The sequence below is a fragment of the Gymnodraco acuticeps genome, unplaced genomic scaffold (assembly GCF_902827175.1).
Source record: "Gymnodraco acuticeps unplaced genomic scaffold, fGymAcu1.1, whole genome shotgun sequence".
In the NCBI taxonomy this organism is placed as follows: domain Eukaryota; kingdom Metazoa; phylum Chordata; class Actinopteri; order Perciformes; family Bathydraconidae; genus Gymnodraco; species Gymnodraco acuticeps.
Genome location: NW_022990981.1, coordinates 2,138,701 through 2,210,789, shown reverse-complemented (window position 1 = coordinate 2,210,789; position 72,089 = coordinate 2,138,701).

Below are 72,089 nucleotides of genomic sequence, written 5' to 3'. Positions count from 1 at the left end.
GTGACAACATCCGGTATGACCAGAAACCAAACCAGCCGTGAAGTATTTTCTGTATTTTTTAGAATATTGACTACAACGTTTAGAATGTGTTAAAGGAAAAGTGATGAAAGACAATATGAGGAGAAGAGGCGTGTTTAAGTATATATTGAATGTACAATGTCTGAATCCTCTGTTTAACGTAACAACGGACATTAAGATTGATTGATTGATTGATTGAAAAGTTTATTAACAGCTTGTATATTGGGTACAGTACAGTACAGCTCAAATCATACAATTGTTAAGGGGATGCAGACCAGAGAAAGACTTTCGTCTTGTTTACATCAGGGTCCCCCATTTCCAATTCATCATGTCATTTAAGACATATAAGACATACAGATGGCTTATTTACAATTTACATACAGGTGGTTTTTTACATACAGATTGCTTATTTACAGATCTGGAGGGCCGGCCCGCAGGGAGGAGCCAGCAGAGCATATATAACAGCTGCACCTGAGCGGTGCGGTCTCTCTTTTCCCTTCGCTCACCAGAGAGCCAGAACACAGCTGTTTTTCTGAATGAACAATATTCTGCTTGTAAACATACCCGCGCCTTTATTTTTAATTAAAGTACCAATTTGAAAACATCTCAGAGACTCCATTTAGTCTCCTTTTAAAGATTCTCTCCTGGACACGAGAATAACCAACACAGATTAACAGTAACTAGTAACGTTATTAGTTAGTTGCGTTACAGTAACGCGTTAGTTCCGACCCTGTTTAAGAATGACGGGGAAAAGTACTCTGGTGAGAAAGCGCTGTTGTAATAAGAGCCGTGTGTGTTCAGCGCTCTGCTTCCACTCCCTGCACTGCAGCCGTGCCTGCAGTCCCTCCCCTCTCAAGCACGCCCTTAATGGCGCATTTCCACCGCAGACCTTGCTCGAATTAATACGGATTTGTTAGGCCTTGTTAGGCCCGGCTCACTTTAATGCTGCGCTTCCATTACAGTTTAGGAGCTTGGGCAGTAACTATAGTAACGCAGTGTAGGCGGAGCCGTAACGTCATCTTCAATGAGCACCCCAGAAAAACAACATCAGCCGTTAGCTGTTAGCCCTCAGAGCTCACAGCTCCTCATATCTGTTCAGAAACTAGACAAAAGTTAAACAAGTACAAACCACAGACTGTCTGTGTCATGGCGAATACAGTCGCTGGTTTATTTATGTCTGTATAGGCCGTTGTTGTGAGTGTGGACGGTCGGAGCATATATTGCGTTAGCTTAGCCGATCTCCATTTAGACAACAAATCAAGTTTTATTTGCATTTATAAACGATTTTTGGTCGAGCCAAAGTGCTGTACATATAATAAAAATACCCTACAGTAAAGACACTTTGCAGCAAATACAACAGCACAGTTTGTGCAGAGTATCAGTATGAGATCCCTCTCCCAGGACGGACAGACGTGCAATAGATGCCGTGTGTAAATCGAAGAGATAATACATTTTACAGCGTAGGTAGACCGAATGTTTGGAAATGCATGTGTCTGTAATTTTAAAAGGTTTTTCGCCTGCCGTCTGTCTGCAGACTTGTCAAAGCATTAATTCATGGTTTTTACTAACCACTATTATGTTGTTACTTCGGCATCATTTTTAAACGTGTATTACAATTAAATCACGGTCAAATATGTTCATCTTGTTGTAGTTGTAGCCCCCTTGCCAGCAATTCTCTCTCTAGTTTAGCATACTGTAGAGTTATATTTGTATTTATTCATGTTAGCAAACTATGGATAAGCTTAAAATGAGAATAATTTGGGTAAAACTGTGAGCTGGATTTGGGGCCTTTTGACATGTGTTTTTGAGGACAAAGGAAGATGGGGGGAAGGTGAGAGCATGTCTTGATTTGCATTCAATTTATCTGGCTACAGTGGTTGGGGAAACCTAAGGTCGGAGGTGTCTGTGATATTTGGGCGGCCAATCAATGAGCTCCAAATAGGAGGATCTGATAACTCCTCCCATTGTCAAATAGTATAAACAGACACACACGCGGTGTTCAGCCTCTTTCCTCTGGCTGGCTCACGTGCAGGTAAATTCGGGATCCCAGGGATTAACTGTGTTGAATTTGTACTGTATTGATTGTATTGTATTGTCATATTATCATTAAAGTAACGGTTATTTGGTAGCTCTGGATTCCTTCCTGTATTAACCAGCTTGATAGGGACGCGCAGAGATTTGAAAAGCGGATCAGATATCCCTTTTAATCTCTAACAAGTGGTGACCCTGACGTGCCAGATATAACGAAGCTGAGGAAGAATCCAGACGACCAGAACGTTTAAATGGAATATACAATGCATATTTTACTATGTTAGGAAAGTTATATACAAAACGTAAACGTTGATCGCCAGGTAGACGGAAAGTCCTGCGTGACGTAAATAGAGCAGTTTGGCGTGGATCTACAGGTAGTTTATTCCTGAGTGGTGTGGAGACGGTGCAGTTTGCCGGTGCGAGGTTTGATTCCTGCACGACAAAACCTGGAAACTCGATATATCAGATCGGGTCGCCGTTTAAAACTGGGGTAAAATAACAGACCAAGGCTGAAAGCTAAAAGCCAGAGGTCTGTTATGTTGATCGAGGGAGAGAACGCGAACCTCACCAAAAATTGTGACGGGACCGTCTCTCGTTTTCCCTTTGTCTGTAAACTTAATTTGAAAAGCTAAACGTGTGATAAAGGGCTCTTCATCATTCGAGGTACACTAGCCTGTTGAAATAAACATCACATTATAAAAGCTGGACAAACTGTACGGGGAATAAATCGGTGTGATTTATACCTAAAATACCTGTGTGAGCAATTGTCTGCGGACCTCTGCTGCTGCCATCTAGTGGCTAAAAGGGGGTAGCACACCCTTGCATTACATTGCTGGCCGGTATTGAAGACGGGAAGCACGTTAATAGTAACAACGACAATAGCCCAGTATATTAATTAGAACTGATTTTGGAAAACTGGTACAAAACAATAAGGAATTGAACATTTTTTACAACGACAGCACCAGGAGATGAGTAAACTCAAGAATCTGTAGAGTGTAAATACATTGTGAAAACACATTTTACACTCTAACTGTTTGCACATCATAGACAAGGAATTTAGACAATATAAATAAATGTTCAGAAAGTAGACATAGGCCTACACTTGATTCAAATTTCATTGCTGTGATCCGATTGGTGTGCTCTGCAGGTTTATTATTGTTCGAAGTAACGGTGGGATTTAAAATGAGAGAAAATATGGGGATTTTAAAAAAAAAATGTTTTTAAATTTTCGTAGTGTGTGGAATATGTGATGCTGGAAACATGTAAGTATTTCAGAGTTGTGTTGGGTAAATATGTAACAATGGATGAAACAATTTTTAGAGTGAGTTTTTGTAATATCATAAGTAGATATTAATTATGTTGTTTAGATGGCATTTAACAACTAAGACAGATAGTATGATTAGAAAGAGACAGAGTGGAAAGGGTTGGATTTATTTGACATCAGTGTGCAAGACTTCTTATAGGTTAGGTGTCCCGGGACCTGGACTCCCCCTCTGAGTTAGAAAGGCTTTGATCCCGACCCTCCAAGCAGACAAAAATACCTAACCCAACAGGAGACTCCTCCTTCTCCATCGTACAGACAGAGAACCAGAGCTGAACTAACAACGACCTGAGGCATCCAGAACCATCTCCACCTGAGGCATCCAGAACCAAACCAGCATGCTGACAAAGAGGCAAACTCTCATCGGTCCCTCAAACAGGACATGAAGTTCCAAACTGCGCCGCGAGATTTGGCACAATAGACATGAGAGCAGAATCCGCCCTCCATAAAAACAGCAGAGAGACTGTAAAGGAGGAGTGCAACAACAGTGGCATGATGGGGCTGTAGATGTAACTGGGCCAATGGCTGCCTACAAAAGTTACAGTGGATGGATTCAACAGCTGATGGACTGAAGAGAAGACAGAATCAGAGGAGTTGGCATGGTCGATTAGAAGTGAGGAGGCCGGGGTCACGGCTTGAGAAAACCAGGGGAGGAGGAAAGGAGAACGGGAATGAGTGAGTTACACATAAACACACTTATTCACAAAACGCACATTTAAATAACTTGAATTAACTTCATAAATACGTAAAGACAGAAAGATTTATTAATCAATTGGTAAATTAAAAATAGCAGTAAAGAGGAAACTATTAAAGTAAAATGATAATCATCCTAAAACACACTGACAGAGTAGAACCATATTCTTCAATATTTTCATCATGTTAACAAATCATTCTTTAAGAGATTTTTATTCACGTGTGAATAAAGTAGCAGTCTCATTGGTTACAATATTGATCACCATTAAAAGGATAGTTTTAGGAACCACTCTATAGGAATAGTGTTGATTTCACCATTGTGGCATACTTATTACCATAGGAAATCCTTGATAAAGGAGGGAGTAATTGTTGCATGTTCGGACACCCAAGGTTCCACACACTGCTAAAGAGTTTATCATTGTTTTTTAAGTAGACCAGAATTATAATGGCCTATGAAATGCAGAGCGACACAGATCCTAGTAATGTTTTGACTCAAGATAATAGTTATTGTACACAATTTCTGAAATAGATCATTAGACATTTTAATACTAATTAGGTGTAAATGGATTGCAGTAGTAGTAGTACTCGAAGGAAGTGAGTTTTGTACCAAGTTTCAGGAAAAGTGGGAGGCAGAAGTCCCAATGAAAAGTGAGAATCATCTTGAAAATCATAGTTGAAATCGTGACATATTTTTGTAGACAAAGGATACTGGCCTAGGCTGAAATGTCAAAGTCTCTGCAGAGCGCGACACATGGCCAAAAAACACGGAGACCAACTGACCTTTGACCCTGACCGACAGTGTAACTTGACAAGGCACTGTGGATGACTGACCCTGGGGTGAAGCTGACCAAACTTGACATGACAACCAGACAGTGTGAGTGTGAATGAATGCCGGCATGTGATCAGTGTAATTGCATGATTCTAAAACAATAACTAACCAAGCATGTTTTTGGACTAACATATTATTTTGGAGCTCCAAGGGAAACGAGAGGTTTCCTAAAAATTCCACAAAAAGGGGAAACCGCACATGTGATATTTTCCTCTCACATGAGTTGGCGGTTTGCAAATGTAAAACTAAAATCTGAAGATTCTGTTTCTTTTAGGCCTGAAGGACGGAGAGGAACACTTCTTTTCACTGAAGTGTTTACTGTGGAAATAATGATAATAATGTTCGTTATGTCCCTAACCAATTACCTGACAGTTTTTGTTCCCCTCCCATTACAGGGTTTTGTTACACATGATTTCATGTGTAAAAGGGGGGAGTGAGTATAATGTATAAATCTCAACATGGCTGTAAAATTCACAATTTAAATGTTTCTTTTAAGGATTGACAGAAACCTTCCGCCCCAACCCAGATGTTCAAACTGAGCATTGAATGTAATTAACCTGCTCCATATCTGGGGATAAGATACTGTTTGATGAATGTTGAGATGTTTCTAAATATTGATTTGAATTATAGCAGGTAACAAAGAAGCAGTGGCCAAGGGGCTACTGTGAACCGAAGAAGTTGACCTGTGATAATGAAACAATTTTGTAATATTTTAACAGACATTAGAGCAACTGAGGTTTGAAATGTAGAAAGAACATATTACAGTTAAAGCTAAAACATAGTAATGTATTGAGACATAATTTAATTTAGACAACATCATGTAACTAGCCTGGTAAAGAAGTAAAAGCCATAGACTTTATTATTTAGGTCATTATGGGGATATACATTTCATCTAAATTTAGAATAGAAAGACATTTGATGACAGTTTGTTGGAATTCTGTATTCATTTTTTCAGCGTGATAATATCTAAGCACTGACAGGTAGAAGCAGTATCACCAGGAAATCATTCACTTTGTTAGTATCGTGATATTGGTTGTTTTTGAATCCATAACATTAGTGTGTTTCTTTACCAGAAACATTAGCAGTTCATATTATATTTGGATTTTAAATAGGATTTCATTTAAAAATAAACACGGATGCTTGTCAGAAATTCAGAGCTATTGAAATATGTTATTTAGTTTACCTAAAGATGTTGGGGTTCTTATTTAGTTGGCACAATCCAAGTATTAAGATTCTGAAGCTGCACTGGCAGATAGGAGGTCTACAATTAATTTAGAAAACCTGTTCACAGACGGCTGTTGTTTCAAGACACCCCACCAAGAGGCTCCAAGTGGGTCAAAACAGCTGAGCGTAGGCTTGAGGGAGTTGTATCAGATTTCTCCACACAGGTTGCTGGTGCCAAAAGGGGGACCCGAGAAGCACGAGGCCGACACTGCAGAGTTCGTCTGGCTGAAAGTCATCAGGACAAAGTGGCTCAACCCCAGGCTCTCCGGCCCCGACCGAGTGACCCAGCGGACCTCTTATGCCGTCTGCCTGGGAGAAAAGGGGGACAGCTCGTACCACGGGAGCCAGTGTGCGGCGGGGAAACCACCTGCTAGGACCAGGGGACGACATCAGGACGGACGTGGCCCTGGCAGACGTGGACTACTCAGAAGCAGCGGACTGGAGAAGGAGGATCGGGAAGACATCTCTACAGCATCGACCCGGAAGCCGCCATCAGCGGGCCGGAAGACGAGGAGGAGGAAGACATCTCTCTAGCAGGCAGCCCAGAAGCTGCTGTCAGCGGATCGGGGGGACAAAGACACGGCAAGCCAGGACGGCACAGGGGACTTTTCGAGGCAGCAGAGGAGTCTACTTCGCTTTGATCAGTTCTACCCGTGAAGGAAAGCTGCATCTCCCCCTCCCTATTAGCTGTCCTTGTGGGCTATTCCTCCGAGGGGGTGGGGGGGGGGTGGGGGGGGGGGGGGCCTGATGATTCTAGCACTACAGCTACCCCCTCATGGTTCCTTCCCTGCCATGGAAAGTGGTGTTCTGTCCTCCATGAAGGTTTCAAGTACTCTAAATACCAGCTTCGGATGGATTTATACAATGTTTGGGGGACGGACACAGTAGAAAAGAATGACAGTGGGTATATTTCAAAATGCCTTGTCTAAGTTTATCTCTGGAGAAGGAGATAAAAAGGGGGATTTGTAGAGTTATATTTGTATTTATTCATGTTAGCAAACTATGGATAAGCTTAAAATGAGAATAATTTGGGTAAAACTGTGAGCTGGATTTGGGGCCTTTTGACATGTGTTTTTGAGGACAAAGGAAGATGGGGGGAAGGTGAGAGCATGTCTTGATTTGCATTCAACTTATCTGGCTACAGTGGTTGGGGAAACCTAAGGTCGGAGGTGTCTGTGATATTTGGGCGGCCAATCAATGAGCTCCAAATGGGAGGATCTGATAACTCCTCCCATTGTCAAATAGTATAAACAGACACGCGGTGTTCAGCCTCTTTCCTCTGGCTGGCTCACGTGCAGGTAAATTCGGGATCCCAGGGATTAACTGTGTTGAATTTGTACTGTATTGATTGTATTGTATTGTCATATTATCATTAAAGTAACGGTTATTTGGTAGCTCTGGATTCCTTCCTGTATTAACCAGCTGGATAGGGACGCGCAGAGATTTGAAAAGCGGATCAGATATCCCTTTTAATCTCTAACAATACTCAACCCGACTCAGCCCTGTTTGTTGGCCCCGATAGAACCACGATTTTGTCGGGCCAGAAAAAAGGTGAAAAAGTAGCCCCCGGACCTCCCGCGTGTGACGTAACATGGGGGAGAGCGGCCGGTCTAACGTATGAATAAACACGGGTCACAATGCTAGTTTTGACACAGAAGAGGTTGAAAATATATATTCGAATGCATATGATTATAAGTATGAGCTTGCTATGCGTCCAAGAGACCAGGAGCAGCCAAGGATTAGAAAAAATAACGGCCATCGGAGAGAAATTGAGCTGTGGTGTGAGGAGAACCAGTGGAGAACAGAGCAGCTGTCTTGGTGAGTGACCGGCGTTAGCTACAGTTAATGTTAGCTAACGTCAGTCACATCACAACATTGTAAAGTTAGCAATCATATATCAGGCTATAACTAAAGTAGTATTGATAATATAGTAACATTACTGGCAGGACTGTTGATACTGATCCATAACAGAAACTAATGCGCAAGTATCAGCCGTATCTCGCAACCCAGTCTTATGGCATTTCCTGTTCACCAACACGATTTTTAATCTATTGATTCGTGTTCACCAACACGATTTTCCCCTTTTTTTTCGTGTTGCACAGCACGATTTTAAAAGCAATGTATTTCTATTGGTAATGTGTTTCGTGCCTGCAGCACGTCTTTTCTCCGGTCGGGTCGTGGAAGACCGGAAGCTGTGTGGTTCATAAAACATATTCTGTCACGGCCCCTACCACACGGCGGCGTGCGTTGCCGCGTCAACGCTTCTGCCCATTCACTTTGAATGGGGTGACGTCACGATTCGCCGAACTGCATTGTGGGAGCAAGCTTCTCTTGCGGTGCTCGCTGCAAAAGTAGAGCAATGTTCTACTTTTGACGCCTCGACGGAGGCGTCAGCCAATCAAATCATATGCCAGTACAAGCTCTAGCCAATCAAACCGCGTGCTTGTGTGTCTGGGGCGGGAGATTCATGTGATTGGTTGTTGGTCGAGTTTCAGCCCCCCTCGCGACAACGCACGCCACCGCGTGTAGGGGCCGTTACAGTCTATGGTTCTTACTCAATATCAAGCCACAATTATTGCTATTATTTTAAATCGTATAATTTCAGACTTTTGTTGTCGTCTGTGAGGAAAATAAATGGGGCTCAGAGCCTCAGAATACGGAAATCTGTATTTTTTAAATCTTTTTTTCCTTCTAATTTGTTATTGTTTTCAAAATAACACACTGTTATTTACTCACCAATAACACACAATTATCCTTCGCTTTATTATTGGTTTAATTCCATAATCTCGGGCTTTTTTGGCGTCTGTCAGGAACTGCATTTCAAAATAAAAATAACCAAAAACAGACGTAGGCCTCTAGGAGTTTAGGATGGCCGAAGACACTACACTACCCATAATCCCCAGCTATCGTTTAGGACTACAGTCCCTGTGATTAATCTTCAAGCTCTGGGATTGGATGTTGGAGTGGCAGGTGCGCCAAGGTTACGCGAGCATCAAACAGCTGGTTTGAAATGGAACGAAACCACGCCAGACTATCCAAAACTGGAATCGAACGCCCCCCCAGAACTACACATGCTGGCTATTGTGTTTCGCAAAATGTTCTATGGGACGTCTCGACTTAACATTTTCGTTTTTCCCACGATTAGAAGTTGCCAATATTAAACACATTGGTGTTATCAAATGTAAAACATATAATTAATAAATGGGTGAAAATCGCTTGTGTCCATAATGGGCAGCATTAATATATACCCACATGACAGCTCATTGTTACTTTGTAATTCTACTCCACTACAATTCAGAGGTTAACCTGGTATTTTTACTCCACTACACTTATTTGAGTTACTTTGCAGATTTTGATTAATGATGTGAAATATAAACAACCCTTAAATCAGACTTTAGTTACACTTGAGTAAAATTCAGGTAAGGTGATTGTCAAGTGCCAACAATCAGGAGAGATATTTGATAGTTGGTGCTTGAGAAGACTAAACATTTATCTGCAATTGACATGAATGGAAACGAGTAATAAAGTATATTCATTACTCGTTATTCTCTATTAATAGTTAATTAAAGACTGTATATTATGGCTATTTTGCACATCCCTTTCAAGATTTTCTAAGGTTTATTGACATATACACAACTACGGTGTATGCAATAAATGAAAAATCTTGGGTCACAGGTTCCTCAACAGCGCATTACAAGACATCTATCAATATGTGTGTATACCTCCACCATTAAACTGTCATATTCTGCACATTTCTTATACTATCTACATACATAAGAGTATAATTCATATGTATAATATCAGTTAAAATAAGTGCTTCAACATAGTTAACATAGCAGGAAAGCAATATATTAGACGTTAAGTACTTTGTCAGGCTTAATATTTATCTGTAGATACCTCCAAAGTTTTTTTCTTATTTAAAAGAAGACCTTAATCTAAAGTATTATTTAATGTTTAAATAAAGGTTAATTCGTTTTTCTGTTTTGCACATCCTCCTATTAATATCTTTGTACGTCCTGCACTAAACTGTTTTATTGTAGAGATCACTTATAGTATCTTCCTGATTTTTATATTCTATATGTCACGGTTTGTGTAGGAAACAGGACCCAAATGCAGACTTAAGTGACAAAAATAATTCCTTTATTTCAAGGCTACCATATCTAGACACAGAACAGAACACTCACCGCAGAATTACTCAAAAACACAAGACGAACCGACAAAGACAGACGGAAAAACCAGAACTTAAATACACCCAGGACTAATCAAACAAACACGAGACAGGTGAGGAGGTAGGAGAAAACACAGAGGCACCAGGTGAACACAATCGGGTAATCAGGGAGGGAAAACAGACAGAAAGCAACAGGCAGGAAAACGGGGGTGAACAATTTACAAAATAAAACAGGAAACCCAAAGATAGAAAAGACAAGACAACACAGACAGATCGTGACAGTACCCCCCCTCAAGGGACGGATTCCCAGACGTCCCAAAAATAAAACTACAAAAGTCCAAAACCTTAAGCAGGGTGGGTGGAGGGGGTCCGGAGGAGGAATGCATCACTAAGCCACCAGGGTGGGTGGAGGGGGGTCTGGAGGACGGCTTGGGCTGACAGCCCAGGGGCACGGCAGAGGACAGGAAGGGGTCTCGGGCGGACGGCCCGGGGGCAAGGCAGAGGACCAGGAAGGGGTTCTCGGGCGGACGGCCCGGGGGCAAGGCAGAGGACCAGGAAGGGGTCTCGGGCGGACGGCCCGGGGCAAGGCGAGAGTCCAAAATGGGGGTTATGGAGGGGCAAGAGGCCACCGCGGGCGAACTCAGGGGGGCCGAGCATGAGGGCGAGGACTGCGGCCGGAAAAGTCAGGGGGCCGAGCATGAGGGCGAGGACCGCGGCCGGAAGAGTCAGGGGGCCGGGCCCGAGGGCGAGGACCGCGGCAGGAAGAGTCAGGGGGCCGGGATCGAGGGCGAAGACCGCGGCAGGAAGAGTCAGGGGGCCGGGCTCGAGGGCGAAGACCGCGGCTCTCAGAGAGCCGGGCTCGAGGGTGAAGACTGCGGCTCTCAGAGGGCCGGGCAGGACCCGGTGTCGGAGCTGGTGGGACAGGCCTCGGCAGGATCCCCCACGGAAGAGGACTAGGACACGGGGTTGGCAGGACCCCTGGCAGGAGAGTAGTCGGCGGGGCCTCCAACAGCACAGGACAAAGGGTTGGCAGGACCCCGGCAGGAGAGTCGGCGGGGCCTCCAACGGCACAGGACAAATTCGCAGGACCCCCGGCAGGAGAGTAGTCGGCGGGGCCTCCAACGCACAGGACAAAGGGTTGGCAGGACCCCCGGCAGGAGAGTAGACGGCGGGACCTCCAACGAGACAGGACAAAGGGTTGGCAGGACCCCCGGCAGAGAGTAGACGGCGGGCCTCCAACGGGACAGGACAAAGGGTTGGCAGGACCCCCGGCAGGAGAGTAGACGGCGGACCTCCAAAGGACAGGACAAGGAGCTGGCAGGACCCCGGCAGGAGAGTAGACGGCGGGACCTCCAACGGGACAGACATACGATTGGTAGGACCCCCGGCAGAGGAGTAGTCGACGGGGCCTCCAACGGGACAGGACATTGGGTAGGGACTTGAGACGTGACTTGAGAGGAACTCGAGAGGAGACTCGAGAGGAGACTCGAGAGGGGAACCAAGGGGGAACTCGAGACGTGACTCGAGAGGGACTAAGGGGGACTCGAGAGGGACTCGAGAGGGGACTCGAGAGAGAATCGAGAGAGACTCGAGAGGGGAACTAGAGAGGACAAGAGGAGGGACTAAGAGGAACTAGAGGGGAACTCGAGAGGGGAACTAGAGAGGGGACTCGAGGAGGGACTAGAGAGGGACTAAGGAGGGACTAGAGGAGGGACTAAAGAGACTGGAGACTAGGAGGGACTGGAGGGGACCGAGAGGGATTTGAGAGGGACTGAGAGGGGACTCGAGAAGGGATTTGAGAGGAGACTGGAGAGGGGACTAGAGAGGGGACCGAGAAGGGATTTAGAGGAGACTGGAGAGGGGACTAGAGAGGGGACGAGAGGGAACTCGAGAGGGGACTCGAGAGGGGACTCGAGAAGGGAGAGGAGACTGGAGAGGGGACTAGAGAGGGGACCCGAGAGGGATTGAGAGGACCGGAGAGGGACCGAGAGGGGACCCAGAGGGACCCGAGAGGGAACTCGAGAGGGACCCGAGAGGGGACCCGAGAGGGAACTCGAGAGGGGACCCGAGAGGACTCGAGAGGGACCGGAGAGGGCACTCGGGTAGGAACTGGAGAGGGCACTCGGGTAGGAACTTTAGAGGGGACTTGAGTCGGTCGGTACGCCGACAGGACACGGGGAGCTGGCGTCGTCTGGGGAGCCAGCAGGAGACGAGGTGCTGGAGTCGGCCGGTACGCCGACAAGACTCGGGGAGCTGGCGTCGGCTGGGGAGCCAGCAGAGACGAGGTGCTGGAGTCGGCCGGTACGCCGACAAGACTCGGGGAACTGGCGTCGGCTGGGGAGCCAGCCCTGTAGCCGAAACTGGAGTCGAGCCCATGGCTTCCGGGGCCGGTACTGAAGCCGGAACATGGCTGTAAGGTCCGGTTCTGAGCCGGAACATGGCTGTAAGGTCCGGTTCTGGAGCCGGAAACATGGCTGTAAGGTCCGGTTCTGGAGCCGGAAACATGGCTGAATGGGCCGGTCTGGAGCCGGAATCATGGCTGTAAGGTCCGGTTCTGGAGCCGGAAACATGGCTGTAAGGTCCGGTCTGGAGCCGGAAACATGGCTGAATGGGCCGGCTCTAGAGCCGGAATTGAAGCCAGAATCATCGCGGAAGCCTGGACCCTGGCTGTGTAAGCCAGGTAATCCAGTATGGACGCAAAGCTGCGTGGGCCGGTACTGGGAGCATGGAGCATGGCTGCTAGCTTGGCTTTGCGCCTTCTTCTCTTAGCAGCCGCCGGAAAGCTCCGTGGACCTCCATAGCCAGACGAGTTCCAGCATACGACTCCTGGACAGGAGCAGGAACTGGGGCAGAAGCACTGGCTGACTCCAGATGGACCACACCGAGACGTGTTGTAGTCAGCAGGCTGGAAATCACACACACCAGAGGAAGTTCAAAATCCAGCCAGGCAAGAACTTCACAAGTCTGGTTTCTCCATAGCCAACACGGTGCACCTCTACCAGAGCGGCCTTCCTCTGCCGAACACTGGACGCTCCACTCCACCAATCACAGCAGCAAGCCAAACAAAAGGAAAAATGCTGTAGCTCCACCTCAATGGATCATCTGCTGGGTCCATTTCTGGTCGGTTCGTTCTGTCACGGTTTGTGTAGGAAACAGGACCCAAATGCAGACTTAAGTGACAAAAATAATGCCTTTATTTCAAGAGGCTACCATATCTAGACACAGAACAGAACACTCACCGCAGAATTACTCAAAAACACAAGACGAACCGACAAAGACAGACGGAAAAACCAGAACTTAAATACACCCAGGACTAATCAAACAAACACGAGACAGGTGAGGAGGTAGAAGAAAACACAGAGGCACCAGGTGAACACAATCGGGTAATCATGGAGGGAAAACAGACAGAAAGCAACAGGCAGGAAACGGGGGTGAACAATTTACAGAATAAAACAGGAAAACCCAAAGATTAGAAAAAGACAAGACAAAACAACAACACAGACAGTTCTTGACACTATATTTCTATCACAGACCTTCTACTTTCCCCCTATGAAAATATGTACTCTTAATATTTTTTTAATCAAATATAACACATAAAAACAATAATTCAATACATGCTTTAACAACTAGGCGGTGCACACAATGCAAGGCAAGGCAAGTTTATTTATATAGCACCTTTCAACACAAGACAATTTAAAGTGCTTTACAAAAACGAAAGACATTAAGAAAATGGCATTTAAAATCAGTCATTAAAAAGAAAAGATATAAAAGAAACATTAAAAGAAAAAATACATGGATAAAAGTTACAGTGCAGTTCAAGATGTGAATAGTTCATTAAAGCAGCGGCAAAAGAAAAGTCTTTAGTCTGGATTTAAAAGTAGTTTGCAGCGGACCGCTGTTTTCTGGGAGTTTGTTCCAGATATTTGGAGCATAAATAACTGAATGCTGCTTTTCCATGTTTAGTTCTGACTCTGGGGACAGAAAGTTGACCAGTCCCTGAAGACCTGAGAGATCTGGGATGTTTCATAATTTAGCAGGAGATCAGAAATGTATTTTGGGGCCTAAACCATTCAGTGCTTTATAAAACCATCAGCAGTATTTTGAAATATATTCTTTGACACACCAGGAAGCCAGTGTAAAGACTTCAGAACAGGAGTGATGTGATCCACTTTATTAGTGTGAGGACTCGAGCAGCAGCGTTCTGAATTAGCTGCAGCTTTCCAAGAGATTTTTTAGTGAGACCTGTAAAGACACCATTACAGTAGTCCAGTCTACTGAAGATAAAAGCATGGGCAAGTTTTTCCAAATCCTGCTATGACATTAGTGTTTTATCCTAGATATATTCTTTAGGTGATAGTAGGCTGATTTAGTAACTGTTTTAATGTGACTAGTTTGAAACTCAGGTCAGAGTCCATGACTACACCTAGATTCTGGCTTTATCTGTTGTTTTGAACATTGCAGACTGAAGCTCTGTAAATGTGTGTGTCATCCGCATAGCTATGGTAACTTATTTTGTTGTTTTTCATTATCTGAGCCAGTGGTAGCATGTAGATGTTAAAGAGAAGAGGCCCCAAGATGGAGCCTTGAGGTACCCCACATGTCATATTGGTCAACTCAGATATGTATTTACCTATAGAAACAAAGGAGGAGGATTTCAGAAGTTGGATAATGTCCTCTAGGTTTTTATCATTAATCTGATGGAATTGTGTCATGGTGTTTGAACTGATATTAGGTGGACATAGGGACAATACATTTGTACCTGATGCAGAGGCACTGACTGCTTGTCTGATTTTCTGAATTTTGTCAGTGAAGAAGGAGGCAAAATCATTGCATGCCCTGTTGGATAGAAATTCAGAGGCTACTGACACTGGGGGGTTAGTTAGTCTGTCGACAGTAGCAAACAAGGCACGTGCATTGTTTTTGGTAATGATGTCAGAGAAGAAAGACTGTTGTGCGTTTTTCAATTCCAAATTATAAAGGCCAAGTCTCTCTTTATAGATTTCAAAGTGAACCTGGAGATTTGTTTTTCGCCACCTACGTTCAGCTTTTCGACACTCTCTTTTTTCTGCTCTCACGGTCATGGCCTTTCTCCATGGAGATATTTTCTTCCCAGTCACTTCCATTTACCTTAGTTGGAGCAATGGCATCTATAACATTTTACATTTTTAATTAAATGATCTACTAGCTCATTTACTGAGATGTTAGCAGGGGCAAGTGTGGAAGAAAAATTCTGAGTAAACATTTCCCTAGTATTTTCAGTTAAATATCGCTTTGTGGTTACCTCTTTTTGAACATTTTTGTGAACAGAAATAGAGCTCTCAAAGAAAACACAGGAATGATCAGAGAGTGCAACAACAGTCACCACAACCTTAGAGATATTCAGACCCTTTGAGATCATTAAGTCCAGAGTGTGCCCCTTATTGTGCGAATGTGCGTGGGCTCCGTCACATGCTGAGTCAGTCCATAGCTATCAAAAACACAAAACAGTTCTTTAGCCCCTCTGTCCTGGGGGTTGTCAACATGGATGTTAAAATCACCAACAATGACTAGACGGTCAAAGTCAATACACACTATAGACAGCAGTTCAGTAAAGTCATCAAAAAAGCTTGCACAGTATTTGGGTGGTCTATAGATATTTAGGAACAGAGCTCGAGAGCAGCATTTCAGCTGAAGGGCCACATATTCAAAAGAAGCAAAGTTCCCATAAGATGTCTTCCTGCATTGAATGGAATCATTGAACAAAATAGCAACTCCACCCCCTTTCTTATGCATTCTTTCCTGACTCATAAAACTAAAGTTGGGAGGGTTTGATTCAATAAGAACAGCTGCACTGTTATTTTGTTCAATCCAAGTTTCCGTTAAAAACATAAAATCAAGATTGTGCTCAAAAATATTTTTCCTGCCAGAGACCTGACATTTAATAAAGCTAGTTTAAGTTTGTTAGATACACTATCAGTAAGATTTTTTGTGACAAGCTGTGGCTGACATGGAATCACTGCTAAATTTGATAAACTCACACAAACGTTTGAGCACTTCCTGTTTCTAAGCTGATTCACCGCTCTTAATCTATTACCTATCAACACAGATATCGGCAAAGCTACTGGCAGGCAGGGCCCTGGCATGTCCTGGAAAGAGTTGAGTGCCATATGTCCTTGACCCTGGACCCAGCACATATCAGTAAGAGTTTGTTGCATTTTGTACACACACATCCTTATCAGGCTTCGGAGACTGCAGATGCTTTCTTGAAGGGAGGGGAGGTGGTTGACGTAGGCACGGTGATGAAGACGGGGGAGATGGTGCGCGTCTCTGCAGTGATTTTGGTGGGCGTCGTTGAGGAGCGGGGGTAAAGGACATGCTGCCAACCCTGCGTATCGCCTTAGTTTGGTTATTGAACTCCAGGAAGGAATCGGTGCCAACCCTCTGTATCTCCTTCATGTGTTCAGCGATCTCCAGGAGGGTGGGCGAGGGTGAAAGGGTGAATGGAGAGTAGAGAGAGCTGTGGGGTGAAGGAAGAGTATCCTCAGAGGTGATAGGGGGGGTGAAGGGCGGTGGAGACTCCTCCATTTTTCTCCCATAATCAAGACATTCCTCAGGCGGGTGCAGTGATAGATTTTCAAGCTTTTCTGAGCGATGTGTTGTGTCTTTCTCTTGTTTTGATTCCTCTTGTTACTTGTCCTTGGCAGAGGGAACAGATTGATGACGTAGGCAGTTGAATACGTTAGAGATAAACAATTTCACTCCTGACTTGTTCAGACAAACTCCATTTGCCTTAAAAAGATGTCTGCGGTCCCAGAAAAAGTTAAAGTTGTCAATAAAATGGACAGAATGGTCAGTACAGGCAGTTTGAAAGCCACGTGTTCAGTGCAAAACAATCTGCTGAATCTCTCCACTCCTCTTCTAACTGGCGGTAGAGGGCCACTAACCCTAACACCTCTGCATTTAGAGAGCTGACAGTTTCCAACAGACATTTAAAGTATTTTTTGTACAAGGTACACACAGCCATAATAACTTTGTATTATTAGTGTAGGACACTTATGTATGTACAACATCTGAAGATGTGTAGTTTTATTCATGCTTTCACATCATTTTACAGCATATTGCTATACTATTTCAGACTCAGTATTTACATTCTTATATTCAAAGAAAATCAGTAATATCTTTAAAAACTACAAGTCCTTTTATATCAGCTGTGCACCGTTATGGTGTAAATATAACCTATCTATGAATTAGATCAAATGTAAAAGTCAGCCGAATTAGTGTTGATACTGCAAGGAGACGTATTGTGTGAAGAGAAATTGAAGATGTTGTTTAATTGTTGATATATTTATGATCCACGTCACATATTCAGTTTCGGCGGCATTTCTTCCAGTTTTTCCAAAGGTCTTCTCATCAGGGCTCTATAAATAAAGAACTACGGCAGATCTGTAATATGTAATGCAGCCAAACCGTGTATTACAATGCCGTTATGTGATGACTTTCAAAGAGAAAAGCAAGAACATTCTTAATTAAGTATTCTTTTATTCTTTTAAAATGTTTTACGGATTTCATATCATATAAACACCAAATCCCAGCATGCATTGCGGCTAAAACATCCAATCATCGAGCTTAAACCATAGCTGAGGATCTTGGGTAATCGCTCGAAATGCCTACGTCTGTTTCCGGTTATTTTTATTTTGAAATTCAGTTCCTGACGCCAAAAAAGCACGAGATTATGGAATTAAACCAAGCAGCAAACTCTGGGGAAGAGCCGGGAAGCCAATACGGAAGTGCCACACACTGCAGTTCATATATTAGCCGATAGGCGATGGCTGCAGAAAGGAGCAATTTCCATAGACCCCATGTTAAAATGCCCAATTTTACAGCAGAAAAAAACATGTTTCTACCCCTGGCTCCATACATTTTATTATCGATATAGTTAGATTCCACCTTCATGATTATGGATCTGTGAGTGAATTGTTTTCTAACACGACCCTTTTATTTATATTAGGTCTTAACGTTTTTGCATAAATTAGGGCAAGGTCACATTGAGTGACAGCTCTGTGAAGTGACTGCTGCTGCTAGCTTCTTGTCTATCTGCTACCTGCTCCGAGTCCGTGAAGCTAGCTACAGGGACTCTGCCTGGTCAGTTCATCCAGGAAACACAACTTGAAGCCGGCCGTGGTTGTTTGTTCTTCATGCTTATATATCGGACTATTGTGACTCGCTCTGCAGTTAAAACAGACGGTGCATGAATGCGGTTTTGCGGTAAGTGAAATTCGAGTGCTTTATTTATGTGTTAATGATTTTAATCAGCTACGTAGCCTAATGAATGTTAAGGCTTGGGTTAGCGTGTAAGCGAGTGGTAGCTACATCGGTGCTAACGATGCTAATCGTAGCCTCCAAGTTAAAATCATAGACTGTATGAGGAGTTATTTTCCAAAACGCTATAAATGCCAAATTGAAAAAAATTGAGTTTGTCGTGCCATTTTGCTGTGTACTGAACCTATTCACTGCTCTATCAACGTTTCATGCCAAATCGCTATATGTCCTTGTTTAAAATGTACGGCAAGATGCAGTTCCTTTCCAAACCGCGATAAACGCCGAACCTATTTTGAGCCTAAACGCGATATGTCCTCTCTACCAATCAGAATTCGGTGAGCGTTCTATGCAATCCAACATGGCGGCGCTCTGAGTCGAGGTTTGTTTATGTTCATTCAGTCTTCGAAATATGTCTTTAAACTGTTGTAACACCTTTGATGGCCTGGATGAGCCAGTGAGACCTACACCTGGGGGTAGAAAACGTCGACTGGACAAAGAAAACCACAAAAAACAACAACAAAAGAAGGTTCGTCACTCGGGTGGCGCGTTAATACCGACTGTGGGATGTCAACACAAAGCTGCTGCGAAAGGTTTCTGTCAGGCCGAGAAGCTGTCACCGGATGACACCTGATGATGAACTAAAACCATTTATATGAAAAACCAAACAAGGTTGACCAGGACCGGGGCTATACTTCATCTCCTGGACATCACGCAAGTGAAAAGGAAGCGTCCGAAAGTTCAGGATGTTAAACAAAACAAAAGACCGGAACGTATCTGTCAAGTACAATCTCTTGTGCAACAGTCACCCAGAGAAGGTTCCCGTTTGCAAGGCGACCTTCATTAAAGTGTTTGGTGAGTACAACTTTGTTTCAGGCCTGCTAAGTGGCCTGCTGGCCTGAGGATTTGTATCCTCTATTATATAAAAGGTTAAAACGAAATAGACAAGTGTTAAGCGTTAAGTGGATAATACTGTTGAACAAACGGCTTCTGTTTGAGGTTGATAAATAAGGTCATCCCTTGTAACTTAGAGATATTTTATTATGTAGGTAGGAACTGTATGCATTGCTAAGGTTAATTAAATTGGCTATGCTCAAGTATGTAGACAAGCTAATGTTGAAGTAGTGTATGTGAAATCAACCTCACAATAAGATGTGTGTATATTCGGGGGTTGGGAGGGTTACTTTGTAAATGTAATCAGTTACTGATTACTGAATACATGACTCTGAAAGTAATCCGAATACAGTTACAGTTACGTGTCTTAAAAAAAGTAACGTAATCAGATTACTTTTAGATTACTTTTTGGATTACTTTTCTTTTTCCATCACAGATGGGTATGTTTTGGGTGTACAGGAGACACAAAAAGCAAAAGGAAAATGAACGTGTTTTTACTGTTTTAATGGCTTATCAAGAGCACAACTAACACATAACATCTGAAACGATGCAACAATATAATAAACTTGTTGGGGATGCAGCTTGGGATGTGAGGAGTGAGGGACACGGCTTCGAACGGGCGTGTCGCCTTCTGTCCTGCCAGTGTTGGCAGGACATGAATTAAAATGTCGAACTCGGATTTCATTTTAAGAACATTTCGGCCAGGGGTGTAGAGCTATTTGTTTAACCACCGGATTGGCAAAACAGGAGAGTGTGTGCACCAGTCTGCCTTGATCTATGAATTCATGTCTGTGACACTCACAGTATCTGCTGCCCACAGCTGTTTTATAGAAGGAAAACCTCCTTCACTTCATAAAATCTCTGCAGCACCAGGAGGCAGCGGGAGGGTTAACTCAGCCTCTGAGAAGACGAGCGGGCAGTGCCTTTCACGCACCACCTTCACTGTGTTTACCTTCAGAATCATTAGAAAGGCTAAAGAGCGACCGCAGGCTTATGTGTTTTAACCACACACCTCTACAAACACACGACTTAAACGCAGACTTCTGTTCCTCCATGTTTCGTTGTTATCGTTTCACTGAGCGGACCCGCCCCTTTTTTTTCAAACGCTCCCTTTTTTGGTCCATCTGCGGCGGTAATAGGTTTTGTGCGCTGTGATGATTCGGCTGTACCTTTAGTAATGAATATTACATGTTGTGAGGAAATCTTTCCACCAATAATTCCAATAAGTAATCCAAAATGTATTCACTTCAGGTTTATGAAAGTAACTGTAATCAGATTACTCGTTTTTCAAATGTAACGCGAGCTGAATACAGTTACTTGATTTGTGTATTCTGATTACGTAACGCCGTTACATGTATTCCGTTACAACCCAACCCTGTGTATATTACAATTATTAATGTCATATTTCAAGATGATTACTTAGATATTACAATATGGTTGGTTGAGCTGGAGTTCATTATTGAGCTTACACGTTAACGTCACAGTCATCTGAAGAACAAACCCAAACCTTGTTGTTTTTATTAATTGCATTACCAAATTGGTATCAAATAAACAGTAAGCATTGGTAACACAACTTCCAAAGTTACAGTAAAATAAAAAGGACCCTGACTCGGACAATACACAATCCAACATGTTCAACAGAAGATAATCAGTTATATTGTTTGTACACATGGTACTTTACATATCTGTTTGTTTAAGGTGTCCAGGTGATGCAGACAGGCTGGACCAGAGAGTGAGAGACAGAACTGGACTCCTCACAGCAGTGAACTTCAGCTCAGGTACAAAGACTCTATTTTTCATACTGTACAAAGAATCAAGAAAGATATTGGTTTAAATAAATGAAGTATTGACTTTAATACACTGATATACATTCCATTAAACAATACTAAATACTAGATCACCTACACATCAGTTAAGTTGAGGGTTTTTTCCATGCAAAAAGTTACATTTAGATGTTAACAAGCAATATCATTTTGTCAGCTTTCTAATTTAATGTATTAAAGGCAAAGATATTTAACACATAGTGAGAACTGCTACTATTTATCTCTCAATATTGTCTGTAAAAAACGTGGTAAAAGTTATTCTTTGAGTGAGACAACAGAGCAAGCTTCTACAGTTGCACTACGTTTTGATAACAGTTAAATATTATTTTGATAATAACATATATTTCAATGTTGATGAACTTCATACTGTTCATTCATAATCTGATTGTCTTTATAGCTCTGTTGAAATAAAAAAAAAACATTACAATTACAAAATAATTATATCTACAGCCCCTAAACACACAAACACAACACTTTCATAAATAACACACTTGTTTTGCAATAATATGTTTTATGTCATTTTTGTTAGGAAAGGACATGCCTGAAAGACACAACATTTTCTCCTTCTCTGAGGGTCAAGAAGAACATCCAAGAGGAACATTAAAAGCTGATGCTATGAGATTTTAAGACCAGTACACTAAGAAACTACTTTTATTGTAAAAATAGTCAGCTGATCGAATGCACCTATTTCCACATCTACACTCCATCAGCTGATTATTTATATTTGCCTCACTTTATGAGCTTCACATCACTTGTGCCTTGTACCGCAGAGTTTGCAACGTCACAAATAAATGGGGCCAATCTTCAGTCAGATGTGAATGTGTAATCTAACACTTTCAGTAAGAATAATGGACAAAAGGAGTGCAAATACAAATACAATTTATTGAAATGTGAACCAAAAGTTAATCAAATGTTTTAAATAAAAAGCACATATGAACAGAAGGTGTAAACCTATTAAATGTATAAGTAAACACATTTAGTCAAATAACGTGACAGACTAGGCCTGTGCAGGTGGTATCAGCTTTGCCCAGCATGGGCTCCTCCATCAGGCCTGGTCCTCCTCGCTGAGGAAAGACCCTCAGTCCTCTCCAAACCAACAGACAGGACGTCCATCACACGGAGGTTTCTCCCTGAAATCTCTGCATCTCTCTGGACACCACGCTGTCTCAATCCGTCCACACTGAATATGAGAGGGGGAAAATGAAAATAATAAATGCTTTAGACAATAAGAAATATAAAGTTGACTGTTGAGTTGCTCAGTTTTTTTAGATTGTCAATACTATTACTGTATAACTAATATATCAGGTTAAGAGGCACATTCAAATAAAGATTGGTCTTTAAATACATGTTGTCTTTTGAATTGTTTGTCTAAAGTCAAGGATCTAGAACTGGTACTTAGTTTTAATGATACAGTATGGTTATTATGCTGTTTGGAGGAGGCATCACAGGTAAGAGCACTAACTAGCTACCATCACATGTACCTTAGCTTGACTTAAATGTATTAAACGTGTAATTAAGTGATATCAAAATATAAATAACTAATGTCATGCAAAAATATTAATATTTGCTTGATTCCAGTGTTGAATTTAGCACAATTGCATACAAACGTTAAGGGATTTTAAGATTCTGAAGTATTATGCTAAAAACTCAATAACTTAGATTATTATTTATAGTTTTGCCTAATAGTTCCATGTCCGCTTACCTTAGAACGTAAAATGCCACGGCAGTGTGCAGATGGGGAGCATGTTAGCTTAGCTTGGTAGCTTCAGCTAGCTCTGGAACTTTCAGCTCGGTGGCAGCAGGTCCCGCCTCGGCTCCGCCTCTTTGCCCTTATTTGGAGCAGGCTGAGTAGGCGGAAGTTGAACTCTGACGTCACTGTCGAGCCGTTAGTGGCCAACACACACTCTCACTCCATAATCGTCCAGGAGCGACGTTTGGTCAGGGTCCCGTGGCGTGCAGTTGTGACGCTCCTAGGCTCCTTCAGCTTCATAAAGGGACGCAAATAGCTTTCAACTGATTTAAATGTTTTCCCCATCTGCGGCGGGATTTGACGCTCATGGAAGCATGGCATTCGTTTGTGTCGGCTGCCCTTAAAGGCAATTTGAGCGTCCATTCCCCTTACTGTCGATTGATTTTACAGTGATATCTGCACTACTCATCGACTAAAAAACACCAGATTATCCTTGTTAATTACACAACATTGATTGGTTAAATTGTGTGCAATGCTTTTGTAATTTTCCCCTTCGATTCGGAGAAACAAATATTTTTTCGGAGTAAAGGATGGCAGAAGACACTACACTACCCAGAATCCCCAGCTATCGTTTAGGACTACACCATGTGCTCTGTTTGACAAACCCCGTATTTTTTCACCATTCATTCCAATGGCTGGTGTCTATGTCACGTGATCTTCAAATTTCTCCCTAAAGAAAAAAAAACATGGCCGAACTTCGTTTTATTCTCGGTGGAAAATGCCTATTTTAAAGTTAGTTTGGCCATTAAAATGCGTTTTGATGTAATTTGATGCGAGAAATATGAGTTGTTATTTCAGATTATGTGTGCAGTGGATGTACATGATCTTTACTTTGCTAGTTATTACGAAGATTACTTCAGGAAATTGCGTCCATAGAACGTTTTCATTGTTACCAAGGTGGTTGCTAGGGACGCTGCTATCGATATTATTTCTGTTATGTTGTGTAACTGTTTAATGGTGTTATCTTTATTGCTACCCCCTTCCCCATCAATGTATAGTGTTGGTCCACAGCGCAAACGTATTAGTTTAACAAAATCCGCATCTAAAGATACGTTATTTTCCCCTGTGCAATTCCAGTCTCACATCTCACAGCACATCGTCATTAACAAATACCGGAAACAGACCCAAAACATTTAAAAAAAAAAAAAATAATACTTTATTCCGAGTGTGATTGCTTTTCTCTTTGAAAGTCATCACATAACCGCATTGTAATACACGGTTCGGCTGCATTAAATATGAAATATCTGCCGTAGTTCTCTATTTATAGAGCCCTGATGAGAAGACTTCTAGACAAACATGAGGAACTGAAAACGTGACGTGGATCATAAATATATCAGTAATTAAACAACATCTTACATTTATTTTCACACAATACGTCTCCTTGCAGTATCAACACTAATTCGGCTGACTTTTATATTTGATCCAATTGGTAGATAGGCTGTATTTACACCATAAAGGTGCACAGCTGATATAAAGGGACACCTAGTGGTTAAGCATGTTATTGAATTTCATTATTTTTATTATTAGATATTAATAGGATCCCTATAAAGTATATTCATTACTCGTTATTCTCTACTAATAGTTAATTAAAGACTGTATATAATGACTATTTTGCACATCCCTTTCAAGATTTCAAGATTTTCTAAGGTTTATTGACCTATCATATTCACAAACGGTGTAGTTATGCATTGAATGAAAAACTTGGTTCGCAGGTTCCTCAATAGTGCATTACAAGACATCTATCAATATTTGTGCTTACCTCCAGCAATGTTAACTATGTTGAAGCACTTATTTTAACTGATATTATACATATGTATTATACTCTTATAAGATGTATGTAGATATTTAATCTCCGGCCTTGTCAGGTATTGAACAATCAATAAATAAAGAACACAGAATTGTTAAATATAAAACACAGAATTTGTGTGATTATACTAAATGATTTACAAATAAACACCACTGCATATTTACAACTGTTATACATGCTGATGTAACGCAAATGTTTCCAACTTGGGATCAATAAAGTATATCTTATCTTAAGTTGATCGACTGCTACTGCCATATTTGCAAAATTTGCCTCTGAACCTTGACAAGTGCATGTTTCAGGCTTATCAATTAATGTGATGTAATGTTATCAATTAACAACAGGGGTCACAAACATAAGACCAGCTGTTAAATAAAGATCTTCTGACCTTAGCTGGCATGTGGGTATATATATTAATGCTGCCCATTATGGGCACAAGCAATTTTCACCCATTTATTAATTATATGTTTTACATTTGAGTGTGTCCTATCCCCTAAACCTCCAGGGATGTACACAGTTTAATACTATAATAACTTCTTATTATGGGAAATACGAAAACGTCTTTTAAAACTACAACTCCCAAGACGTGCCATAGATAGAGAACATGTTGCGAAACACAATAGCCAGCATGTGTAGTTCTGGGGACAGGATGGGGGAGGGGGGGGACGCGGTGGACCCGTTCAAATCCAGTTTTGGACAGTCTGCCGTAGTTCCATCCCATTTCAAGCGCTGTTCGACGCTCGGCGTAACCCTCGGAACACACTCTCCAATCACAGAGCTTGAGGTCGAGGACTATCACGGGGTTTGTCAAGCGAAGCGGAGAGAATACTTACTTCCCGGTGTAATATTCTCTAAAGCAAATGAGCTGCTCCGACCCTCGGTCCTGACGGACTCCAACTTGTGTTTATTAATCAAACAAATAAATAAACACAAGGATAATTATGTGTTATTGTTGAGTAAATGGAGAATTGCACAGGGGAAAATAACGTAGGCTATCTATGCCACAATTTTAGATGCAGATTTTGTTAAACTAATACGTTTGCGCTGTGGACCAACACTATACATTGACGGGGAAGGGGGTAGCAATAAAGATAACACCATTAAACAGTTACACAACATAACAGAAATAATATCGATAGCAGCGTCCCTAGCAACAAGTAACAAGTAGTTAATAATAATAAAAGACATTAAGAAAAAGGCATTTTAAAAAGTCATTAAAAAGCAACACAATCTACCTGCATTGCATTACTCTAAATGTCTAATAACGTGCTTTAACCAGTAGGTGGTTTGGGTTAAAAAGCTGTCAAGTTACAGTGTTAACAAAAATAAAATATACTGCTGTTTCTGGTTTAGTTTACGACGGATATATTTAGTTATTGTTTTGATATTTGTAACACAAAAGCAATGGAAAAAACCCACAGCAACACAGAAAAGATGGTCTTAACATGACCCAGCGGTCTAGTAGTTAATAAAAAAACAATAATATCAAAACAAAATATTACTAACTTTATTGTGAAATTCAAACTGAACGGTAAAATAATAGTTTCCGGTCTATTCTGAGCCCGATCTCTGTAGATAAATAAAAATAAAGAACTACGACAGATGTGTAATATATTTAATGCAGCCGAACCATTTATTACAATGCATTCATGTGATGACTTTCAAAGAGTAAAGCAAGCACTGCTGAATAAAGTATGATTTTATCTTTTACGAAACGTTTTTTTTCATATGGAATGCAGTTGGAGGTCAACCAATCACAGAGCTTGAGAACTAATCACGGGGTTTGTCAAACAGAGCACATGGTGTAGTCCTAAACGATAGCTGGGGATTCTGCCATCCTTTACTCCGAAAAAATATTTGTTTCTCCGAATCGAAGGGGAAAAATACAAAAGCATTGCACACAATTTAAACCAATCAATGTTGTGTAATTAACAAGGATAATCTGGTGTTTTTTAGTCGATGAGTAGTGCAGATATCACTGTAAAATCAATCGACAGTAAGGGGAATCGATAGTTACATATGTAACTACGGTTCTATGAATACTGGATGACCGCCAGAGGCGGTGCTTTAGCACTGGATATCTTCCGTCTCGCGCATGCGTAGGTCGAATATTTATATCAACAAAGTCACGTGTGACCTCGTATGACCCCGGAAGGCATAAGTTCCGGTGTTGTCAACGAGTTCAGTCCTATGGAATCTTCTCGCGGAAACACGAGATTCCGAGTGACCAAGAAACTCTGGCGGTCATCCAGTATTCATAGAACCGTAGTTACATACGTAACTATCGTTCTATTTCATCCTTACTGACCGCCAGAGGCGGTGCTTTAGCACTGGATGACCTATACCAACAGAGTCACGAGGAAGTCTGAATACTCCCCCTGCTATAAGGATGGCCTAGGCTGACTCTGCAGGAGGACCACACCCAGCGGGTGAGGGGCGGCAACATTCACCCTGTAGTATCTGGCGAATGTGCTCTGGGATGCCCATGTGGCCGCAGCACATATGCCCTTGCACCTTAGGGAGGAACGCTGTGTTCGGCCATAAGGTGACACCTGAGCCATCTGAGTTCCACCTCAGACACGAGCTGTTCACGGACAAGGCCTGAAGCTCGCTTACATGCTTTGCTGAGGTGATGGCAAGAAGGAAAGCAGTCTTAGCTGAGAGCCACTCCAGTTCTGCCTGTAACAAAGGTTCAACAGGAGGCGAGCATAGGGCATCCAGCACCAAGGGCAGGTCCCATGTAGGGGCCCTTGGGATATTCGGGGGGGGCGAAGCCTCAGAGCTCCCCCTTAAAAAGAGGGATACCAACCTATGGCTCCCACTGTGCTGTTGACAGCCCTTGTGTGTTGAGCTGATATAGCAGCCACATACACCCTGACGGTAGCAGGACACCGGCCGTCGTCCAGGAGGGACTGCAGGAACTCAAGGGTCGTAGGCACCGAGCAATATACTTGGTCCTCATTTCGCCCTTGGCACCAGTCAAAAAAACAAAACAGTTTCCACCTGTTTTCATACTGCCTACGAGTAGATGGTGCCCTGGCATTTGAGAATAGTCTTCCTGACAGACTCTATGCAGTCGCTCAGCAGTGGGTCGGGCCCTACAGTGGCCAGACCCACAGCTGGAGGCGGCAGGGGTCGGGGTGCCACATCCGACCCTCCAACAGAGACAAGAGGTCCTTCCTGTTGGGGAGACGCCAAGGCGTCCCACAGCAGAGTCTGTGCAGCAGATGGACAGGCCCGCACCTAGCTGGGTTAAACAAGGAAGTTTAACAGGACAGCTAGAACTAGAATCAAGCAACACGCCTACCAGGAGCGGGGGCGAGAACACTGCCTTCACTGGTTGAGTTGATAACGAATTCCAGATGCAGCGTAACCGGGAGCGGGTGCAAGAAGACAGCCTCCACTAGCTACCTGCTGAACGTAAAGAGTAGAGCAATGCTCCTACACGCCGAACACAGAGAGGGATGTAAATATCCTACACCCCGTTACCAGCAGATAGAGCGGGAGCGAGCACTGCATGCACCTAGGTGGATTAGATAAGGAAATGTAACAGGGCAGTTTAGCCAGGCAGCTGCTGCTAGAATGAAGCAGCGCGTCTACCAGGAGCGGGGGCGAGAACACCGCGCTCACTGGTTGAGTTAATAACGAATGCCAGATGCAGCGTAGGCGGGAGCGGGGTGCGAGAACACAGCCATCACCAGCTACCTGCTGAACGGAAAGAGTAGAGCAACACTCCTACTCGCCGAACACAAAAGGGATGTAACTACACCCATGTTACCAGCAGAGGGAGCGGGAGTGAGAGCACTGCCTTCACCTAGCTGGAGAAAAAAAAGAAGTTTCAGCAAGACAGCCTATCCAGTCGGCTGCTGCTAGAATAAAGCATCACGTCTACCAGGAGTGGGGGGAGAACACTGCTTTCGCTGGTTGAGTGACTGTGTTCAGAGCCACCCCAATGAAGGTTAGGCTCTGAGAGGGGTTCAGACAAATCTTCTCCATGTTCACCATGAGGCCTAGCCGGGCGACATGAGAGAGAAGGAGAGCCGTGTCCTGGATCGTCTGTAACCGGGATGGTGCACAGATTAACCAGTCGTCTAAGGAGAGGGAGAGTCCGAATGGAACACCCTGAACTGGAAATGACGGCCTCTGAAGGCAAAGCGAAGAAACTGCCTGTGATGAGGCACAATAGGCACATGAAAATAAGCGTCCTTCAAGTCGACGGACGTGAACCATTCCCCCTGGCCACGGTACGAAGAACGCTGTGCTCAGCACATGGAAAGGTAAAATCTTTAGGAACTTGTTGAGTCCCCTCAGATCGAGGATTGGGCGAAGTCCACCGCCTTTCTTCCTTACCAGGAAGTAGATCGAGTAGAAGCTGTGAGATGGGGTGCACAGGCTCGATTGCACCCTTGGCAAGGAGGACTGACAGCTCCTGGTTTAGGGCGATTTATTTTGCCAGGTCGCTTATGGTGGTCATCTTGACCCGGCTGAAGACTGGGGGCCAGCGTCGGAACTGAATCTTGTACCCTTGGGTTAGGTGGAAACCACCCAGGGGTCTGAAGCTTGAGCTACCCGGTAGTTGAGCTTCTGCTGGGAGAGATAACCAACAGCCGGCCCCAGACCCTCAGTACCTTGCCCCCCGGCCTCTGGCTCTGGGGGGGTGACGGTTAGGCACCGGATACCGAGGCTGCCTTGGGGGCGAGTTAACAGGACCGTAGCAGGCCAGCCCCCTCGTGGGGCGCTGAGGCCCATGGCGGGCACCGGGGTGAGCCGGTGGACGGAGAGTCCTACATGTCTCTGATAAGGGTGACTGTGTCAGCCAAACCTGGCGACGAGTCTGGACGAGAGTGGACATCAGGCGCCCAAGCTCTCTAGACATCAGAGCAAATGCCTGTAATGAGGCGTCACTGAGGCTGGTAGAGGAAGCGCTAAGAGCATTCTGCTGCGGGGAAGCTGAGAGGGCAAGCATGAGGTGAGAGAGGGAATTGCCTATACGGCCCATGCGCGCCGCTGCATCGTAAGCCTTAGTGAGCAGGTCATCAGTGACCCAACATTGGAGTCGAGGGCATCTGGCCTCCGACCTCAGAGCTTCGTCAGGGGAAACTATGAGGGAAGCAATGGTAGGCTCAACAGCCGGCGTGTGGTCAAGGCCAACTCTTGCCGCATCCTGCATGGCTGCCAGGGCTCGGCCATCGGACGTAAGACTGTAAAGAGCCTTAGTGTCCTCCAGCATGCATGTAACTCCCTCAGATACTCACAAGAGGGAGGAACAGTAAAGGTTGCGAAGAGTGCGCCTAAAGAACACACTGGCAGGTGCTGTTTCGGGCTGCTGCGCATCCAGCTGCTGGTGAGCCAGTGCCATGCGAATGACGGTACCCATGGAGCCGTCATCTGCCTCCTCCGAGGGACCATGAGCTGAGGTAAAGGAGCCAGGCCCAGAAGCATGGGATGGGCTCTCCCCGTCATACTCATCAAATTGAGTGGCTGAAGCTGCCATCGAGAACACATCGTCATCTAGAACCAGCTCAGCCACGGGTGGGCAGCGGCGTGCTCTGCACGGACACCAGAATGGAGAGCCAAGAGGAGTGACTTCATCTGGGCTAGCTCAGTAGTGAGTAGGTCCACACTGGAGGACAGCCTATCAGGCTTAGTCCTCTTCTTGGGCGGTGCACCCGCAGCCTCTGCGGCCCAGCGCCTAGGATGGGTAGGTTGGGCTGTGCAGAGTCGACTGTGCAGGGGGAAGGCCACCCTCAGTCAGTAGTTCAACCTCGGCTAGTCTAGCAGCTCCTACCGCACGAGGCATGATGGTGCAATTCATGCACGGGTCCTCCGAAAGGCCCTCCCTCAGATGCTCGAGGCCAAGACAAGACAAAGGGCAAAGGTCATGGCCATCCTCTGGTTAAAGAGGAGCCATACAGGTGATAGACCGAGCGATAGCTAGAGCACTCAGCTGACTGTAAATAACTGGGCCAGGAAACAAATATGCAGTGGAGGGGAGTGAGCACAATAGTAGTTAGTTAGTAGTTAACTGGGGTGAGAACAATGAAGTCAGTTAATGGTTTTATGCCGTGAGAGGAGATCGAGAATACTCTCTCCACTAGCGCCGTAGCAAGTTAGCCTAAGCGAGAGCACTCTGCTAACTGAAGGATGGAACGGGCATTAAACCAACTGTGTGCAGTGAGAGGGGAGCGGAAACACTCTCTTCACTAGCGCTGTAGCAAGTTAACTTTGAGCGACAGCACTCAGTTAACTGGAGGATGGAACAGGAACCAACTGTGAGCAGGGAGAGGGGAGCGGAAACACTCTCTTCACTAGCGCTGTAGCAAGTTAAAGTGGACCTATCATGCTATATTTGAATAATATAGTGTAGGACCATACCTATATAAGGCATATTTATACTTTTTATTTTTCAAAATACCAAACAGATCATGCTGATGGGCTGATTATGTGAGAACAGCACCATCTACAGGCCTGGCATATGTACTAGGGCTGCACGATTTTGGGAAAAAATCGAATTGCGATTTTTCTGACAAATATTGCGATTACGATTTGCGATATTTATATTTAAGTGACCCAACAGAAGTTTATTGTAAAATGCGGCCATAACTCCGGCTAGGAAGGTCGCATCAACATACTCCCGTCTCTAGCACCCCCGCAGCCCGAGCTACGAGTGAAAGAACTAACGGTACGTCCACACAGCAGCTTTAAACAAATCTTCCAACGCTTCCAACGCTTCTCTGCCCATTGACTTTGAATGGGGATGACGTCACTTTGCCTCGCTTTTCGCCGAACTGCATTGTGGGGGAGCGAAGCGAAGATTTCCAGGATTTTCAGGATTCAAAAGTTGAGCAATGTTCAACTTTTGAAGCTGAGCTGGAAGTGTCAGCCAATCAAATCCCGTTTATGCAAATCTGACAGTAGAAGCGCTAGCCAATCAAACCGCGTGTAAGCAGGGAGAACCAGACCGCAGTTCATTTCCTCATATTCCAAACGAGAAATTACGGTAGCAAATCACCCGGTTCTTTACGACCAGAACTATTAACGGGATACAAACCGGAAGAACCAGGCATGGAGGGAGGTGGCAGAGACAGTGGGTGAAACTGGTAGGTTTTCGGTTTATATATATATATATTGCTCGCATAAAATCCCCGGGGTTTTTTGCTTTGTATGTCGGGGCGGGAGATTCATGTGATTGGTTGTTGGTCGCAAAAAATCTCCAAGCTTTCAGACACGCCCAGCTCCAAGATTTTCAAGATTTTTGAAAAGCTGCTGTGTGGACGTACCGTAAACTTACATGAAACTTCCGTTGGGTTGCTTTAAAGTCAAGCTTCAGTTAAAGATTCACCCTTGTAGATGTAGAACATGTGATGGAGCATTACTAACCTGACTCAGATGGTTTGTTTCACCAAACTATCTAGGAAAGCTCCATTGGAAGCCATTTGGAAAGGGCAGGCACTTTCAAAAGCACTTGGCAGGTGATTGGATCAATCTGTCTATCACCTTCTATCATGGGCCACTTCTGATTGATTAACAATGGCTGGTACATGTGGAGCACAGCACTTCTGATTGGTGTGGATGACTGACACACAAGAAGAAAAAAAAATTGGAAAAAAAAAATAAATTGGAAAAAAGTTTTAAAAAATCGCATGCTTTGCGATTTCATAATCGCATTATCTCGAATCGCGATTTTAATTTAAAATCGATTAATCGTTCAGCCCTAATATGTACTACAGCGTCTCCAGTGCTTTCGAACAGCAATGTCCGTGGCTGTCTGCTCCTGATTGGTGGAGTTGGCCGATTAGCCGTAGCACCACTTCTGTGACGTCATAGAAGTGTTCACTCTCTTCACTAGCGCTGTAGCAAGTTAACTTTGAGCGAGAGCACTCAGTTAACCTGGAGGATGGATGCACTTTATATGTCGTTGCCACTCCTTGCATATCATGTATTTTGTTTTTTTACCATGTTTGTAAAATGTAATTTCCTTAAATGTTTTATGTGAGGGAATGGAAAGTAGCTCAAAGCTAAATCTGGCACTGTTACGCTTGACATATTTAAATGTCTTAAGTGTTGATTACAGTGCATGTCCCTGTCAAATAAACGATTAAATAAAATAACCAATTGTGCGCCGTGAGAGGGGAGCGAAGACACTCTCCTCACTAGCGCTGTAGCAAGTTAGCTTTGAGCGAGAGCACTCTGCTAACTGGGGATAGAACAGGAACTAATTGTGAGCTGTGAGAGGGGAGCGGAGACACTCTCTTCACTAGCGCCGTAACAGTTAGCTTTGAGCGAGAGCACTCTGCTAACTGGGGATATAACAGGAACTAATTGTGAGCTGTGAGAAGGGAGCAAAGACACTCTCCTCACTAGCGTCGTAACAGTTAGCTTGAGCGAGAACACTCAGCTAACTGGACGATAGAACAGGTAAGGAAACAAATGTATGCGGTGAGAGGGGGGCGGAGACGCTCCCTTCACTAGCGCCGTAACAGTTAGCTTGAACGAAAACACTCAGCTAACTGGACGATAGAACAGGCAAGGAACCAAATGTATGTAGTGAGAGGGGGGCGGAGACGCTCCCTTCACTAGCTCCGTAACAGTTAGCTTGAACGAAAACACTCAGCTAACTGGACGATAGAACAGGCAAGGAACCAAATGTATGTAGTGGGAGGGGGGCGGAGACGCTCCCTTCACTAGCGCAGTAACAAATTAGCGAGAGCCCCCGGCTAACTTGTACACAGTTATCTCATTAGCTTGAGAATAGATAGCACAATCAGCGATAAATGGTAGCGATCTCACCGGCTGACGTGCAGGAGCGTCCGCTCTTTACCGGTCCGGAGCTCCTAGGGTCCGAGCGGTGAATACCGCAGTCCCCTCCCTTGGGAGGGCGGACAGCTAGCTCGTCGCAGCCTTTGGAGGGCGAGCGTTTTCCTAGCCCGCAGCTCCGATCGAGACGATCACAAGGCTACAGGTAGCGATGAGCTAGAATCTTAATTTTCAAGAAGCTAGCTTGGCTTCTACTCAAAAAGTAGTAACATGCGCAGCGAGAAGATGAAAAAGGACTGAACTCGTTGACAACACCGGAACTTATGCCTTCCGGGGTCATACGAGGTCACACGTGATTTTGTTGATATACATATTCGACCTACGCATGCGCGAGACGGAAGATATCCAGTGCTAAAGCACCGCCTCTGGCGGTCAGTAAGGATGAAATAGAAACTTACTTCCGGCTGTACAATTCTCCGTTATCCAATGAGAATGGACGCTCACATTGCCTTTAAGGGCAGCCGACACAAACGAATGCCGTGCTTCCATGAGCGTCAAATCCCGCCGCAGATGGGAATACATTGCAATCAGTTGAAAGCTATTTGCGTCCCTTTATGAAGCTGAAGGAGCGTCCCAACTGCACGCCACGGACACTGACCAAACGTCGCTCCTCGACGATTATGGAGTGAGAGTGTGTTGGGGGGGACGCGAGATACGGCTGATACTTGACGATCTGGCGGAGAAAGTTTGTGGAGCCTCCGTTGATATGCCGTTGTAAATGGCTTGATGGAAAGCAGGTGTGTAGTCGGGGAGGGTGCACAGCAGCAGGTGAGTGGAGGTTGAGCCGGGAGCCAGGAGTGACAGCCACCACGCCCACACAAACAACACAGACAGGGGGAAACAAACAAACACTCTTCCATCTTCTTTAGTCTCACTGTCTTCTTCCTGTTCATTACTCTCTCTGTCCTCTATACCTTTCTCTTTGTTCAATCTCTCCCTCGTTGATGACTTTTTGCTCCTCCTCACTTGTCGCTCCTGCCAGTGAATTAAAAGCAATTCAGCCATTTAGTTCATTTCACTTGTTTGTTTTATTTAAATCTGTTTTGTTTGATTCTCAAAAGAGAACAAAGATGTAAGCAAATTGTGTTTTATACAATTGTATGTTATTATGACATCACAACTGCAATATATGTATGTTGTTTTACAATTATGCCTATTGTCTATATTGTAAATGAAGACTATTGTTATAGATATATATAGATAGATGGATGGATGGATGGATGGATGGATGGGGGTATTAAGCCTACATTCTTTTGTGTGACTGTACCTGCAGTTCCTCCCTGACTTCCATCAATTTCTCTCTCTCTTTCTCTCTGCCTGTCCTGTCTCTTCCTTACCAAAGCTGAGCTTCAACTGACGTAGTCTTTTCATTATATCTGAGTCAGTGTAAAAAGAAAACAATACAATGTTATATCTTCAAAGTTTTACTCAAATTGAAATGAAAGAAAAGCATTACAATGTTTGTTAAAAGGTAATCCTTCTGACATTGGATGAATGTAATTAACTTCAGCTCTCTAGCTAGTTTATTCACGCAATTTAAACCAAAGTATAGCCTATAGCTGCAATATAAGTTAGTGTGCATGTTGTCGGACATTCCACTGACTAACGTAGAGCGTTCACACAGGATCTGCTGCTCATATGATGTCCTGATGAACAGAAACACAAGCAGCCCGCTGGACTCAGATCTCTAGGGCCCTTTCTCATTTAATCAAATCCCCCTCCTCGACTCCTCAACTCCTCGGTCCTCCGGCTCCGGTAGTGACCCGGAAATGAAATTCAGCACGCCATGTTGAAGGACATCTCACTCGACAGTAAGGGGAATACTTACTTCCGGGTGTACAATTCTCCGTTATCCAATGGGAATGGACGCTCACATTGCCTTTTAGGGCAGCCGACACAAACGAATGCCGTGCTTCCATGAGCGTCAAATCCCGCCGCAGATGGGAATACATTGCAATCAGTTGAAAGCTATTTGCGTCCCTTTATGAAGCTGAAGGAGCCTAGGAGCGTCACAACTGCACGTCACGGGACCCTGACCAAACGTCGCTCCTGGACGATTATGGAGTGAGAGTGTGTTGGAATAGAAGGCTCAATCGAGCTATAGCTCTCTGTCAGCCTGGCTACAGTGCTGAAAATAAATGTTGCATTATTCTTATTCTCATCTATTAATGAAGAGTAGTAGGCTGCTCTCGCTTTACGCAGTGCTTTTTTATATTCATTGAGAGTAATATGCAAAATTAAACGAGATTCTTCAAGTTTAGTGGAACGCCATATCCTTTCAAGTTGTCTCGACTTTTGCTTTATTTTGCGGATTTCGGCATTATGCCATGGAGCTAATCTATGTTGTTTTATTTTCTTCTTTTTCAAAGGAGCAACAGAGTCTAATTTTATTCGCAGCGTATCTGTGGCACTAACAACATGATCAATTTGGGATGGTGTACATTTTTGATGACATTATGGGCTGTAGATGATGAAATCCCTGAAGTCCTTGCAATTGTATGTTGATTAAACGTTGTTCTTGAACTGTTTGACAGTTGTTCACAAAGTGGTGAAGCTTGCCCCATTCATGCTTGTGAAAGACTGAGCCTTTTGGGGATGCTCCTTTTACACCCAATTACACTCACCTGTTTCCAATTAACCTGTTCACCTATGGAATGTTCCAAACAGGTTTTTTTTTTTTTTAGCATTCTTCAACTTTCCCAGTCTTTGTTGCCCTTGTCCCAGCCTTTTTGGAACGTGTTGCAGGCATCACATTTGAAATGACTGAATATTTGCAAAAAAAACATGACGTTGATCAGTTTCAACACTACATATTGTCAGGGATGAGCGAAGCAGGCCGGACCCAAACGCAGATTTCACAGAAAAAAACACCTTTATTCCAAGGCTAAAATAAAACAAACTTGGACAAAACAGAACTCTCACCCTATGAACAACGTCCAACTACAACAAGGAACTAACCAAGACTAACAGAAAACACAGAACCTAAATGCACACATGACTAATCAAACAAACACAGGGGCACCAGGTGAACACAATCGGGTAATCAGGGAGGGAAAACAGACAGAAACTAACAGGCAAAACAGGAGGTGAACACTTTTCAAAATAAAACAGGAAACCAAAGACAGAAAAAGACGAGACAAAACACAACACAGACAGATCGTGACAGTACCCCCCAAAACGGTGCGCATTGAGGTCCAATACTTATCCCGACGAAGAACATTAGTGTAACTTGTACCTTGGGGGACAGAACTGGACGCGTCTGTACCCATATTTCTGGTGTAGTTAGGGGTGGTGTGAGAACTGTTGTTCTTTGTATATGTTAAATGTATTGGAAGCTGTTGTTTCTGGAGCTGGAGCTGGCTCCCCTGGTAATCCCTGCACAGCTCCTCTCTTGTTTCAAGGTTTCCTCCTGCTCCTCTTCTGCAGGCCCTGATGTTCGGGGTTCAGTGCCACTGAACCATCTCTGATTCTCCATGTTTGCTCTGCTTTGCTCCCTGCTTGGCAGAGAAAGATTAGGGGCTGGGGTCCTGGGGTGCGTCTCCCACCCTCTCTCCGGTCCTCACACCCTCCCTCTCCTCAGCCGTCCTCGGAGATTCGAATCCTTTTAGCTTCTTCCTCAGGTAAAATTGCCAAGGACCTTGTGAGCCCTGGGTTCCCCTGGAGGTAAAATCTATAATGGAGTTTTGATTTGAGCAAGAACAGCCTTGAAAATTGACTTCTTTAACCAGGTAGCTGCCTCGCAGAAGGTCAACAGAACTCCAGGTGGACACAACATGCCACAACTGTGTTAGAAAAAGGCAGAACAAAGGAACAGTTTTTCTCCAAAGAAAGTGACCTGTAGACACTGTTGGAAATAAAAAGTCGAACTGATGCAGTGCACACTGAATTATTCAACAACTCTTATAATATGAGCGTCAGGTTAGACATAAATCTATGCTGTCAGAATAATCTCTTCTCTCCTCTCATGTCCGTCATGGATTTATGGATTTATGTGTCATAAAAAGACTACAGATGCATGATATTACCAAGAAAGTTAATCAGTTTACATTTAATCAATATTGTTGTTTTGCCGCCTGGACTCAAAGATAGAGGGCACCAGAGCCTCAGTTTTGAAGTGACTGCAGTCTAAATAAAGATCAGCACAAATAATTTACTGTTGTTTTTATTTTGTTGTTTTATTCTAACCCTGAGCCACAGAGGATTAGTGTTGGGGTTACAAATATAATTTTTTTGGATGAACTAGCTCTATAACACATCACATACATTTTTTTTTACAATATGCGCATATTTGTACTGTTAATATTTTTATTTATGTTTAGCTCATGTGCAATGCCATGTTTACATGCTGCTCTCACAAAGAAAAGCTAAATAAAAAGAACAATAATAATTGTTTTTTTCTTTTATTGTGGATAATGAAAATGATTAGTAATAATACAAATTAAATACAGTTAATAAAAAAACAATATTCATAATTACTCATGTGTCTGTAGCTGTTGCAATACTATTATTGATGTAATTCTAATTCCAGCAAAACCACACATTTGAAAAGGTTCCGTTGAATATGAATCAAATTAACATACAGTAAGCTTCTTCACAACACCAGATGTTGCAGACTGCGAGACGAGCGACAGAGTCTCAGAATTAGACATTTCACACAAATATGCTTCATTACCACTTTATTGATGTACCCTCTGCTGACGTTCAATTATTCATCAGCCACTAAAAAAAAACTGTTTGCTCTGCCTCAATTTATGCTCCGTATCAAAACAGAAATCACATCCCTGCTGCAGCCATAATCTTAGTTAATCAGCATCATTTAATGCACTTAGCAGCAGTGTTTCAAATTCAAATGAAACACTTGTGCAAAGCAATCGCCGTCTGCCCTAGTTCTCATCGATGGTGGGTTTGTCAAAATGATGCAATTGGTCATTACCTCACATCAGACGCCTCTGAGACATAATTCTGCCTGACAGTTGGATTCTAGCTTTGACAGCCTCAAACTTGTTGAGTTTTCTCTAAATACTTGCCATTGCAATGAGTTAAACATCCCCCGGAGGCAGCGCAGAGTTTTCCTTTTGAACAAACACCCGAGGGACGCCAAGCTGGGACTGCACGAGGAACCGGAGGTCTTACGGAGAGGGCTGTTTGGGTTTATCTAATGCTACAATGGGTAATTTCTTCTGCCACTGCAGAGGGAGGAGAAGAAAGGGCGATGAAAAGAGAGAAGGGAGTATGTTTAAGAGACAATCTTTATCTGGGCTTAATATCCCATGCTCAAGCAGAGTGGAGGATTTTTTTGTTGTACAGATCTCTTTTGTCAGATCCTACCTACCCATGGAAGACCCAGGGGCGCTCTAAGAACATACGCATCACCTAGATTTGCCTTCCAGCCCACTTCTCTCCAGCGGTTGCACCCTCTCCCCGCTGGCTTCTTTGTGTAGAAGAGACGAGTGAGCATTTTGGAAATCAAATCTCAGTTTGTCGGAGTAAAACTGGAACAGACTTCAATTTGAATAGATTTATTGCTACATAATTGTTGCGAGCACATACATGCGCAAGAGCCTCTTCTTCTGCGCTTTGCCTGGCTGTGATACAAATATAGGGGGCTGGATGGGAGCTGCTGTAATACTGTGTGTGTCCTCCAGAACCCATCTGTGTTCATAATATACAACTTAACTGTATTCTTAATTATATTCTGAGGTAAATATACATTCATCTTTAATACAGCTGCAGTTTTAATAAATTGGTTAGTTGAAACACAACAAAGCAAAAATGCAAACAAACGACTTGGTCAAAGCTCATGGCAAAAGTCAATGTTTACTTTACGTGACACAAATACCAATCTCCTTGGTGGAAGTACTTAGTTTGATTGACCAACCTATTTTACCTCAGACCTTTTCAATTCCCAGGCTTGGATTTAAAACAAATTCACGATATGTCAGAAACAAGCGCAATTCGGGAGAAAATAAGTCTCTCTCAAAACGTTGTTGACAATGCAGTTTCGTTGTATGGGACATTATTTTTTACCATACTTCTAGCCCTTTATTTTGAGATCAAGTCTTTCATTTTTATTGCATCATAGCAACTCCATTTGCAACATCAGGAGGACAATATGACCGTTTAGGAGAGGGATGCACCATTGAGAATTATTTCATAATGGCCAACGCAATACTTTACTAAGTAATCAAAACTAGCTAAATTATAATTAGAAATCAAATGAGCTTCATGCTTTTATCGTATGCACTGAAAACACTGAAACGTTGACGCTAATTAAAGGTATTATGCCAACGAATTGGTTGAAAGCAAACATAATAAATTGAACCTAATATTTGTATTAAAATGTAATATTATTTGTTTCAACTAACCTAATACAGTTAAATGGAATCTGTTGACACAATACATTTAATTAGTGTCAACGTTTCTGTTTTCTCGGTGTGTTTATGTGTCCATGAGCCAGAAGCCTGAGACCTGGACCGGAGAGGGTCTCTGAGGGCCGAGCCACTTTGCAGAGAGAGAGCAGGTACAGGAGTCATCATTGTCAGAAAGGAGTGCACAACACTGCTGGGACAAAGGAAGGTGATGGTGAAAACACGAGGTGAGGTGGAGATGGGGGGGGTGGGAGGTTGAAGACGGTCCCAAAGCTCCCTGCCATAGATGACCAGAGTGTCCATCAGCGAGGTCTCACGGGTGACCACGGAAACAGCAGCGCTGGCAGAACTGAAAAACACCCATCCTGGGAAAGTGCTTTTTCTCCCGCCAGACGCCCAGTGATGGATTGGGCTGGCCAGTGCACACAATGCATTTGTGAAAGAGAGACAGAGAGAGGGGTGGAGGGGGGGCAAGGTCTGTCAGAAAAACACTTCCACTTTACTCCTAGAATGCACTAAAATATTTAAGAGTTCAATATTTATTTCATTATTCCACACGTCGGATGTGAGAATGGACACACACACAAATGGAAGCTTACAACAAAATGTTTGAAGTCACACACTCTGCTGTGCTGGACTGAGTGTTGGAAGTAAAGACAAAGAAATGCCCCGATGAATATTTAATATACTTTCTATAGCAAAATCAGAAATTAACTACGATTAACACTTCGACAACTGAGGGCCTTGGAAAGTTGGGAATCGGTTTCCAGTTTTCCCGCGCTGAGGTTTCCCTCCTGAATGATGGAAATGCTTCAGCACCAACCACACCTGGCAACCTCAAGAGTCAACAGTATTGATTTAACCGCCGCATCCTCTCAAATCCATCCCCATTTCCTTTGAAGGCGAAAATCATCCTTGATATCTGCCAATAGCTTACTTACTTAGGGATTTCTTCCTCTCCATCTAGGTTATATTAATTAATGCTTATTTTTCTTAAATTAGCCCTCTGAGGAGCTATAACTCAAATTCCTGTATTTATGAAAGTAATAGGTTGGAGGAAAAAAATGCTAAACTGAAATAATTATGCGGCCCAACACTTTGCTTTGAGAATAAACTGCGAGAAACCTGATGAAATATGAATGTGCATTGGGTGCAAAGATAGTTAAATATTTACAATCCTGTGTTAGTCCACAACCCCAGTAAAGATGCTAGTCAACTGCAATAATTGCTTTACTGCAAAAACTTTGCACTTGATTCATGGATTCACAGGGTGTTGTACAAGTTCACTGTGCTGTTGAAAATATAAATATATATATATTTGAAACTGCTTGTACAACCCTGTATAGGTTCAATTTTTCTGCTTAATATAATCAGGCAGGTAGTTGCATCTTAAGCAGCAGCTAGGAAAGGCCACACTGCAGTAAGATGTTGAGGGAGCCCCTGAGGGACTGATCTTATATCAGGAGACTGTATATTCCTACGCTAAAGAGGCGATTCAAACCCACCGATGCCTGAATTATTAAAGACACTGTATGTTTTTCAAAGCCTTGATTTAGCTCTTTTAAGGAGCAGGATATGTGCTGTGTTGGTAGTGTTGTGGCCAGAGGTTAGGGATAGCAGGGAGGGAGGGAGGGAGAGGGGGGGCTATCAGAGGTTGGATTGTTTCTGTTTTCACCCCTCCCAACATCGGCCTCGTCTGCTAAAATGGCCTTTTACTTTCTAAGCATGCTTTTACTGCCTTTGAAGAGTTATTTTTGTTGATGAAAAGGATACGCCGCCTCGGTTAAAGCGAACCCCGGCTATTCACAAGGTTGTCTAATACTTTCCCCTCCGTTTGGCTTATAAATGTATCATCAGTAAAGTACTCTAGTGGTCTCATGCCGTAGAACAGGTTCCAAGCTAAGTGGCTGAGGTTGAGTGAGTGAACAGGGGATGGAGAGAGATAGACGGGAAAACACGGGGAAGGAAAGAAACGGTTTAGCGGTGGTTGATCCCATAACAGAGTGGAGGAGTGTGTACTCAAGGTTTTAAGACGCTAAAAGTCTGGAATTGGCTTTATCGATGACTCTCTTGATTCTGAGATACAGTACAGAGGCCTCACTTGTTAACAACTTGTATGTTAATGACTTGTATTAGTAGTGATCAATCTACTTTGGATGCAAGCGGTTCCCATCGCTTTGAAGTGAAGGCATTGATTGGTGAGAATATAACAGAATTAAACAATCGGTCCTCCTAAGTGCTGAGTGGAGCGCTCGGATATAGTAAGCCTGCTCTGCTTTCTATTAATAGACTGTGAAACAACATGGCAGATAGAACACAGATCACCACGCTGACATTGTACTGTAATACACACTGAGAGGCTGGAAGCATTCGGACAACCAACATCACACCCATGTTATTCCGGAACCGTGGATTTGCTACAAGGTCAATGTTTGGAATTAAAACACTTGGTTCAGCCCAATCTTTCAGAACAAATATTCCCATTCAACAAAACAGCAGCATTGTCAAAATCCTTTCAAGGGGAATTATTTTTCTCTCGGATTCAGTTTATATTGATGTATCAAATATACATTTCCAATCAGAGGCTGTGAAGGGAGGAGGTTCTGGTGTATGGACTGCTTTACCCAGGTCAACATGTATTTAGATTTATGTTTTTAACTAAATTAACATTGAGGTTAGTTGCCTAAAAAACAGTATATTAACCTGTTAAGCCCTGAGCCTGTTTTTCAGGTCTCAGGCTTGATAATGACATGCCCAGAACAAATGACTATATCTTCACTTCTAAAAGGGGTGAATTAATAATCTTTTTTCTCAAAGCAATGATACACCTGTGAGTTGGATGTAGAAAAGTCAGAATCAATATAGATGTTTTTGTTTTAAAGTGAATTCAGATTGAACATAGTAAAAAAATGTAAATTATAGTTTCCGTCCAAAACCATTACTTATAGTGAAAACCACCCTTGAATGATGGGATAGTAGACAAAAAGCTTTAGGAATCCAAACTATAACATATAATAAGTACCCTGTATCAAGATTGATGCAAAAAAAGTGACATTTGACCTTTTTAGACAGATTTAGAAAAAAAACCCACCTCTGGGGTCATTTGGGTGTATTTACCGTATCTCTGGAACCCATCGGTCGATTTTGATGATTGACACCTCTTTTGAACCGTTAGAGCCAATATAATTGAGAGGGAAGTTCCTAAATCGATCTAAACATTACCATTGGTGAATGAGAGTGATGTGCAGCCAGCATGCCCAAAACCGGAAGCTGGGTTACAGCTCTCATACACTCTATATGAAAACTAGGTTTAATACCATAAATGTTATGATGGATTACCAGTGATCATTTCAAAGTGACACAGAGACATTAGATTAACCTTCAGCAGCGTTGTTATGTGTTATAATGCCATTGAACACAACTTTTGATCAGAAAACAGCAAAGGTAAGACGTATTTGCCGTTTTGGCCCTGAAAAGTAGGGAATTAGGGAAGGACAGTATAATGAAAGTTCCACTCGGAATGACGAATGCCTTGGGGTGTCGGTAAGAACACAGGAGTCTTGGTAGCGGTTAATTCCTGTTACTGAAGATATCAACACAACAGTCACAGTATTACAGCCTTGGAGCAGGTGTAGTGTATGTATATGTGTGTGGTCTATAAGAGAGGTAGGTACAAGTATAATTAGAATCTATTATTCCAATATATTATACAGTGAAAATATGCATAACTTTCACATTAATACTAAATAACATATTCTACCAGGCTAATTGACTGCTCAACAGGCAGGTTGTAATATAACCCTTCCACATACAAAGGAAATATACTGCACAGATAATTCCTTTAACTTACAGTAAAAAGGTTAATATGCCATCTAAACATTAGACATTGCCAACAGGGTCAAACATAACATTTCAGATGGAGAGAAGTACAGCTACGTAGTGCTAATATTAGCTTTGTTAGCTTAGCTCAACTTGTCGATAATAACCGGAGTTAGCAAACTCCAAAACAACTAATATGCCGTGAAAGGCTTAATACTGTCCAGTCCCATGTGAGTAACATTAACTTACTATTGGTCAGCGACGCACAAAGCTCACACACACTAAGCTGCCACTAAAGGTCCAGGCTGCCCTCCGTCGACATGACGTGCTTCTCTCCCTTTCTCCTAACAGCTGCGCTCCATGTGCTTGATAGTAACAATTGCGCGTGCCGCCAACAGAGGGCGCTGGAGTAACAGTCAGCAGATTTTCCAACAGGCCCCGCAAAGTGAAGTTGTGTGTTGTCTTTGCTGGCCTTCGTTTTTGGTCGTAGAGTGATGATACTCATACCATTGGAATCTGTGGAATCTCAGCTTTCATATGATATCTAGTTTGTGCAGATCCGATGAAGTATAAAAGATCGCTACCGTGAGTTCTGTGCTAAGTGTTAGCATGTTTTAGCTTAGTGCTGATACAGAGGCTTGGTATTACCTGATTATATTGTCTGATAGCTGAGTTTCTTCCCGTTAAGTGGGTATGACACATTAATAGGTTGTTAACCTGTTCTACACCGCCCCCCCGGTACCGGGGGGAAAAACGCGTCATCTGCAGGAAACAGCATCTGATATCTTAATATTTAATAAACTATGAATATTTTATATCCATGTAAAGGGAAGAAACTCAGCTAACTGATCATTTTAATTTATTCTTCCAAAAAACCCACAAAGCTAACGCTCAGCCTCTGAATTAACCACGAGCAAAAAAATACTAACACATTACTGCACAGAAACTCACTCATAACACCCTTATTACTTATCTTAACTGCACATCCAACATATTGACTAGCATTGTGAGATGACACATCTCTAGGTACATACATCATCACTCTATGACAGGGATCACCAACTACATTTGGCCTAGGGCCAAAATGTATCCAATAGACACTTTCGCGGGCCAGCGATTTTTATATAGCCCGGAATTTTGAAGTTGTTGACCAGGGGGGGTGCTAGTGGAGCACGCTCAGGTACTGCAGAGCGCATTAGCAGACTCTTCCCGCTAACGAAGGATCACTTCTAGGCTACTGTCCCGCAGCTCCTGCCTCTCTGTTGGACTCTGTCGCAGAGGGGCTACTGCTGTGCTGCGGAGCACATAAAGCAGACTCTTCACAACGAAGGATCACTTCTTCTTCAAGGCAGGGAAGGTTTTGCAGTACACAGTCTACTGTCCCGCAGCTGCTGCCTCTCTGTTGGACTCCGGTACTGCACATTACTCACGAGACGTTGTAAAAAAGGTGGGGGGCGCACGCACTAACCAATCCGCCAACGCCACAGTCACCCCCGTCGTGCGGGCCGGATGAGAATGTCTGGCGGGCCGGATATGGCCCGCGGGCCGCCAGCTGGTGGTCACTGCTCTATGATAAGAACTCGCGAAGATATTAACAAGAACAGACATCAAAACATGTGGCGCGAGGTAGCTAAAAACGGCAAAATGGCTTACCTTGGTCGTTGTCTGGTCAAAAGTGGTCTTCAATGGCATTAAAACGATAAAAACGCTGCTGAAGTTTAATCCATAGGTTAATCCAATGTGTCTGTGTCCCTTTGAAATGATTTCTGATAATCCATAAGCAATAAACCTACTTTTCCGTTTCCAGATGTCAGAGCGAGAGATGGGTTCGCTCTGGGCAAAACTGCATGCGCATAGCTCTCATTTCTCAATGGTAAGGTGTGTGTGTATGTGGAAATTCCCCTTCGATCCTATTGGCTCTAACGGTGAAAAAGAGATGTCAATCACCAAAATCGATCATTGGGTTCCAGAGAAACGGTAAAAACGGCCATTTCCACCCAAATCACCTCAGAGGTGGAGTTTTTTGTGCTAAACCTCTCTAAAAAGGTCAAATGTCACTTGTTTTGCATCAATCTTGATGCAGGGTACTTCTTATATGTTGTACTTTGGATTCCTAAAGCTTTTAGTCTACCTTACCATCATCCAAGGGTAGTTTTCATAATTTACAGTTTTTTACTATGTTCAATCTGAATTTTCTTTAAAATAAAAAATATGTATATTGATTCTGACTCTTCTACATCCAACTCAGAGGTTTATCATTACTTTGAGAAAAAAGATTATTAATTGAACCCTTTTAGAAGGGAAAATATGGTCATTTGTTCTGGAAATGTCATATTTGAGCCTGAAACCTGAAAAACAGGCTCAGTGCTTACATTACATGTCACTTGTTAGACGCTTTTATCCAAAGCGATTTACATACTCAATACAGTGGACAATCCCCACAGGAGCAATTTGGGGGGAAGTGTGTTGCCCAGGGACACAACGACATGCTGACTGCAGTGGGGTTTGAACCTGTGACCCCTGATCCCAACACCAAGGCTCTATCCACTGCGCCACACGCCTTCCGCTCCACGCTTAACAGGTTAAATGTTAAGAAGCCCTGAGACACAGCGGGGGCACCGGGCTTAACAGGTTAACTGGGTTTGGCCTTGTTTTAATATGAAACATTAAACACATGTTTGAAAATTCGACCATAATCTGGAAGACCAAATATGCAGTTTAGTTTGTATGGGAACATCATTTTGTAGTTTGGTTGGTTATAGTTATTGGAATATTTTGGTTAAAAAAGGTCAACATTAATCTGAATCAAATGCTGCAAATTGTGGGTTGTAGAATTGTTCTTGACAAAAGTAATTTTTAAGGGGAAAAAAAATACATTTTCATTTACTTTTGTTCCCCTTTAACCCTTGTGTTATGTTCACATTTCGCACCCTTTGGTAATGTTCGGGTCAAATTGACCCGGGACATATTTCAGGGTTTAATAAAAATACAGAATTAAATTCAACATGCACAATTCCTTATATATATTGTCTTTAACTCATTCCCCAACAATATAAATGAAATATATGATTAGTTTTTGAAAATACTCTTTGCTAGATCAAATGTAACAATGGAAGTGTCCATCGTTTTTTGTGATAAAAATGTAATTTATGTTAAAAAAAATACACTGTAATAAAAACTAAGTTTACATTTTGCTCATGCTTTTCTAGGACAAATGTAAATGAAAAATGTTTTCATTAATGTTTATTATTTTTAATCTGTCATATAATAATCAAAGCCCTGAAGGAAATAAAGCAATTTAGCAGCAATTGGAACACAAGAACCACACAGCCAAAAGTATTTGGCTGTGAAATATAGAGGGAATGAAACATCCATATAAATGACATAGAACAGATATAAACACAAAGCAAATAAAAACAATTAACAGTCACTATTCATAAAATACAGTATATCCGAAAACTATATTGATGAAGTGACGCTGCAGAACATCATGTGAGTCAATGGGCAAGTCCGTTTAGGAAACACATGATGGACAGAACTTCTTCGTGTGTATAGCACAGATGTACTTGTTGCAGTTGCTGCATGTAGTCTGTGTCTTTGAGTCCTTTGAGGGTCTACAGACCTCACAGCTGGCTGTGGGGGTCTTCCAGAAGCTGACTGTGGGGGTCTTCTTGCGGCTGGCTGTGGGGGTCTTCCAGCAGCTGGCTATGAGTCAAGTTCATCTTCCAATTTGCTGTCAAATTCTGAGTTTACCTCCACATTATCCTCATCTTCAGAAATGTCTTCCTGTCCCACTTCACCGTGTTCTTCTAATGTATTCCACTCACTCTCATCCATTATTAGCTCCAAGGCTCTGAGCAGAATATATTTTGGCCATTTTGTTGGTAGATAATTGTAGTTCTGCACTACACTGTTACTACACTGAGGTTATGTCTCTGTTTAGTCCCTCCTCCGGCATGCAGGTGCGAGGGGGACAGTGCGAGAAAATGTAAAATGTTTATACATTTCTGGAAGATCTAAAATGTTTATAATGTTCTAGGATAGTTTTGTGTACACATTACAAAGGGTAAAGATCAAGGGAAAACAGGATCAAACAGCTGCTCTATGCATACAATTGTGTGTGTGTGTGTGTGTGTGTGTGTGTGTGTGTGTGTGTGTGTGTGTGTGTGTGTGTGTGTGTGTGTGTGTGTGTGTGTGTGTGTGTGTGTGTGTGTGTGTGTGTGTGTGTGTGTGTGTGTGTGTGTGTGTGTGTGTGTTTTTCTCTGTCTCTCTGTCCTGGTATTGTATCCGGGTCAGATTGACCCGAACCTCTTATGAAGGACATAAATGCGGGTGGGCATTTTTTCATAAGTGGAAAAAATAAAAACAATTCCACATGTCCTTCACAATAAATAAGACCCGGCCATTGAGTTTCAGGTTGAACGAAAATATCCTTATATTTTTTTTTATTCATTGAAAATGGAAATCGGGTCAATTTCACCCGAACACCACACAAGGGTTAATCAAACCATTGTTTGTATATTTGGTCATGGATTCTCCAAACTTTACCCCATACTGTACTCTAGACAAGTTATCATTAGCTGGATAACATACTGGAGCACTAAGCAGCCAAATAGCATGTACTGTATCTCCAAATCAATGCCAGTGTTGCTCCATGTCTGTTAGATGTGAAGATAGGCAACTGTTTGCTAACACATTTCAACTTTATAAGCTGATACCATGTTTATGTTGTGAATTTGGCTTGTTTCTGCTGACCCCAGTTGACAGAACATCTATTTGTTCTGGTTCAAGATTTTCATTAGTTTGGACCAAGAGGTTAAGCATAGTCCATGAAAAAAGCCCCAGATTTAAAGTAAAGAAACATATTTATTTGATAACATATATGCATGTTGTGCCTTATTGCTCTCCTCACCTATAACAAGACTTCCCATTGCTTTCATATACAGATGTTCAAGATCTTAGTTGTTATTTAGAACCTGACATAAGTGGTGCTAAATCACGTCCTTTACAAAAATGCATGCTACCTCCACCACCATGTCTCCGCTCCATGAGCTTTAGCACTGGGTGAAAAGAAAGGATGCTGTTTATGGATGCTATTCCAGGTGGGATATTGCTGATGCATTGCCCATCCAACAGATGTCTCTCCTGAATTAGTTACCTCCGGATCCTCCCTGAATATCAAATCAGGGGAAACACACAATTCAGATTTATTCATCCAGTATACGCCTCATGCTCAGACAATAGCATAGAAATTCAATGGTATATAACCCCATTTTACAGTTTACAGTATACGGTACATGGATATAGCAGCTTGATGCTTCATTGATTTGTCTCCTACAAGAATATCATGGATGAATAAATGATGCAGCCTTGGATTAAAGGTGGTGCTGCACCTGACACCATCACACTGCTGGGATTTACATGACCGGTCTGATACAAAACACAGGTTGCGGTTCCATTGCAGTGGCATGGCAAGGTGGTCTAGACTGGTTCTCCGTTCGATCATGGTTACATCATTTCCTCTCTTACAGTGGGAAGGCATGAAAACAAGTGGAGCTCCTCCCCCCCTTCTTTAAGCTGACCACACGGCTCAGTCTTCCTTTATTAATAGAGGAATGCTTGAGAAAGCAGGGTAATTAAAGCAATAGTGCCGGTTGGGTCTCATTGATAAAGATTGGAGCTGATGCACCTCTCTGTGGTGTGTCAGCAGCAGAGAGCTCCCGTCCCCTGGATCCCTCATCCGCCTTTCATCTCCCCACTCAGCCATGAAAAATTCATCCAAGACCTCCAGAAATATTTATTGTAAAATCTTAGGGAGAAGTGGTAGCACTGAAAAATTCATGGCGTTATTCGCCTCCACCAGCTGTGGACCCCTTAATTAATTTGATTGCTCACATTACACAATAAATTCATTTATACAATATGTATCTGTCCTTTCCCTCAACTTGGTCTAATCAAACAGAGACAGAAACAAGATAGTGTGTTTTTCTATTACTCCCCCCCCCCACACTGTGTTTATTTCTGTTTTAATTTGGTTATCCTGCCAGCACAATGCCTCAGTCTGGAAGACCCTGTAGTGTAGAGATGATATAAAGAATGTATGTACTGTAATGCAGCTTAATACTAATAATAATCATCATAACTTCGATAATAGGCCTATCCCCTTCTCGTGTGATGAAAAAAAATGATGTCCATTTTTTTAAACTATGGTCCCATTTCAAGTAAAAAAGAAAAAAAGCAGGCAGGAAATGCCTTCGAAGGTTGCTGCTACGGCATCGCTGACTAAGTTACTGAAGCTCTCAAAGCTTCACTGTCACAGAGCTGTTTAGTGAATATGAAGCAATGGTAATGAGTTGCCTGTTCTTTCTAGCAAGAACATCATTTAGCTAGTCAAATTAGTATCCCAATTTATATGACAGTTAACTTGAATTACAGATGCACCTTGCTTACCAAGCTAGCTGGCTAGCGTTAGTGTTAGCTGGTATACTTCAAGCTGTATCACTCCTCACAAGCTCCACCCTCTAGTCCAAATATGGTCAGCTTAGCTAAAAAACAAAACAAGATGTTGTACGCAAAAAATCTAAAGTTGTTCACTTGTTTAATGCTGACTATCTCTAAATGTCAGCATGTTAACACTTTCTCAATGACAATGGTAACAAACTGTAGGTATAATAATAGTTTGCCATGTTCACCATCTGACTTTAGTCTGTTGGTATGCTTTCATTTGCTAAATAGTTTGATTGACAGATGGCTCATCCAATCACCTGGTGAGTATTTTCTGAAAGTGTCTTTCCTTTTCCAAACTGTTTTACAATGTCGGCTTCTCAGATGGTTCTATGTAAACAAAACATCAGGTGCCTCAGTTAGGCAGTTATTCATCCCCCAAATTATTAGACAAATAAAACGTTTGATAATTGTATAGGGACCATTAAGCCTTAAAAATGTCACAGCAGTTCTTGCTAATGTTAAAACTGCTGTTGTTGAGTTATTTCAGTCTAGAAGCTGTGAAGTGACCAGCTGACCCTCTGACGAACCAGTGCTGCTTCTATCAAGATAAAGGAGTCCTTTCATGAGGTGATTGAAACATTACTGTAGTTATTTATGATCTAAACATTTTTTGACAGACCGTTAGATAAATTGTGATAATGACCATCAGTGCACTATGCTACTTTCTTCTGGGATGTCCATTATTTTGCATTGTTTGATGTGTGTTTTTCCTTTTTCACATGTAAAGCTTGACACACATCAGTGGAGCTGCTGTTTATAATGGTGACTGGTGACAGTCATGTTGCTCTGTTAGCGTTCAAATGTGTCATCACAAGTAATTGAATGCTGAAATATACTGCAGGACAATCCTTTCATTGGCAATGTTAGACTCCTTCTCTCATCTGCAGCAGCCAAAGCAACAAAACAGCTTCACAATCTTTAAACTTGGAATAAAAAGTATTCACCATGTGGCTCCTCATACCAATTCTGCATCATCGCCAGAGACTCATTCTTTTGTCTCTTTAGGATGTAACATTTTGTTTCTGAAATTGGGATTTGGGCATACACAAACGACAAAATTATACACTTGAAGATTGGGTTTGACATTTTTTTATACGCATTCATATGAGCAGCAACCAATCTGTAGGAAGCCCTGACAGCTAGTAACAGCTCCATGTGACAGGTGTCTCCCTCCGCTATGTAATCACAGTGTGAGGAACCATGCTGTGCAAAACAGACAACAACGCTTTCTATAATGATGGAATATCTACAGTGTGCACACTTAAAACGAGGACTCTCGAGGACGCCTCAGATGTACTTTTGAACCGCATTTTTAAGTCAATGGCGGCGGTATGAGAAGCACAACCCTGGAAATAACAAACTGTCTCCTAAAGGTTGGATCTACAGAGTAGAAGAGAGATAATAGGGCCTATCAGACAATTCATTACCCGTGGACCCTGGTTTTCAGTCTTGCTGCCCACTGAGACTTGGTACCGGTCCAGTCCTGCACCAGATGTTAACCATGAGGGGAGTGCTGGGTCAGGGTTAATGGCTGTAGCATGGTATCATGTTCTGCTCTGTTGAAGCCCACCCTCTCACCCTGCCAAGAGGCCTCAGAGGTCGGCGGGGACATTAGTCTCAGCCCGGTTCTTCATTAGCCTTGTTAATTACCGGGCTCCTCTACGGGGATGGCAGCTCACACCTCGTGTTCTTCTGCCTGCTGTCTTTACTCTGAGCCTCCATGGGCCCTGTCATATACTGAGCTTGGGTTTTCTCTTTCTCTCTTTCCCTGCATACCAAGTATACTGTACTCTCTACACTGTATCTGGGTTTTCTCTGGTGTGTCCCATTCAGGGTTAAGTTGGTCACTTTAAAAATGTATTGCGTTACAATTACAAGTTAACTCTAAACATGTTCGAACAGTAACCTTATCTTAGTATCCAAAAGTAATATAACCTGATTACTTTCAGTTACTTTTGGATACTCACTTTAAATGCAATGCAAATAAGTAAAAGAGAAAATAAATATCACTAAGACGTTTTTTACTCAAGCATATTATGTTAGACAACAGACAATGTGACCTTAGAAAAAAAGAAGCCAAGATATTTAGGATCAGAAATGATTTTATTTATTGAAGCATATTCATTCACATAATTGTATATCAGACGCAGGCGGAGAAAACATTGAAAACGCTATGGTGTTTTTTGTATCTCTTACTTATTTATTCTGTCTATCCAACTTATAAACCAGAGTTGGTAATTGTTGCAACAAAACTTGTTTTCTATTTCAAAGTAGTTTTTTTTTCAAAGACCAAAAAGTGACGAGAAAGTGAAAAAAAGGAAATATCAAATCATTGTCCGCCGCCATTATAGTTTTATCTTGTAGTTTCACGATGAAACAAGGTGTATTATCAGCCAAGAGCAGGGTTAGGGTTATGATGATTATTTGGCGACTTTGCGAGAACATATTAGTTGGTTAGTTGTATACATGAAAAAATAACAATAGGTGTCTTAATCCCTTTTCCCTTGATTTAAAAAAAGGGGTGAAAATAAGTGTGTCCAACCCAGGTGCCAAGTTTCTATCACTGCCAATCTGATAAATACTTATGAATAATGCCGAGTCATTTGTCCCTGGAATGAACGCAGATTGTTACTATTCCTACTGAAGACAAATTCCAGACATTATGGTGTAAGAGGTTTTTTTCCCCGGTGGGAGAGTGGCTCTAAAGAGGCAGTTATTCTTGACTCAGTGCTTCTCCAGCCAGTTTAGACACATGTCAAGTCAACACATGTCCACACCCAAGATTGCTTGCTGGACTGCGCTCTCTGACATGAAGCCCTAGAATGTTGCACGCTGACAGGCCCTATTTTCTGCTATGAGAAAGCTCTCTTACAGGTCCTTTGCACTGTTATCGATGGAGGGGTGGCCTGTGACTTTGCCTTTGGCCTTTATCGCCTGTTGTTGTTATGTGTAAGACAGCTCTGTGCCACCGCCGCTGCCTGCTGGGCGAGGTGTCTGCACGATGATTGCTTTCTGACCTTGGCCGACTCTCCATTACATCCATAATGAAAGCTGCACTTCCTCTACAGCTGCCTCTAAATGGTAAAAGGTTCCTCGCTGTATGTCTTTGCCTTTGATTTCACGTGGTTGCTGGCATTTGATCCTTAACACGTTTCCTCTCTTGGTGACCTGGGACCTGCCGTCATGGCACAGTAGTTGTAGTCTTGTGTCTTCATTCATCTGCGGCCCTTTTGCAGTCTCTGATTTCTCCCTTTGAACAGGTTGGGGGAACCTTTGGGATGACCTCATGTCTTAGGACTTAGGCCAGGCCTGTGACCCTAATGTGTGAAACTAACCCCACTATAACTCAAAGAACCTCTCCTCTCACTGTAGAAATGTCACTTGGTGCTGGATGTGTCACCTGAGATAAATCTTTTTCAAAATAATATCTATATATAGTAGTTTTAATTTGTTTGAACAATATTGCAATTATATTATGTATAGATGCCATTCCAGATCTGTACTCGTGCTAGTATGAATACAAATATGTTGGAGAAGCATAATGACAACACATTTCTTAAATCTAGAGGTACAACTTCAAATGATGCAGCATGTTTTTAGTGCAGTAAGCTCATTTATATTACAGGTAAATACAATAGAAATAATCAAATGACTTATTAAAGTTATTCACTGAGTTTGCACTTTAATTCTAGTTAAACTGACCTAAATGACGAGTTGCTTCCCAGCCTGAAATCCTGCATTTGGCAGGAACCAAGCTACTATTCAAATAAATGAATGATTAAATAAATAAGGACATATATAACTAAAGGGATATTTGTATAAATATTAGCCTCAATCATTCATCAAATGAATCTGCAGGTTATGTTAAAAGATAATTAAAATGTTTTTATTTATACATGTATTTAAATATATAAATATATCTCTCAAATGCTTTCTTTTCTTTTTCTTAATTTTTTCCTAATTTATTTCGAAATGTATTTTTCTTATTTATTGATAAATAAAAAACATGTATTTAATTATTTTTATGTGTGTATTATTAGTATTGTATTACAATTGTAGCTTAAGGCCCTGATGGTACGGAACATTGAGGATTCTAACTCGAAAAAAAGAGAAAATATGATATGATACAATATTGGAACTGGAAGATGTCAACTAAAGCAAGACGGTCATTCACCTCACAGCTACCTAGGGCTAGTTGCTAGCAGACTGTCTGAAAATAACATGACGTGGTTTCTTAAATAAAAGGTTGATCTTGTCAAATGTTTATTTATTATAAAAACAGTCTTTTCAACTATTACATTGTGATGCTTCTTTTCAAGGACGGAGTGAAGACACCAATAACCAGGCAGCACTGAAGAACTTGATTTAATTGTGTAACTAGATCACAAAATGATTAACTAACTAAGCTAGCTTAATTTGACAAGTGTCTTTTACTGAACAGCTTGTTTGGATATTGTAATAATAATAATACGAATAAATTAGTATCCGATGCGATTTTACAATTTTAATTTAAAAGATGAATCATTCAGCCGTATACTGAATCACTTTCTGAACAAAACAACTGCAGCAGGTCATCTCACAGCTGCATGAGTGTGTTGCTGTATCTTGCGTTTTCGGAGACAAAGGAAAAAGAGATGAGTGGTTATTAACAAGTGAGAAAGTGGAAAGGGGAGCTTTCGAGCAGCAGAGGTACCATCCCATAACTTCTCTGCACATAGGCCTGTCTGAGGAGTCCCATTGATCAGCTGCGAGTCTCTTGTTCAGCACTAACCGCTATCCCTCGCCCAAACTGTCACAGAGCCATCAAGATCAAATCCCGCTTGTACATGGCAGGCCTGAGAGAGCGTTTCCCTCTGATAGCACACACCCTACAGACAGGGAGCGATAGAACCAGCCCAGTAGAAAACTAGAACTGCTGCCACATCTTTGGCAACCATTACTGCCTTTTTTTTGTGACACGGTTTTTGATATGTCACCTTCTGATGTGATGCGGGTTTCTGCTGGTCTCGCCTCAAGGGGTCGGGGGGAGGCTGTGCTTGCAGAAAAGTCGGCGAGAAAACGAGCACTTTGCATTCAATTGCTCCCCGTTTGGTACTTCTTTCCCCGCCGCATCAGAGGCAGGGAGCAGACAAACAGATATCCAGAGGAGCTTTCCCTCCTTTTTCATCCCCATTGTCAAGTTAATTTACAGCACAGGCTCCTGGATGCAGCATGCCATGTGAGTTATTGATTATTTTCCTCCCGCTCTCAGAGCCATCATCCGGAGCCTTGATGGAACAATGAGGGAGGGTTGGGCCCCAGAGGAGTGGTATGTACAACTCTGTACACGGCACTTTACACTTGTAGTCACTGTCGGGAGCATACAGCAGAATTCAATTTACACCGCTTTTAGACAAATGTAAACATACCGCGTGCGAGGTGCGAGTGCAAATCTCAGTAGTGCGGGGTCATCAGACGCACCAGGTGGGAATGTGATTTGACTTCCTCTAAAGGACGTGTAAATTAGAAACCAGGAGATATGTTTTATGAAAAGCAAATTCTCAAAACAGTAGCTGTGAAAACACCTTTTAGTCTGAACATTTTTAGTGTTAGAAAAATAAATAAAAACAAATGACTAAAATAAAACTCCCAAGCATTATTAAAGTAATAACACATTGATGTGAGGTTCTTCCTTTCATTGTTTCCAATTGTTGCTAATTTAAAGATAAGCAGGCTTGGGTAGTAATAGATTAGGCTACATGTTATGTGATTATGTAATAGATAGAGAACCGCAGTGACGAGTCATAAAACTCGGAAGTAAACTTCTTCCGGTTCCTTCGCCAAAAATGCAATGCAATTTCTCCATAGCATTTTGGAAAATAGCTTGAAATAAGGTCTGTCGATCTTAAATCTATCGATTAGATTTATGATTATAAAATTATAAAAGTAGGGTAGACATGTGGAGATTATCCGGCTGAACAAAACGTGATCTGTCTCTTCAATGTGTGCCAACCACAGACCTTATTTCCAGCTATTATCTAAAATCCTATGGAGAAATTGCATTGGTTTTTGTCGAAGGAACCGGAAGGAGTTTACTTCCGGGTTTTAGGACGCGCAGAGTTTCTCAAAAGCCTCATCCCAATACCCCTCCTCGACTCCTCTCTTCCCCTCCTCCAGGACTTGACCCGGAAATCGATCAAGACATGCCATTTTGAAGGACGTCCCAATAGCTGAAATGCACACGGAGGAGTCGAGGAGGGGTGAGGGAGGAGGGGTGCGGAAGGAGACAAAAGAGAGGATACACGCGAGCAGACTACGCGGAAGTGTTTTCACCACTCGCCCCCACCTGCTCACAGCTCCGTGGGAATTATTATGTGCAATTCATTTCTAAAAGGCTTCACATTACTATAATTATATTTTTATTTAAATGTAGGCTACATTTTACACCAAAACGGAACACAAAAGCAGGACCAACCATCATACATTGAATTCCTTGACTAACAAGAGAAAGATTCATTCATTTAAATAAATATTTAACCAGAAATGGGCCGGTTCTAAGGGGTTATTCAGTTAAGCCCGATGAGAGGGTATACAGCTGTGCACATGTCATCATTAACAGACGTCGTTTAAGAGTGACGTTTGAGTAAACGAGGACATCCCAATTAATACCTGAGGACTCCTCTGTCCTCGCGTCACCTCCTCCTATCCCTCGCTCGCATCTTACGGAGGCGGAGCTAAGACGCAAGGAAGGGACGCGAGTGAGGGAAAGGAGGAGTCGAGGAGGGGTATTGGGATGAGGCTAAAGTGTGGGCGCTCACGGACCACTGGTGGCCCGTGAGCGCCCCCTAGTGGTCCGTGAGTATATTGGTAACATTTCACATTTGAAAGAAATAAATACATTTCAGTTTTCCGCACTCTCGAGGGAATATCTCCGCAATGGAGCGAGGTTAAGTTTCACTTTCACACACCTTCGTCACACATGTTGCCACTTGTTTGTACCATTTTAAGGCGATTTGTAATCTGTTCTAGAAAAACGATGTGTTTTTTTATATTTGTGGAGTTAGGTGGTCCGCGAGTGTTTTATTATTGGTTAAGTGGTCCTTGGTATGAAAAAGTTTGAGAAACACTGCTCTATAAGGAGTATGTATTCCCTTACAGTTACATACAAAAAAATACGTAATTATTGTAATATTTCTCAAAATTGGAGATTACTATCAGGATTACGATGTTAGTAAAATCTAAAAAGATCATATAGTGTTTGTTGTAAAGGATCAGATGTTCTCTCTTCTCTGTAAGCTGTTCTGTTCCGTAGGATAATATATAAGTGTGAATCTATACGTCTACTGCCTGAATCTGATTTATGGTTTTCACTTTCTTTGGTTCTTTTGTTCTGTTTTTAATTCAGCATGAACATAGTGTGTGTGAGCTGAACTGTGTGTATTCAACTAAAACGGAGCCTTTTCTGTCAGCTCAGATTTTATTTCTGTTTTTTTAAACTGGAGTATGTGCTCATGTGTTTCAGGTGCTGTTTACACGAGAACGAAACGGGTCGTATCTGCTACTTTTCTCTCGAGTATAGCCCGTTTGTTCACACGAGGCCGTAACAGAACCCCGGAAACGGACCCCTCAAACGATAACGGGTCATGAAAGGTAGATTTTCTTATCAATGTTTTGTTGTTATCCTAAATATCTTGGTTTCTTCTTTTCTAAGGTTGCAATGTTCTGATGTCCTACATAATATATTTAAAGAGGTCCTCATATGCTTTTTGGGGGTTTCTCTTTCTTGTATAGTGTGTTATATAGGTTGTTGTGCATGTAAATGGTCTGCAAAGGCTGAAATCCCTGTGTTCCCTCCATTGGACTCCTTTGTTCACTCCTGTTACATAGTGACATCACTATGTAACACTCACACTTGTAGTGCTCCAACACATTGTAGGTGGCTAAGGAGTGGGACATCCCTAAACAGTTAACCAATCACAATAGAGCCGGCTAGCTAACCAATCAGAGCAGACTGGGCTCTGGTTTCAGACAGAGGGTGAAAAGAGGTGCTGCAGCACAGGCAGTATGAGAAACATAAAGAGCTTTTTGAACATTAAAGCATGGAGACATGTCCCAGCAGAGACACTACATACTGATATGAACTTGAACATGAGCATGATATGGCCCCTTTAAGTAAAAAACATATTATTAATATATAACTAACAGAATACATCTTAAATGAACCCTCCCAACCCTGAAGATAAATGTATGTTCTCCCTGAATGACAGACTCTTGCAGTATCCATGGCAATAGCTGGGTCTGAGTTCCAGAAGGAAGGTGCAGGAGGACTGACCCCGTGGAACACCGTCAGAATGTTAAAAGCCGCCCTGACTCAACTAATCCCCCCTCCCCCTCTATGAAGTACTCCCTCCTGTGATTAACTGTCTAATGAACATGCACAAAGACAGCCAGGAAATAGGTCAGAATAATGCTTCTTAGGCAGTTTGATAAGACGTCTGTCCTCTGATGTTTTACAGATTATAAATTATTTGCCGTTTCCCCTGAAGCCAAACATTTACCCAACAGATTAAGGCAAATAGAACACTTGGCCTCCAATCATTAATGTCCATTAATTTAGCTTTTACCAGAAAATAACAATTTAAAAGACAAAGAAAAATAAACATCAACATATATTATCCATCTAATTTAATCTGTTTGCTAACTCTCATTTTAGTTTGAGAAAAACAGTATGGCGAACAGCGTGTGATAACACAGTATATAACAGTCTGTGGTGTACATCTGTGTTCCTCCATCGGTTTTATACTCTGTCATCAAAAGAAAATCAAACAGAGGGATTGTTGCTTTTGATGTGAACAGATTAAACCATCAAAGATTTTAATTGTTTCTAAAACGCTTTCAGATCTTTAGTATTCCCTTTGCTGAGACTGTCTTCCATCTGTCTCCCAAACGCTGTACCATGAAGGGGGGGGCACACACACACACACAAACTCACATAAACACACACACACAAACTCACATAAACACACACACACAAACTCACATAAACACACACACACACACACACACACAAACACACACATGCACACACACACACACACACACACACACACACACACACACACACACACACACACACACACACACACACACACACACACACACACACACACACACACACACACACACACACACCACACACACACACCACACACACACACACACACACACACACACACACACATAAACACACAAACAGAGGACTAAGATCATTATGCGCTGCTCATTCATTGGAGGGTAAAAGTGCTGTTACTCCAATTAATTCATGATCTCAGATAATGATTCACTATTAAAGTCTATGTAAGATCAAAGGAAAAACACTCCATCTTTGATTCATCCTTGTCATATTAGCAGTTGATGAAGCCCTGATACAAAATGACCCTCCCAAAATAGACATTTTTCTTTCAAAGTATTGAAAGAAAAAACGTGTGAGTTAATTATTAAACCCGAACAAACATTAGACTATAAAGACTGGATCTAGAGGAAACAGCTAGCCTAGCCAGCATGGACATCTGGCCCCACAATTGCAGGTTTTTCATCTATGTTAAGGATAGATAAACCAAACACAAAATGTTGCATAAATAAGATGGATAAAGTGTTTATAGGAAAGCTTTAAACTCCAGGTTAGACGTTTCTCCCTTCTAGTTTTATTCTAAGCTAGACTAAACACATTTGAACTCCAGCTCCTCCTTAAAGGAAGATATTGCATTTAGCCCCGACCATCTGTTCTATTAAATATGAAAAAATAGCATGTATTACACACCCAGGTTTTGCCCAATTGATCTGCATAATTTGTGTAACATGTGAGATGAGTATCGTAATGTCACTAATAGCCCCTGTTCTGCGCAGGGAAGTGTACTGTATTGCGCACAACAACGACATGCATGGTTAGTCAATGTACAACCAGGAAGTCAGTGAGGAAATTGTGTCCTGAAATGTCCATACCTAAAACGTTTTACTTAATGATATGAAGTATATATTAGGTATGTATCTTTGGCAGATTTTCACAGTTTTAAACAGAACCACAACAAAGCTACTTCACCTGTGCTTTCACCCTAACCTCCTCCTGAACACACATCTCTGGACTATAATTAAAAACACATTTGTGACATCAAAAACAATTGTGATCTGGGAGAAACTCACTAAATTGACAATGCAGTTCAATGTATGTGAACGTATTTTTTGGACACCAGGGTGGATGAACTGTGTGCCAAAGAGATACTGTACTATACTCCAACATTTAAGGTTCACTGTGTTTGCCATAATTATAATAAACCAGCATGCTGTCAGTCACTACTACTATCAACAAATCTCTCTATGACTACTACTCCTTCACCATCTCTAGAAATAGCCTAGGAGCCAAATTGGGGCAATTAGGAACGTGAAAGTTGTTGGAGTGGTAGGAGCTCCAGAACTTTGCGCTGGCAGTAATCTGGGCTCCGCAGAGGGTCCTGCCCCGGCTCCAACCTCTGTCTTTTATCTTCCCTTTGTTGGCGTGGCAGCGTTGAAACTGAGGTTCATGGCATCTCCTCCCTCCTCTGGTGTGGCTCCACAAAGATGATTAATTCAAGTAACAAGCCCCTCACACCGCTACCATCACCACCATACCTCTCCCCCCCCCTCTCCTTCTCCCTTGTTCCCTGGCTCTATGCTTAGCAAACATCAAAGGGACCTATCGTACCCCGATGGTTTAAATCTTTTAACAGGGAATAACAGCCGGAGAACATGCAGACCCTCACGTCCCACAGTCATGTCACCATGTGTTCCTGCAATCATCGCCAGGGGAGAGGCTCCGGCCGGGTGGAGGTCCGTGTTCTCTCTGTAGGACCGTGAGGGGCCCCTGCACTGTGATCAGGGGCCAGGCCAAATTCTGTTTGAAATGTGAATGGGCTAATTTTCATCTCATGCTAGGGGAGGTCCCAGGTGCATGCCAAGGGTCATCATTAGAAGACGGCTGCCTTCAGAGAAAATAAAGGAGCATCTAGTGGCAGTGTTTCTCTTTCCCTCTTTTATTATTTATCTGTTTAATTCATAAACATTAATGAACAACATTTATACAACCCACATGCTTTTTCTGCGAGGCTCCCGCATCTTTCACTTTTTCTCCCTTTCTTTTCACTTCACCCTCTTTTTTCCCCCTTGCCTGATGTATAAACAAACAAAATAGGGACTGAAAAATGTGGAGACGACCTAGCTGGAGATACGGGGGGGGGGGGAGGTTCATATCTGATTTGAAATTCAGACGGATTCCATGATCAAAGGAGGCTCAATATCTCTCAGCTGTTCAAAGGGACTTGTATAAAACAAATGTGATGTGACCAAGTGTAGAGGAGCACTCATTAAGCTAAAGCAGATAAGGACAGGTAAGATGAGGAGATGGCGCCGCGCTCTAATTCTCTCCCCCCACTGAACAGACATTTGTTTGCTTTTGCGTGTGTTTCCGTGTGTCTTCCTCGCGCCTGCGTTTTTGTTGCTTTTGATATTGATTAGGGAGGGAATAGGAGAAGAGGTACACGAGGGTTTGAGACGCTGCTATCCCGCTCCCTTTTGTCAGACACAGCCCTTGAGTTCTTCTGTTGTTCTCCGCCGTGCCAGCGCCGGGAGTTTGGGCTGCTTTGCACACAAAGTCACACGGAGCTAAACGCCTCCCTTTAGGGTCTGCAGGGTATAAACCACCCCATTGTTTCTCTTTTTGTGTTAGGAGAAGTGAGCGAATGTGAATATTACACCCACCTCGCAGGGGCGGATCTAGACAAATATGCATGGGGTGGCAAGAGGGTGGCAGGAGATTTTGAGGGGTGGCATCCTCTGGCAGAAGTATATGCTGATTTAATCGCAGTCATATCAATCAATGTTAACTCGGAAAGCCACAATATTTATTTTAACTCAATAACATTAGGTGACATTATTGTGGCACATCAGTAAAGCCTTACATATAAGGTGGCAGACTTAATTGAATGAATTGTAACTGAACAATAACTGAATGAGTTTGTCTCACTCTTAGACCAGTAGGGGAACCAAATCAATGCAGACTGCTGCAATAAGTACATTAATTAACTGTCTCGTCGATGTTTGTCTGAATGAATGATACTATTAACAATCATATTATTCATCAGCTGTCAATCACTGTTATGATTCACATATTCAGTGTTATTTAGGGGTGTAACGGTATACGTATTCGTACCGAAAATATTCAATACGGGCCCTTCGGTTCGGGTACACGTGTGCACCAAACAAATACAACGTTAAACGTAAACAATTGAGAACGTGAACAACTTATTGGAAGTAATCTCAGGTGCTGCGTCGCAGCATTCAGAGTAATTTGCTCACATTGGGTTCAACGCGTCATAGAGCGAGCAAGTCATTTCATTGGACGAGAGGCATACTATGAGAGCTGGGCAGAGGGACGCGTTCAAATTTAGTCAGTAATTTCAGGAAATGGCGAACGCAGATAAAGTTGAGCTCGAAAATCCTCCAGCATCATTGGAGTCTCCGGTTTGGGAACATTTTGGTTTCGCAGTTACCTACAAGGATGACGGACAAAGACAGGTGGACCGAACCAAAGCTGTTTGTCGGCATTGTTCAACTAAAATTGGTTACACGGCTGGCAATACACCAAACCTGCACACTCATTTGAAAAGGCATCACCCGAACGTGAATATCACCGGTACCAAAAGACTGAAGTGCAAACCCAACTCCCGCTAGCATGTAAGCCTCCACCACTCGCAGAGAGTTCAGACCGAGCCAAAGCTATTACAAACGCCAAATATCCTTATGTTGCCATGTTAGCAAAGCGCTACCTGGCTGTATCTGCTACCTCTGTCCCTAGCGAGAGGGTGTTATCCACAGCAGAAGATTGTAGAGACTGTCATTGTAGACCGCAAATACTTCATTCCTTCCGTCTACTTCGGGGTCTGAAATTCAGACCCCGAAGTAGACGGAAGGAATGAAGTATTTGCGGTCTACAATGCGCCGTCCCGTTGAAATCGCCGCCAATCATATTTCCTTGCTCGCGCCAGGGCCGGGGGAGGGGTTACAAGGCTCGCGTCTTGTGCTGCATTCACTTGCACTCGGACATTAGAGACTTTCTCTCATACTGTAAATGTCCGATGAGCCACAACTTTTCTTTCAAAACAAAGCTGCCAACTGGGGTGGCAACTGTTGGCAAGGCATTTTTCTGAGGTGGCAGCTGCCACCCCGTAGAACCGCCACTGAGTCTCGTCAAGGCTTTCCATTATGAAGAGCAACTTTATGCATTTGTAAGTATAGACAAACAACACATCATCTAATGAAGCGACTGTCGGGAGAGGAGGGGAGTCTAAAGCAGCGGTGTCAAACTCATTTTACACTGAAAGAACTGAAACGTTGACACTAATTAATTTAAATTTCACATAACTTTATTAGGTTATTTGAAAGCGATAATATTAAGTTTAAATAAAATATATTAGGTTCAACTTAATATTTTTACAGTTATGGGAAATCTGTTGACATAATACATTTAATTAACGTCAACGTTTCAGTTTTTCAGTGTAGTTCAAGGGCCACATACAGCCCCATTTGATCTCAAGTGGACTGGACCAGTAAAATCATAGCATCATAACCTACAAATATCTCCACAATTGTTCCCGTTACTTTAGTGCAAAACAAAATACATTCTGAAAATGTTCATATTTATTGAACTATCTTTTTACGAAACATTATGAATGTTCAATTATCCCCCTGGCTTGTACATGTTTAAAAAGTATAAAAGTTGGAAAAAGTGAAGTTAATCTCTTCTTTGTCATTTTTACACTGTAAGTTTGACACACCTGAAGTAGAAGAACAATACATCAATCGACACAGAAAAACTGAAACGTTGACTTTAATTACAATTATTAAAGTAAACTTTAGGTTAGTTGAAGGTAATATTATTAAGTTGAAGTCAATGTTTTAGTTTTTTCAGTGTAATGAAGCGACTGTCGGGAGAGCAGGGGAGTCTCAAGTGATGTTCAAAAATAACACTCCATCTTCTAAGCTTATAATCTACGCCAATAGAGAAATATGCAAAACAACAACAACAACAACAAGAATATATTATTAGGCATTTATGTTTGATGCGGGGCCCTGCCTCTCTGTTTTGGGTCCTGACCTTCAGCAGCACTGGGCTCCAAATGAGCCAGGCCAGTTTTGTAGTCTTTTTGTGCTTGGAGGAGCCATGAAATATTCAGGCTCAGTGCTTCCCTGCGACCAGGCTGGTGGCTGTGGCTTTGTTAGCGCCTCGCCCTGACTCTTTCCACTGTTCCCTGCACCCTGGTCTTCAGGGGCCCAACTCTGGAGTCCACTTCCCTCCGAACATAATGTCCCATTTTCTGCTCCGACGTTTTTTCCTGCGCGCCGCCATGCGATTATTTGCTGCGTGGCTATTTCCAGCAGGTAAGGGTGTGGGATATAGCTCTATGTGGACTTTGTCAATTCATGACCAATGGCGAGGTCTTGCATTATACACTAAGCTGAGCAGGAGAGCAGGTTTGTTTTATTCACAACCTTGTGGATTCAAACAGATTGCTCAGACTGGGGAATTGAAGCAGATACTATCATACAGGTCCAAGACATGGAGAGAAACAGGTAGGAATAAACTATGTATAAAAGCAGTGGTAAGCTTCAGCCCCGGGCAAAGCTACACGGGCTACAATGTTGCCCTCCCCAAAGCCACAATCAATTCTTGGCTTCACCGTATCCAAATGTTTATTTTTGCTCTGCTGAAGTATAATGACAAGTCGTTCTTAGATACAATTGTACCCTTGGCTCGGGTTGGTGTTACACATATTCACCTTGGTTTAGGAGGAGTTCAGAGCATGTCCAAACAACTCCTAAATACTGACAGTGTGATTCTTCACTGTTCATTGTACATCCAGAAATGAAGTGTTTCTGTTGCCTATTGTAGAAGTGAACTCACACCTTGCATCTCTACATAAGACCAACCAATTTCAACAATTCAAATCACTCCAGATTCCAAATCCTGCATGTCAGAGCTAACAGCTGTAACATATTACCGCTCTTTCCCCTCCTCTATAACATAACGCTCCATCACATCCAGCAATATTACCATCTCATTCAGATTCATAACACTGATGGCTTTGAGCATCATCTATATAATCCTGGAATAATTTCCCCATGCGTGTGTCCATATCAGGAGGTATAAATAACTGTTCCGTGACAGAATCCTCAGTAAAGGGCAGGATGTGTGTGTCGCTGTCCGTCCTGTGTGATGTATAAACCCGGCTATCTGCTCCGTCTAGCCTGACATGCTCCTAATCCGCCCTGACGAAGGGATGCGCTCTGTCGGTTAGCGGGGGCTTCACCGAGGCAGCGGGCGGCACCGCAACCCCAAATCCCATCTCCACCCCAATCTGTGCCCCCGCCTCAAACACTACATCCATAAGTATTCCATTAACCCCAGTCCTACCTGTCTGAAGAGCTGAACGTGGCTAAATCAATGACTTTGTGTCTATGCTTTGTCTGTTTGTGTTTTTGTCTATGTTAATGCATCACACCTGTGCAAATGTGACTGTATCTCCACCCCCCACTTATTTTCCCTGTGTGCATTATTGCTGCTATGAACACGCTCTATGTTGCTTATTAAAGTGCTCATTGGCTGCGGATACGCCTCCACGTCTCGCTCCTTTACTGCAGGGCCCTGTAGGCCCTTTGCAGGCTGGGTCCCCTGCAAAACAGCATGGGGGCCAAGGCTGGGGGAAGGGGGTATTACCTTAGGGGTTTGAGTATAAAGAAATACATCACACTACAGTATGCACACAATCGTGGATCCACGTACAGCATGGCGAACAGTAGAGTTGTAAAGATGAATCAGTAAGTGGCCAAATATGATATGATCTCCTACTGTTGAGATGATGGATTCATTGTGTTTTGAACTAAATTCTATAATTTCAGCTTCTTAGATGTGTTTCATTTTTTTGTTTTCTGTTATAAAGTTGGGAACAAAACAAGGATTTTAAGGATGTCATTTGGTGCTTTGGGAAACACTGACCTCTAGGGCTAGGGTCTTTCAATTCATGGTGTACCCTCAGTCTTATGTGGTCTTAACCTGAATGCTACCTGGTCATGATGAATTGGAAATGGGGGACCCTGATGTAAACAAGACGAAAGTCTTTCTCTGGTCTGCATCCCCTTAACAATTGTATGTTTTGAGCTGTACTGTACTGTACCCAATATACAAGCTGTTAATACACTTTTCAATCAATCAATCAATCAAGGTCCCATGAACACATATTCAGTTATTTTACTGAGAATGCAAGTTGGAGAAAATATATAGTCCCCGATAAAAGCAAGTATCCCAACTGATTTGAACCCACAATTGCTCTCCATTTGATGCAATTTTCAAAAACACAAAAGCACACATTCCCAAACAACACATTTGGATAATCATGCGCTCTCCAAAACCTGTGCACTCTCTGAGTCCAGCAGACTCACACAGGAGCAGCAGGCACTGATTTATACCTGCAATACTCCACACTCGCACTAGGGGGCAGTATGTGACCTGAAAACATGTACTGCTGAAGTCAGTGTTTTGACAGGCCCGTACGAGCTTCAAAAATTAAATGAAAATGTAAAGTCAAATTGATGTTATCCTCTATAAAAGCAATCCTTACAGCACACATCAGCAACATTCCTGAGAGCCGTGTATATTACGCGTGAACCCGACAAAATCGTAATAATCATATGTTGCTGCGATGAGACTCCATGTATGGGAGCTCTTTCAAAAAAGATTGAGCATAGGATTAGTGGCTAGTCCCTTGTTGTTAATGCAAAGTTTTCCAGATGTGTTGTGAGATCTATATCTGGGAAAAGGTAGCCTTTGGGGAGGTGTTTAAACAAAAAAGCCGGGACACAGATGGAAAATGTTTGGGGAATTTGAGACATGCAGGTTTAGTTTATTTAGAGTCAGAACACAAAACATGTAAACTAATTTAAAATGTGGCTGCAGATGTGTATCCTGCACATAAAATGACTTTTAAAAAATCTTAATTTTTTAAACAATGTTTCACTGTTCCTTAGGCCCATCCCATGTATCCAAGAAATACTGTTACTTCATGTTATGTGATACAAGACTTCAATTCCAGTCCTATAAAATAATAGTAACACTTCTACTTGATCCCAGTTTGCACGATCTGATCAGCTCAAGTTGTTACAGGAAACACATGATGAAGAGCACAAAGCATCCGTTTACGTTCCCATTTAAAATGCAGGTGGGCATGACCACGGCGCTGACACATTCCCCTGTATGAACAGAGTCAATTAGGAGCGGCTGCAGATTATTTCTTAATTAAATAGGGGGCTACCTTAACCACAGAGGTGCAGCAGCTCACACCTCACAGTGCAACACTAACAGCTGCCAGGCCTTGTTCTGCCGAGAGAGAGAGGGGGCTGTTCATTAAGCAGCGCTATCTCTCCTGGGCTTGTCCACCTGCCTTGATCACGTTTGCATTAATAATGCATCGCCGAGTGCAGTAATACAACCATTACATTCGCTGCTCTTCCCAGCCTCTCGCTGGCAGCTCTGCCACCACAACATGGGGGGGAAATTGTAATCTTTTTGTCCTTTATCCAGGGCTACTCTCATATTGCCACCCCAAAGAATACATTTCTGCTGTATACACACACCAACATGGCTTTACCCTTTCTCTTTTGGTTCACTACACTTTGAAAACAATAGAGTAGACACGGCTTCCGCCAGATGAAAGTTGACCATTTGGAGGCACATTCTGAAGAATGCTCATTCCTCTGCAATTCCTTATCTGGTATGATATATAGGCTAATGCAGCGACTACTGAACAGGAGTGTTTGTTTCTCAGACAGGAGTGAGAGGATCCACAGCCGCAGACATGCCTTTTCAAGGTGACCATGAATTTTAATAGTAGCAGGAATTGTTTGGGAAGATCCCCTTCAATTATTGGCCTCCCCTGATAGAAATAGATTGGGGCAGATTTGCATAGATTTCCAACACCTGTAATTTAATCTAAATGTGCCGTGGCCTCCCTCAAACAGCGGGCTTTACATGCAAGAGGTCCAAGAAACCCGGATATAAAAAAAAGAACCCATTTCCAGGGTCTTGTTAAAATTCACAGAATAATTGTCTTTGTATAGGAGAACAATATATCCAAACAGTCAATAGGAGAAATGGAAGCGGTTGCGGAGCAGGCGTGACTGCGTGCTGCTAGGGTAAATATTACTTATTATTTTCTAATGTAACACTCCTAAGCCCGAGCTCAGATTTCCATTTGGAAGCAAACATTAAGGAGATTCAGGAGCCATCCAAATGGCCAAGTAATTAATGTTACCACGCACGCCCAAGACATTAGAATGTTAACAGTGTTGGAGCCATGTGAATCCGAATACAGAGTGAGGGCTTTATTACTGCGGCCCAGACAGGGGGTGACATCCCTCCTAATTGGGGACATCAGAGTTCCTGCTGCTGTGTCTTATCCTCAGTTCAGATAGCTCCTTTTTTATTTTAATTTATTCACTTTCCCTTCTCCCCCTTCGTTCTCTTTCTCTCTCGCTCCTTATCACTGGGATCTGCTCTCATTAGCAGTCGGCTGGGCCCCCCCCCCCCTCGTTTGCATTTCAAGTGTCGGCGCTGTGCTGGAGCGGGGAGAGAGAGAGGATGAGGCGAGAGCAGGAGTTGATGCTTCATCACGGCGCCGCATCCCGACATCTGGGGCCGTCTTTTCTCCCATGAGCACCAGTGTGTCATTAACAGGATTAATCTGGGCTCTAATTTCCTAATGATCGCTGTTTTAATGTATGTGAACGAGTGCAGTCTCTTGACTCATTACCGCCAATTTGCCTGAGACACACATAATCAGACTCTCTAACAACCCACCAACATTTATTTTTGCTAATATGATTTCTTCCCCCCCCCCCACTGTGGATAGAGCAAACACAGTTTAGTTGTAGCTGAGTGGATTTCCAATCAGTGCTTAGAATACGCAGCACTGAATGAGAACAAGCTCATTTATCTGAGGCTGTGTGGCTACTCTACTGTTAAACCAGCAAAAGTTGTTTAACTGAGGATCTACTACTTTCCTTAATCATAAATATTGTCTCTTACATTTGATTGATTGAGGCCTTATGATATCTTCCACAGTAGGAAGCATTGCTGATCACCACTTTCATTGCATTTTGGCCACCATAGAAAATGAATGGGTAACCCATTATGTTCATCATCAGATAGTACACACCCAAATCACCAAAATGTTCATTTTGTAATACATTTTCAGTATCTATTCTTTGTATATTCACTGCAGTTTTTCAGGTGAACCACATTGAAAAAAACTAAAACGTAGACTAACGCTGATAGATTATACCTAGCAATATTAGGTTAGTTGAAAGCAATACTAATAAGCTTGAAAAGGAACTTCAAATTCCTTACTTCAATTAACTTAATGCAGTTGTGTGCTATTTGGTGACATTGTACATTTAATTGAAGTCAATATTTCAGTTTTTTCAGTGTGTGAACATTTTTTTTTCAACTTAAACGAGTGTTAAATACAAGAAGGTGATGATTCATTTTTTTTTTTGCGTTCATGTTAAAACAGAGCGGGTACATTTGACTGGGAACATCAAAGTAAGGGGGGAGAAATGAATACGACAGGGTTAATCTGACGTAACCAGTAAAAATGAGATTTGACCCCCTGCAATAAAGTTGTAGTGTCAACAAACCTCTCACTAGTAAGAAGTAGGATTTTGAACACACACTTTACAATGTGGTGGCAAACCAGTAAGCCGTTTAAACATTAACATCAAGTGCACCGCGGCTGGGGAAATGCTCGGGGTCTGTGGCCAGTGGTCCCATAAACACAGCAAAGTATTCAAGCCCCGGGGCGGCCGCAGGGCAGACCTGTGAAACCCGGCCATGGTGTCTTGGTTTAAGGGAAAAGTCTCAAGGATCTTCACCCAGGAGGATCCTCTGTGGCTTCTGTGACAGTTGACCTTTAACCCAGCCTGCCTCGCGGCGGTAGAAAAAGAAGCGGTTCAAGTCGCATCTTTGCAGGTCAGTGGCCCCCGTGTGATTTCATAAAGCTGGGCCCCGACAGTGAGGATGACACAATCTGTAATATTAATGTTTGACGTATGTGTGTCCAGCTTTTATAGAGTAGCTAGTAAATTAAAACACAGGAAAAACAATGAAATTATATTATTCACTATCAAAGGTCGGTTTTGCACAAACTATCGTAAACAGGCATTTCCAACTCTTCCTGAAGAGAAAAGGTCTTTGTGTGTTATGATTTAAACAAAGTCCATTTCATGTGTATTGCTTCTTATATGATGAATTTAGGGCCGACACATATGAATATATGTTATGATTTTAAAACACTCTGAAAGAGAACATTTTTATGGCAAAAAATGTTTTCTTTGTCACGTCTGGGACAGAAGTCTTCGTTCTTTGTTCGCTCCGCTACATTTCAGAGGCAATCTCATACTTTCCCTCGACTACTTTATTTTAACGCATTTACTTTCTGCATATAAAAACACATGATAAGCTGATATGGTATAATGCAGTACTGTGCTACTAATCTACAAAGTACTTAAATCTAAATTTGGTCCACATTGACAAATTACAATTCTACAATGCTCTTCAGGATATTATAATAACCATCATAATGTAATGAAAAGATCAAAGCTGGATAACCAGCACTTTTACTTTTGATACTTGAAGGACGTTTAACTGATAATACTTCTGCACTTTATATTATTCTGAAATGGGACATTGTGCAGAATGAGTACTTGTTGTACTCTAAGTACATTTTGATGCTGATACTACTCTAAGACCACAGTATTTTTTACTACTTCTTCCAACATTGATAATATGTCTACAGCTATGTTCTAGTCTTGATTTTCTGCTACCATATAAACAATGGTGAAAGTGAAATGGAGAAATTACACAACAAGTCCTGCCTAAAAATGTTGACTTCATTAAAATGTCCAAAAATAATGTTATTAGCATTTACATAATTCTCCTTTTGAGTATATCATGCTATATATTATATTATGTCCTTTTAATTACTCATTTTAAAAATAATATGCAGATGTTTAGGTGCGTTTAATTTCATATTTGTGGGCTATGTAATCCATAATAATGCATCATATTGTATAAGCAAATCTTAAAACTAAATATTGTAATTATAACTGTGAGATAAAATAATTTGAATTAAAAGTGCCTCTGAAATGGAGTAGGGCAAAAAAGTAAGTAGCATTAACATGAAACAGACTAAAAGTAATGAATAACTCGAACCACAGCATATAGTCCGCACTAAACCATTGGCTGCTCCTACACAGTAACTGTTCTGCCGAGCTGTACGATGTAAACAGCAATCAATAATAATTTCGGTCATTCAATATGAATTGTATGTGGACGCACAGCTGCCATGTTAAAACCTTTAAGTGGATTTCAATCTTAAATTAAATAATGCTTTACACATTTCTTAATATTGAACTTTAGCAGTGATATTTAACTACACACCCTGAAGAATATCGCACACTCATATTCACATAATAAAATACAGCATGTAACAACTTTATTACACAGTATTGGAGCAGCATGTGTGCAAATGTGAGGTGCCAATACAGGAAGCAAAATCTCACAGCTGCCTATAATGCAACACCCGGGACCCCAATATTTGAAAAGTCGT